This window comes from Globicephala melas, chromosome 10 (genome assembly GCF_963455315.2).
Source record: "Globicephala melas chromosome 10, mGloMel1.2, whole genome shotgun sequence".
NCBI lineage: Eukaryota > Metazoa > Chordata > Mammalia > Artiodactyla > Delphinidae > Globicephala > Globicephala melas.
The window spans coordinates 34,340,265-34,412,353 of record NC_083323.1 but is presented as its reverse complement, the minus strand read 5'-3'; the positions used below and the strand labels follow the sequence as shown (position 1 = coordinate 34,412,353).

Sequence of the window (72,089 nt, the reverse complement as noted above, 5' to 3'; positions counted from 1 at the left end):
AATCCCATTCACCTGTCTTGACATCAAACAAAATGATCAGAGATAGAGGACATGTAGAAGAATCATCCACAAGATCGATAAAATAACCATAGGAAAAAGCAAGACTCCTGGCATTTTCAAGAACTGGTTTTCAGTCTAGGAAAAATAAATATTGTAGGTAACAGGGAATATGAACTTATATTCATTCATCAGCTGAATTAGATAAGAATGTAGTGTTTAGGGACTTACGTGGTGGTCCAGTGGTAAAGAATCTGCCTTACAATGCAGGGGACAGGAGTTTGATCCTTGGTCAGGGAACTAAGATCCCACATGCCGCTGGGCAACTAAGCCTGTGCACCACAACTACTGAGCTTGCACACCTCAACCAGAGCCTGCGTGCTGCAAGCTACAGAGCCCACGCACTCTGGACCCCCACACGCCACAACTACAGAGTCCATGCGCCCTGGAGCTTGTGCACCACACTAGAGAGAGAAAACCCACACGCCATAACTAGAGAGAAGCCCGCGCATGGCAATGAAAGATCGTGCGTGCCTCAGTGAAGATCCCACATGCCACAACTGTGACCCAATGCAGCCAAAAAATACATAAAATAAAATAAATAAATAATAAATAAATCTTTTTAAAAAATGTAGTGTTTACACAATTGGAAATTTCCCAGTTTTACTCTATGGCAATGGTGAAAACCTTGGCACCTCTCTCTGAAGAGTATTCAAACTCATTATAAATTACTTATCAAACAACAGATGTAAATTGCCTGCCAGAGCATCTTAGGCAGTGCCTCCATCTTGGCTTGAATATCTCTAAAGGGAATAGATCTTTCAAATCTATTCCGAACAGCCTAACACTTGAGCTCTTCTTGATGGGAGAAAAGAAACACCTTGTAATAAACAAAATATAGAAAATGGTGCACTCCCAAATCTCTAGGTCAAAAAACATGTTTTATTTCCTCTTTAGTTAATAGGCATACAATTTATATAAAAAATAATCACAGGGCTTCCCTGGTGGCGCAGTGGTTGAGAGTCCACCTGCCGATGCAGGGGACACGGTTTCGTGCCCCGGTCCAGGAAGATCCCGCGTGCCGCGGAGCGGCTGGGCCCATGAGCCATGGCCGCCGAGCCTGCGCGTCCGGAGCCTGTGTTCCGCAATGGGAGAGGCCACAACAGTGAGAGGCCCTCGTACCGCAAAAAAAAATAAAAATAAAAATAATCACAGTGTAAGTATTCAACTGAAGGAACAACCAATGTGCAGTCAGGGAAAAGGCAGAGTTGAAACTTGAGATATAATTTACTGAAATTGTGCTCCATTTGATTTGAGTGTGGAGAGATCAAGTATTGTTCCTAACAGAGAATAATGAACATAACAGAGAAACTATGGAAATTTTAGCGTACAGCTGTAGAAATAGTCATGAAATGAACGGATGTTTTTGTTTCATTTCAACATTGTCTGAATTGGTTATATACTAAACACAGTATTCAGAACCACAACCACAAATAGAATAATTCATGGAAATTATTCATAGAAAAATTGTGGTAGTACAGCTATAAATCAGTAATTAATAACAATTTGCAATTTCTCTAATGCTCTAGAAAATCTACTCTAGGATCCTCACAGTAAAATATCCATCTAGGTAACCATTTCTTTCACCACTGTGCCTAGTATACTCCCTGGAAAATTCAATAAATAATTGTTTAATGAATGCATAAGTGAGTTGTGAAATAGCAGAAGAGAGAGTAATTAGTTCTGCCTGGGAAAGTCTAGAAAGGTTTCAAAGAGAAGTTGACCTTTGATTTGGGTCTTGAAAGATAAATAAAACATTAACAAGCAGTCATAAAGAGCAGAGCATCCAAGCCAGAAGCAACAACAGCAAAATATGTTCAATTTCCTGCTATACTCAGGAATAGTATCTGGTCTGGTTTTTTGAGCTGTAAGTTGTATATGGAAGTTGAGAGGTCCATGGTAGAAGATGATATGAAAATGTAGATTAAAGGCAGATTGTAACATGATCTGAATTCAGGTCAGTTTTTATTTATATAACAGTAAGTTCATACAATTTATTTAAACTTTCTGGGCTTAAATTAATATTAATATTTTAATGTATTCATTCATTTAACATCTGTTGATCAGGTCTCACTATGAGGCAGACACTGGTCTAACCACAGGGGCACAGTCTCAAACAAAACAGATGAAAGCCCATTCTTATGTGGCCAGTATAGCCTAATGTATGTGATAGGTGGTTAGGGAGACAGAAACAAGCAAAGGTACCAAAAGTCTATAATATTTATTTATTTAGCCAATATTTGTTGAGCACCTCTGTGTGCCAATCACCATTTAAATCACACAAAAATCCTTGTACTACAGATTTATATTAGATTTTTTAAAACGTTAAGGAAAATAAAAGCAGGATATGGAGCTAGAGAGTTACTGAAGCCAGTTTTGGAAAGTTGGCTATTTTTAATAGAATCATCAACAAAGAACCCTTAAGAAAAGAGGACATTTGAGCAGAGACTTTAAAAAGGTGAGGAAGAAGAGTCAAAAGAACATGGTAGAAGTAACCCAAAACTGGAGTAACTTTGTTGTGGTCCAGAAGAGTCTGTGGATAATGTGGCTGAAGTAAATCAGATGAGGGAATGAGAGGAGCTAAGGTCACAGAATTATCTGGGGCCATGATAATGAGTTCCTTGTAAGCCAGTGGAGTAAAATGAGGACATATTACTCATATAACCTCATATAAAATAATCTCATATAAAATGAGGGTTTTGAGCACAGAAGTAAGGATCTGATTTATTAATTTACATAATCCAGTTGCTGTGTTGAAAAGGGTTAAAGAGAGCTAAGTATAGAAAGAGAGCAGTGAATTAGATGTAATTGTAATAATGCTGGTAGGAGACACAGTGGATTGGTCACACTGTAGATGATTTTCAAAGGTAGAATCAGCAGGATTTATTGATAAACTGGTTGTGAAGAATGAGAAAAAGGAAATATCAAGGGATGCACTTGATACAGTGCATCAAGGATAATCTGAGCAAATGGAAAAACAAGAGTTGCCATATACTCAGGAATGAGCATTTTTGTGAGGAAAAGAACAGAAGTGAAGTTTTGTAAACATTAATATTGGGGGGGTGTACCAGTATATTCAAATTTTTTAAAAGGTAAATAGGCAGTTGAAATATTTAAATGTGGAATTCAGGAGAGTGCACTTGGCTGAAGGTGTAAATTTGAAGTAATCAGCATTCAGATGGTATTTACATATATACTCTGGATTAGGTCAAAATAGATTAATTGTAGATTATTTTTAATTGTAGATTTATTATGTAGATTTATGTAGATTAATTGTACATAAATCTAGATTTATGTAGATTAATTGTAGATTTATGTAGATTAATTGTAATTATCTAGATTATTATGTAGATTAATTGTAGATTTATTATGTAGATTAATTGTAGTTCTACAGGGACTGAGCCTGTAGAACTGCATTATTTAGAAGTCAGGAAAACAAGGAGAAAACTGCAAAGAAGAAATATGTAGGTAGTAAAGTAAGAGAACTACATGAGATTGATATTCTCTATTCAAACGCTAAAAGCGTTCCAAATAGTGGTGTGGTTAGCAGGTTAAGGGCTGCTGACTGGTTAAATAAGATGTGGAATGAAAATTGACCCTTGAATTCCATAATGTAGAGATCACTGGTCACCTTGACGAGAGTGATGTCAGTGGAATGATAGTGACAAAAAATATATATTGGAGTGGGTAATATGAGAATGGGAGGAGAATACTGAAACTCTCCAGAGAAATTTAGAGAATTGGGGTGTTAGATCAAGGGAGTGTGGGGTTAAGGGAGAAGTATTTTAAGAAAAAAGCTAACATAATATGTTTGTGTTTTGATGGAAGAAAGAGCAGAGAGGGAATATTGATGACACAGAAAAGAAAGTGAAAAAAATCATAAGTGATGTCCTTGAAGAGGTGAGAGGGGATGAGATGAACAAGTGGAAGAAGTGGCCTGAGAGCAAGAATGGTTCATTCTTTGCAATTAAAAGAAGAAGAAATATGTAGGTACTGACTCAGATAGAATGATAGATTTAGTGATAGAATTTTTAGAAATCCTCTTCTAATTGCATCTATCTCAGTAATTGAGAAGCAAAGTTATCAGCTGAGAGTGAGGAAAGGGAAGGGTTGTGAAATAGTCATGTAAAAAGTAGGAGAGTAAACTGATGAGGGAAATGTAGTAAAATTGCCTGGCAGTGCTAAGGGCCCACTTGAGATTCCTGATCATGAATTTAAAGTGAGATCAGCCAGCATGGTTTTCTATTTTTCTGTAGCTATTGTCAACTGCTGTCATGGAGTAGAGTAGGTGGTGAAATGAATTTAAAGATGAATTGCAGTTATTATAACAGTTGCTGAGGTTGCTACAGGATTCAAGTAACCAAACATATGTGAAAGAACTTTGAAAGCTGTAAACTATCATAGAGTTATACTTCATCACTGGGGTCCAATACCGTAAGGTCCCATGTAGTAGCTTTGCTTTATGAATGCAAGTCAGAGTGCCATTATTGGTGCCAATCTTTGAAGTAAATCAAAGATGCCTAGTAGTCTCACGAGTCTTGAAGCCTGTACCTGACAGATCCTAAAGTAAATTAAATTTCACATTACTAGATGAGAAGAATTAAAAGGACCTGGCCAAGAATGTACGTATATGACTGAGACAAAGGCTGTGGCATTTTCATTTTTCAGGATGCTTGCAAGCTCCCTTGAAGCCAGTATTACTGTGGGAATCTAACCGACAAGCTTTGCTTTAGGATTTAAAATGTCCATGCTTTCTCTTATATGTCATGTTAATAAGTTTCCTTCCATGAAAAAAAAAAAGATGCTTTTGCCAGTTATTTCCCTGAAGATTCCTCTGTGAAACAAGTGTTGCACTCCAAGAAATTCTTTTCATGTTGCAAGATTAGATCAATTTCATTCATTACCATCACCCTTGGCAATCCCTGTACAACTTTTTGGAATAATTGAGTAATTCAACAAATTCAGCAATGGCTTCAGCTTTCCCATAACTGAAGAATGGTTCTTTATACTCTTCATTTTTCACTCAGAGCTTTGGGAAGGGAATTGCAATTTTAAAGGAAAGAAAGAATATACATTTGATTGAATGGATTTTCAGTATTTGGTTTGAAAATAAGACCTTTCTGAGCAAGTAACATTTTCTCATTCCTTTTCAATCGCTTTTCTTTTAAACTTCCTACATTGCCTCTTAGTTTCATATATTCCTTTATATTTAAACACATGCTCTTTCTCAGACAATTACATTTACTTATTTTAGGACTACATTAAAATTGGTGTTTAGTTTTTTAAACAATTTTTGAAAACATCTGATTATTAATATTATAAAAATATCAATATGATTTGAAAATTGGTCATGATCAAGCAAATTCTTAAAATTGCTTTAACTAAGATGCACCGTTAGGTACCAGTGTAACTAGTGTAACTCAAATATAAATTCCTAAGATCAATCATCAAGAGAAAAAGAAAAGAAGAAGAAAGAAAGAAAACTAATTACTATGTACTTATGAGCTTTACACTAGGAACAAAAACAATTAGTTATGTATGTTGTGATCCCAAACTTAGCTTTGTAAATTTTAATAAATAGTTGAGGAAATAATTTGATTTAGTCCAAACTTCAGTAATTATAGATGTAATTCTTATTGAGGTTTTATTTCGGTATGTATAACTAGGTTTTTTCTATGAGATTAATGTATTATAGTTCTGTGACCAATCAGGGAAAAATATAAAATTGATTTCAAATGAATAATAAAGTTAAAAAGAAGTAAGAATTTTTCTTCTCAAAATATTGACTCTATTTGAAATTTAAAAATCTTAAATTGCTAAGAAGTAAGAGCATGGCATCATATACTGTATTGGAAATGATGCAAAGAATCACAAACCTGGAAGAAGCTCATACAGTTCCTCCTCTTTTTATGAAAATGAGGATAACGGGTATCCCAGAGAGGGAGGAGAGGAAGAAGGGAGAAGAGGCTTTAATTAAAGAAATAATAGCTGAGAACTTCACAAACCAGGGGAAGGAACTGGATACACAAGTCCATAGAACTAAGAGACCACCTAATTACCTCAACACAAAAAGACCTTCTCCAAGACACATTATATTAAAACTGTCAAAAGTCAATGATCAAGAATTTTAAAGACAATCAGAAAAAAAGGATGGCAAGCAACAAAGGAACCCCCATAAGCTATCAGCAGATTTCTCAGCAGAAACTCTATAGGCCAGGAAATTGGAATGACATACTCAAAATATTAAAAGATAAAAACTGTCAGCCAAGAATACTGACATCTAGCAGTGTTATCATTCAGATATGAGGAAGAAACAAAGGCTTTCCCAGTCAAACAAAACTGAGGGAGTTCATCACCACTAGACCTGCCTTATAAGAAATGTTGAAAGGAGCTCTTCTTCCTGAACCAAAAAGGCAAATGTATACAAAACTTTGAGTAAGTTGATATAAATAGATTGACAGAACCAGAAAATTGCAACTCTATATATCAGAATAAGTTTTAAAAATGTTATAGCATGAAGATTAAAGGGAAAAAATCAGTAAAAATAACTATAGCATTACTTCAGTTTGGTAACAACCTCACAACATAAAAAGGAATAAGTTGAGACAACAAAAACATAAAAGAATGAAAAGGATAGAACTTGTATAGGCAAATGAAGGTAAGATGCTATCAGCAGAAAAAGAACTATTTTATTTATGAGACATTTTATACAAACCTCATGATAACCACAAAACATAAATCTAGAGGAGAGACACAAAACATTAAAAAAATGAGGAAACAGAAACATCGTAGAAAACCACCAAACTAAAATATCAGACAGAAACATAAGGTAAAAGAAATGGGGAGATATAGAGCAACCATAAAACAAAAGATAAAATGGCAGTACTAAGTCCTTATTTACCAATAATCACTGTAAATGTAAATGGATTGAAATCACCAATCAAAAGACACACAGTGACTAGATAGATGAAAAAAAAAACAAGACTCAACTGTGTGCTGCCTCCAGGAGACTCATCTCAACTCTAATGACAAACCTAGGCTTAAAGTGAAGGGATGGAAGATGATACTCCAAGGGAATGGCAACGAAAGTTGCCATTGCAGGTGCAGCCATACTCATTTTAGACAAAATAGATTTTAAGCCAAAAATGGTAACAAAAGAAAAAATGAATAATATATAATGATAAAGGAGACAATTCATCAAAAAGACATAGCAATTACTAATATATATGCACCTAACATAGGAGCACCAAAATATATAAAGCAATTAGTGTCACACCTAAAGAGAGAAATTGTCAGCAACACAGTAATTTCAGGGGACTCTAACAGCCCACTTACATCAATGAGTAGATCATCCAGACAGAAAATCAACAAGGAAACAGCCTCCTTAAATAAAACATTAGGCCAGATGGACTTAATAAATTTATACAGAACGTTCCATCCAAATAAGGCAGAATACATTCTTCTCAAGTGCAAATGGAACATTCTCAAGGCTGAACCATATGCTGGGATGTAAAACAAATCTCAATAAATTTAATAAGATTGCAATCATGTCAAGCATCTTTTCGAACCACAATGGTATGAAACTAGAAACAGCTACAGGAAGAAAGCTGGAAAAAAAAACCCCAAATATGTGGAGACTAAACAACATGCTACTAAACAACAATTGGGTCAATGAAGAAACCAAGGAAGAAATAAAAAAATACCTAAAGACAGATGAAAATGTGACAAAGCAAAATTATGGGATTCAGCAAAAGCAGTACTAAGAGGGACGTTTATAGCAATACAGGCCTACCTCAAGAAATGAAAAATCTCAAACAATCTATACTTACACCTAAAGGAACTAGAGAAAAAGAACAAACAAAGGCCAAACTCAGTAGAAGGAAGAAAATAATAAAGATCACAGCAGAAATAAATGAAATAGAGACTTAAAAGACAGTAGAAAAAAAAATCAATGAAACTAAGAGTTGGTTCTTTGAAAAGATAAACAAAATTGACAAACCTTTAGGTAGACTCACAAAGAAAAAAAGAGATAGGCTCAGATAAGTCAAATCAGAAATTAAAGCGGAGAAATTACAATAGATACCACAGAAATACGAAAGATCATAAGAGAATACTATGAACAGCTATACACCAACAAATTGGACAACCTAAAAGAAATTAATAACCATCATACCATACACAAAAATCAACTCAAAAATATTTGAATGTAAGACCTGAAACCATAAAACTCCTAGAAGAATACATAGGCAATACATTATTTGACATCAATCTTAGTAATATCTTTCTGGATATGTCTCCTCAGGCGAGGGAAACCAGTGCAAAAATATACAAATAGGACTATATCAAACTAAAAAAGCACTTCTGCCTAGCAAAGGAAACCATCAACAAAATGAAAAGACAACCTACTGAATGGGAGAATATATTTGCAAATCAGATATCTGATAAAAGGTTAGTAAGGAGTCTGTCATACAGAGTGAAGTAAGTCAGAGAAAAACAAATGCTAACGCGTATATATCGAATCTAAAAAAAAAATGGTACCGGTGAATCTAGTGGCAGAGCAGGAATAAATACGCAGACATAGAGAATATACTTGAGGACGCGGTGGGAGGGGAGGGGGAAGCTGGAGCGAAGTGAGAAAATCGACATATATATAATACCAAATGTAAAATAGCTAGTGGGAAGCAGCAGCATAGCACAGGAAGATCAGCTCAGTGCTTTGCGATGACCTTAGGGAGGTGAGATAGTGAGGGTGGGAGGGATGCTCGAGAGAGAGGGGATATGGGGGTATATGTATGCATATGGCTGATTCACTTTGTTGTACAACAGAAACTAACAGAGCATTGTGAAGCAATTATACTCCAATAAAGGTGTATAAAAAATATATATATATAAAGAACTCACATAGCTCAACAACAAAAAACAACTTGATTAAAAATGGGCAGAGAGCTGAATAGACATTCCTCCCAAGAAGACATACAGATAGCCAACAGACACATGAAAAGAAGTTCAACATCATTAATTATTAGGGAAATGCAAATCAAAAGCATAGAGAGATATCACCTCAAGCCCTTTAGAATGACTATTATCAAAAAGGCAAGAGATAACAAGTGTTGGAGAGGATATGGAGAAACGGGAACCCTCTACACTAGAGGTGGGCATGTCAATTGATGTAGCCACAATGGAAAACAATAGGGAGATTACAAAAAAAAATTAAGAGGAGAACTACCATATGATACAGCTATTCCACTTTTGGGTACTTATCCAAACAATATGAAAACACTAATTCAAAAAGATATATGCACTCCTATGTTCATCGTAGTATTATTTACAATAACCAAGATAGGGTAACAGCCTAACTGCCCATCATTGGGTTAATGGGTAAAGAAGTTTTGGTATTACATACAATGGAATACTACTCAGCAATAAAAAAAGATGAAATTTTGCCATTTGCAGCAACATGGATGGACCTTAAGGGTATTATGCTAAGTGAAAGAAAGTCAGATGGAGAAGAATAAATACCTCATGATTGCACTCATATGTGGAATATTTAAAAAGTAAACAAACCAAACCAAACAAAAACAAATACGGATACAGAGAGCAGAATGTGGTTACCAGGAAGAAGGGGTTTGGGGGAAGGCAGGATGGGTAAAGGAGATCAACTGTATGATGATGGATGTAAGCTAAACTTCTGGTGGTGAGCACACTGTAGTGTATACAGAATTTGAAATGTTTTACATATAAGACTTATATAATGTTATAAACCAATGTCAGTTACCTCAATAAAATAAAATATCACTACATACCTGTCAGAAAGGCTGAAAAAATAGTGATAACACAGAATGCTGGCAAGATTGTAGGTTATAAAAGGGTAAATGTTTTCCACGCTGGACAAGAGTTCAAATGTTTCTTGTAAAACTAAACATGTAATTACTATAAGATCGAGTAATTGCATTCTTGGGCATTTGCTCCAGGTAACTGAAAACTATGTTCACAAAAAACTTCAGTTTATCTGTAAATGACTCTTCAGAGCAGTTTTCTTTGTTATAGCCCCAAACTGGAAACAACCCAGATGTTCTTCACTGGATGAATATTTAAGCAAACTGTGCATGGGATACTACTCAGCAATCAAAAGGAAGGAAATATTGGTACATGCTACAACTTGAATGACTCTCCAGGGAATTATGCTGACTGAAAAAAGCTGATACCACAAAATTATATACTATACGATTCCACTTACATAACATCATTGAAATGAAAAATTATAGAAATGAAAAACAGACTAGTAGTTGTTAGAGGTTCGAGTTGGAGTTTGGGGGTGGTAAGGATGACAGGCAACAGGGCAAAACAAGGTATCCATGCTATAATGGAATTGTGTTGTATTTTGAATGCGGTGGTGGATGCCCAAATAGATATGCAAAAATTTTTGTAGTCCGAAATAAACATACACACACAAACACACACACACACACACACACACACACACACACACAAATGAGTATATGAAAAACTGGGGAAATCTAAGTAAGACAGTGGACTGTAGCAATGTCGGTTTCTTCGATGGGATATTCTTCTGTAGCTTTGAGAGATGGTATCACTGTATGAAACTAGATCAAGGGCACATAGGATCTGTCTATATTATTGCTGACAACTGCATGTGAATCAGTTCACATGAAATCAGTTCAATTACCTAAAAAATGAAAGGAAAAAGAATAAAATGTGTGTGTATTTGTGTGTATGTGTATATGTATTCTATTTTACTGATTTCAATATTAACTTTTCCATTTTAAGCTATCTGAAATTAAGATATATGTGTACTTTTTTACAAATGACAGTATGTTGTTATTTGGTACTTTTTTCTTTTTTAATTGCACATAAATTAAAGATGTATTTACTATTTATGGCATCTTAATGAAGTACAATAATATTCTTTTAGAATATTGTTTTTAAATCATATATATTCAACATTAAGTAGAAAAGTACCATCAATCACTTCTAAATCACCAGGGAATCCATACACATACTTGTATTTTCAGATTTTCTATTAAAATTTTGAATTCTTAATATACTTTTGAAAGGTAGTCATCAGATCTACTAAATATAAAGCAGACCAGGCAATTAATAATGTGAATTTCTTCAATGTACTTCAATAGGTTCTACATTTTCATATAACCTCAGGGAAGACCAGAGAAGCACTTGATTATTAAAAACCCCCTTCTCCCATGTCAAATGGCCTTTCTAACGCTGAAGCTGACAAGAAATAGTGATTTGAACATAAGAACTCCTGAGGATTTTATCTATGAAGCAAGTGCCTCACTTTTCAAAAAGTCAGGCAAGGACATTGGTGTATTTAGCCTGTATTCCCAATTTCCGTCACAGTGCCTTCTGAAAGAATGAATAAACAAATGTCTCAGTACAATTGGAATATTGAATATACATCTCCAAATTATAGTACTCATTTCAGAACACTCATTCCCAAAGCATCTCTATACATTCAGTCAAGAGATATTCTATAGAAAGGATCAAGTATAGCATAGAGATTTTCTCACTAAGAGATAGTAGATTTTATTTTACCATTAATCTTATCACTGTCTTTGGTAACAGAGTTGTGCAGAAGCAATTACAATTTTTTATAAGTTCCAAAGTGAGAATCCAATCATCTGGTGATCTCTTTTAAAAAAATCTTTTATATTTGTCTGAAAAAATAGTGGACAATATATTTCTACAATGATATTTAGCTATGTGAATTAACGTTTGACTAGGTAAGAGACCAACCTCCAACGTAAGTCAGATTCATGGCAAATGTAATTCTCTCTAAAAATTTAATCGGTAATCCGTCCACTGTTTCCACTGGTTTTGATTTCGGTACCACAAGAGCTTTATCTAGAAAGAAACTCTATTAGTAAGTTTCTGTGTCACTTAATTCAAATTGAGACCATATTTTCTAGCAAATGATCTTTGTATTGAGAAAGCCATGTATTAACAGTTCCTTTTTCTATCGTGGCATATGACACAATTTTATTTTAATGTTTTTGGGGGTTTTTTTTGCGGTACGCGGGCTTCTCACTGTTGTGGCTTCTCCCGTTGTGGAGCACAGGCTCTGGATGCGCAGGCTCAGCGGCCATGGCTCACGGGCCCAGCCGCTCCGTGGCATGTGGGATCCTCCTGGACCGGGGCACGAACCCGTGTCCCCTGCATCGGCAGGCAGACTCTCAACCACTGCGCCACCAGGGAAGACCTAATTTTAATGTTTATCTCTGAAATTATATGTGAATTCAATAAAGTGCTTTTCTTTCCTCTCCCCATTTTTACATATTACAGATGGTATGCGTGCCAAAGCTTTTTTGAGAAAATGTGCAAGAAATAACTTCATTTAGATACATTCTAAATAAAGTAAAATAGGAATATTTAAGACATAGCTCCAAATATTTTTCCTTTCTTCAGGATATAGACTATTTATGTATTTCTGTTTGTGTGTTCCAAAATTTTTGTTCAAACTACCACCATCCATTATTCCAGGTTCTCTCATTCTCTAACTCCAGTAGAGCTGTGTCTTTATCCTCATTTAAATATTTAGTCTCTTAGGTCTCCTATAAAAAAATCTTTTTTTTTTTTTTACTCTAGTAATTTACTATAGGAGCTTTTTTTTTTAGTCTTACCTAATGTGTACGCCACCATCAGTCATGTCAACCATGCCTTTTTAGTGCCCTAGAAGCTTCTATTATAACCACCTTCTAAACTCCTTTTCCCCATCATAGTCTAAATTTTATAGTTGGAAAAGCAGAACTTTTTAAATGATAGGCCTCTACACAAGAAACATAGACTCATTAAGTTTAAGAGAAGTAGAGGAAGTGTTAATGTCATGCCTCCCATTGCCTGGAAACTATTTATTTATAGTTTATTTATTCTATTCTATCTAAACTATTTATTCTCCTTCCCTGTAAGAGGATTAAATATCCTTGCCAATTGCTATGTGTCCAGCAGTAACTGCTTGTGGGAAGAGTATAGTTTCCCATCCCATAGATACTGGGCTTAGCAATCTGACTTTCTTAGTCCATGGCATACAAGATGACTTTTTATGTGCCAAATCCAAGCCTATCATTACAAACATCTCATCTGAGATAAATTCAGACTACCCATTCAAATTAAATTACTTCAGTCTGCTTTTTATTTAAAGTCTTCAAGGGTCAATTTAAGGGACATTCTGGAGAAAGAAATTCTTACTACTATATGGTAGTTTCTTGGGGAAGTTTGAAGTCTCTCTTGCTAATTGATCTAATAGATCATAAAAAACTTACTACCTTTTTAAAAACATTTTTTTCACGTGCTTAATCCTAGACTGCTGATCATATCTGAAAAAAGCAAAATATGCCAATGAGTTGGTATTGTAGTGTTTACCAAAATGCATATTCTAGAATACTATTACCATGTGATATTCCAGAAACAAAAATTCCCATGATCTAATAAAGTAGGGAACTATTACATGATATATCCATCTTTGTGAAAATATACAATGCATAATGACATATTTCAAACACAGAGAAAAGTCCAGAGAATAGAATGATGAACAACCATATACTACTACAAAGCTCTATTGTATCTGAGTGTTTTGCTACACTTCATTTTATTTTTATAGATAAAATAATATGCATATAACCGAAGCCTCTCTGTATAGCCCTCTTGATAGGAGGGAATATTATTATTCCTATTTTACTGATGTTGAAACAAGCCAAGGGATGATCTTACTCAAGATCACTAAGCTAGTAAGGAATTTAAGTGATGCTTAAACTGCTTCTGGCTCATAATCCAGATTTCCTTCCTGAAAATAAATCACCGGTATAATGTAGGTTCATCTAAAAAAAGAAAAAGAATTACATATGATGTATATATGTGTTGTAATATCTCCTGCTAAGACTTTGAAGTTAAACATCTAATCCAAAATTTCTGTAGTTGATAGTCTATAAATATAAAATCATCTGTATATAAAGTTACTCAAACCTATCTCTTAAGATATAACTGTATATTTTAATTCAGTTGTTTGTCTGTTTTTCTCCATTGACTTTATACTCACTTTAATAAAACACTATCCTTTCAACGAAGATCTTGGCACATAGTAGGTATTCATTAAATGTTCAATGAATATAACTAAATTTACAACAAATAAAAGTGTATAAAAAACTGCATACAATTAAAATGTTCTTTTAAGATATATAGAGTTATAATACTCTTCATAATCTTAAAATAGATTATAATGGAACTGAAATTATTTTAAAAAAATACTACAATGAACATTTTATTTTGTAGAAGAGGCAAACAGACAAGACTCAAACTTTGCCAATTCTTTTACTTCTCTCTATTCTCCACTTTTAGTGAGAGTTAAGAAAAGCCACACATCACAAACCTTTTTACAATATAATGATCAAGTCAAATACTATCATAAGGTGACCTTATACAGTTATTTATTCCCAAATACTCACTTACCATATTAATTTTCTGTCAACATCAGTAACTGCATTCTAATTTATCTGTGCTTGACCTAGTGTTTCACACTGACAGCTAGTTTATAAGCATAAAACTATTTTGAAGTAAAACATCTAAACTCTCAATTTTTTAATTGATTAATTTTTTTAAAAAAGCACTGAAATAAACAGCTCCATGCCATAAGGTGATAAAATTATATATGGATAGAAAAGCTTTTTAATTGTTCTCATAAAAATATAGTTTGTTAAAGACTATAGCATTTGAAAGGTTATTTAGAGTAAGAAATATTATGATTTTCTCCCATGCAAATAAAACAATGGAAAAGTTTGCAACTAAACAGCAGTCAGATGTCAGGTTTTCTGTCTCTTGATACTTAAGCCTTTTTAAAATAAACTTACCTGATTTTCTTCTCCATCTTGCATTCTTGCATCATATTGTTTAAAGAACTTTTGTAACTGGATGTTTTTCTAGTTATTCAATTGCTCATGATAATACATTATACCATAAGCACAAAGTCTAAAGTTTTGAGTCCAAAGAGTCCAAAGTGTTGTGACATTTGTGTTGTAGGGAAGGAAAACATTTTTCTCGACCCTGTTAGGGTCCCTGGATGGGTATGAAAATTAAACTGGCAATGATAGGTTAACAGGAGAGGAGCAAACAAATGTATTTAATATGTTTTACATAACATAGTAGCATTCACATGAGAAAAACAGATGAGTTTATTTAATATAAATTTTATGTGATAACAGTAGCCTTCATAAGGAAATGAAGACCTGAAGAAACAGACTCGAGTATTTTTATGCTAAGTTTGCTCAAGGGTGGAGAGTCACGAAGCAATATGATAGGTGAAGAGTATGACATAAGTAATAAACTTTAAACTGGGGGAAACTTAGCAAGACTCCTTTGATTTCTTGTCAGTGTCTCTTTGTCTTCAGAGATAAGGATGTTCATTTCCTCTGGGAATAGGGAGAGCAAATCTCATGTGAGAGTTTTCTGACTCATTTCAGGGGAGAGGCATGGGGAGAAGGTCAGATGGCCTTCCTCTTTCTGCTGTCATCTTAAGTTCCTTCAACTTAAAATATCCAGTATGCCAAAGTGCCATATTTTGAGGTAGCATGGCCTGAACCCCATCACTGTCAAATTATAATGCTGAATATTCAGTCACTATTTTAGATAGGTTAATCCACTCTTAAAATCATGTCCTGGAAGTGGAGAGGGTATAGTGAACACATTACATTAACCAATAGATAAGATCAATATCTTGGGTTAACAGGCTAATAACAAAAATATATGTGGGGATATGTATATCTATATATACTCAGCCATTTATACATAGATACAATTAGTCAGTAGAAAAATCAAGCTGAAGACAACAAAAGAGAATAAATTGAGCTTTATTAGAGACCATTTATAAAACCAAAATTTATAAAATCAAATAGTTATTTTATTAATACCATAGACTAGGATCTCATAGTGTAGTCTGTGAGCTTGGAGGGTTGCTAAAACACTTTCAGGAGGTGATCAAGGTCAAAATTATTTCTATAAGACATTTTTTGCCTTTGCCTTTTTTAAATGTTGACATTACACTAGTGGTGGGTAAAATTACTGGCACTGAGCCTGAAATAAGGCAGTTGCACCAAACTGTAGTAGTCATTCTAATCTTTGCTATGCAACATGCACTCACAGATAAAAAAAAAAAAAGATTCACTTAAGAATGCCCTTAATGAAGCAGTAATAAATATTAATTTGTATTAAATATTAACCCTTGAGTATGCATCTTTTTAATATTCTGCCTAATGCTCTTGATAAAGAAGAAAAATGATTGTACTTGAAACTTCTCTTTTTTTCTTTTAACATTTTTATTGGAGTATAATTGCTTTACAATGGTTTATTAGTTTCTGCTTTATCACTAAAGTGAATCAACTATATGTATACATTTGTCCCTATATCCCCCCTTTCTTGCGTCTCCCTCCCGCCCTATCCAACGCCTCTAGGTGGTCACAAAGCACCGAGCTGATCTCCCTGGGCTGTGCGGCTGCTTCCCACTAGCTATTTTAAATTTGGTAGTGTATATATGTCCATGCCACTCTCTCACTTCGTCCCAGCTTACCCTTCCCCCTCCCTGTGTCCTCAAGTCCATTCTCTATGTCTACGTCGTCTTTATTCCTGTCCTACCCCTAAGTCCTTGAGAACCTTTTTTTTTTTTTTTTTTTTAGATTCCATATATATGTGTTAGCATACAGTATTTGTTTTTCTCTTTTTGACTTACTTCACACTGTATGACAGACTCAGGGTCCATCCACCTCACTACAAATACCTCAATTTCGTTTCTTTTCATGGCTGAGTAATATTCCATTGTATATATGTGCCACATCTTTATCCATTCATCTGTTGATGGACACTTAGGTTTCTTCCTTGTCCTGGCTATTGTAAATAGAGCTACAGTGAACATTGTGGTACATGACTCTTTTTGAATTATGGTTTTCTCAGGGTATATGCCCAGGAGTGGGATTGCTGGGTCATATGGTAATTCTATTTTTAGTTTTTTAAGGAACCTCCATACTGTTATCCATAGTGGCTGTATCAAGTTACATTCCCACCAACAGTGCAAGAGGGTTCCCTTTTCTCCACAGCCTCTCCAGCATTTTTTGTTTGTAGATTTTTTGATGATGGCCATTCTGACTGGTGTGAGGTGATACCTCATTGTAGTTTTGATTTGCATTTCTCTAATGATTAGTGATGTTGAGCATTCTTTCATGTGTTTGTTGATAGTCTGTATATCTTCTTTGGAGAAATGTCTATTTAGGTCTTCTGCCCATTTTTGGATTGGGTTGTTTGTTTTTCTGATATTGAGCTGCATGAGCTGCTTGTAAATTTTGGAGATTAATCCTTGGTCAGTTGCTTCATTTGCAAATATTTTCTCCCATTCTGAGGGTTGTCTTTTTGTCTAGTTTACGGTTTCCTTTGCTGTGCAAAAGCTTTTAAGTTTCATTAGGTCCCATTTGTTTATTTTTGTTTTTATTTCCATTTCTCCAGAAGGTGGGTCTAAAAGGATATTGCTGTGATGTATGTCATAGAGTGTTCTGCCTATGTTTTCCTCTAAGAGTTTGATAGTGTCTGGCCTTACATTTAGGTCTTTAATCCATTTTGAGTTTATTTTTGTGTATGGTGTAAGGGAGTGTTCTAATTTCATTCTTTCACATGTAGCTGTCCAGTTTTCCCAGCACCACCTATTGAAGGGGCTGTTTTTCTCCGTTGTATATTATTGCCTCCTTTATCAAAGGTAAGGTGACCGTATGTGCATGGGTTTATCTCTTGGCTTTCTATCCTGTTCCATTGATCTATCTTTCTCTTTTTGTGCCAGTACCATACTGTCTTGATTACTGTAGCTTTGCAGTATAGTCTGAAGCCTGGGAGCCTGATTTCTCCAGCTCTGTTTTTCTTTCTCAAGGTTGCTTTGGCTATTCGGGGTCTTTTGTGTTTCCATACACATTTTTTGTGAAAAATGCCATTGGTAGTTTGATAGAGATTGCACTGAATCTGCAGATTGCTCTGGATAGTATAGTCATTTTCACAATGTTGATTCTTCCAATCCAAGAACATGGTATATCTCTCCATCTGTATCATCTTTAATTTCTTTCATCAGTGTCTTATAGTTTTCTGCATACAGGTCTTTTGTCTCTTAGGTAGGTTTATTCCTAGGTATTTCATTCTTTTTGTTGCAGTGGTGGTTGGGAGTGTCTCCTTAATTTTTCTTTCAGATTTTTCATCATTCGTGTATAGGTTTGCAAGGGATTTCTGTCCCTTAATTTTGTATCCTACTACTTTACCAATTTCATTGATTAGCTCTAGTAGTTTTCTGGTAGTATCTTTAGGATTCCCTATGTATAGTATCATGTCATCTGCAAACAGTGACAGTTTTACTTCTTTTCTGATTTGGATTCCTTTTATTTCTTTTTCTTCTCTGATTACTGTGGCTAAAACTTCCAGAACTATGTTGAATAATAGTGGTGAGAGGGGGCAACCTTGCCTTTTTCCTGATCTTAGTGGAAATGGTTTCAGTTTTTCACCATTGAGAATGATGTTGGTTGTGGGTTTGTCATCTATGGCTTTTATTATGTTGAGGTAATTTCCCTCTATGTTTTCTGTCTGGAGGGTTTTTATCATAAATGGGTGTTGAATTTTGTCAAAAGTTTTTTCTGCATCTATTGAGATGATCATATGGTTTTTCTCCTTCAGTTTGTTAATATGGTTTATCACATTGATTGATTGGTGTATATTGAAGAATCCTTGCACTCCTGGGATAAACCCCACTTGATCATGGTGTATGACCTTTGTAAAGTGCTGTTGGATTCTTTTTGCTAGTATTTTGTTGAGGATTTTTGCATATATATTCATCAGTGATATTGGCCAGTAGTTTTCTTTCTTTGTGACATCTTTGTCTGGTTTTGGTATCAGGGTGATGGTGGCCTTGTAGAATGAGTTTGGGAGTGTTCCTCCCTCTGCTATATTTTGGAAGAATTTGAGAAGGATAGGTGTTAGCTCTTCTCTCAATGTTGGATAGAATTAACCTGTGAAGCCATGTGGTCCTGGGCTTTTGTTTGTTGGAAGATTTTTAATCACAGTTTCAATTTCAGTGCTTGTGATTGGTCTGTTTATATTTTTTATTTCTTCCTGGTTCAGTCTCAGAAGGTTGTGCTTTTCTAAAAATTTGTCCATTTCTTCCAGGTTGTCCATTTTATTGGCATATAGTTGCTTGTAGTAATCTCTTATGATCCTTTGTATTTCTGCAGTGTCAGTTCTTACTTCTTTTTCATTTCAAATTCTATTGATTTGAATCTTCTCCCTTTTTTTTCATGATGAGTCTGGCTAAAGGTTTATCAATTTTGTTTATCTTCTCAAAGAACCAGCTTTTAGTTTTATTGATCTTTGCTGTCGTTTCCTTCAGTTCTTTTTCATTTATTTCTGATCTGATCTTTATGTTTTCTTTCTTTCTGCTAACTTTGGGGTTTTTTTTTTTGTTTGTTTTTTCTTCTTTCACTAATTGCTTTAGGTTTGAGGTTAGGTTGTTTCCTTGAGATTTTTCTTGTTTCTTGAGATAGGCTTGTATTGCTATAAACTTCTCTCTTAGAACTGCTTTTGGTGTATACCATGGGTTTTTGGGGTGTCATGTTTTCCTTGTCATGTGTTCCTAGGAATTTTTTTATTTCCTCTTTGGTTTCTTCAGTGATCTCTTGGTTATTTAGTAATGTATTGTTTAGCCTCCATGTGTTTGTATTTTTTACAGATTTTTTCCCTGTAATTGATATCCAGTCTTATAGTGTTGTAGTTGGAAAAGATACTTGATATGATTTCAATCTTCTTAAATTTACCAAGGCTTGATCTGTGACCCAAGATGTGATGTATACTGGAGAATGTTCCATGAGCAGTTGAGAAGAAAGTGTATTCTGTTGTTTTTGGATGGAATGTCCTATAAATATCAATTAAGTCCATCTTGTTTCATGTCTCATTTAAACCTCGTGTTTCCTTATTTATTTTCCTTTTGGATGATCTGTCCATGGGTCAAAGTGGGGTGTTAAAGTCCCATACTATGATTGTGTTACTGTTGATTTCCCCTTTTATGGCTGTTATCATTTGCCTTATGTATTGAGGTGCTCCTATGTTGGGTGCATAAATATTTACAATTGTTATATCTTCTTCTTGGATCGATCCCTTGTTCACTATGTAGTGTCCTTTTTTGTCTCTTTTAATAGTCTTTATTTTAAAGTCTATTTTGTCTGATATGAGAACTGCTATGCCAACTTTCTTTGGATTTCCATTTGCATGGAATATCTTTTTCCATCCCCTCACTTTCAGTCTGTACGTATCCCTAGGTCTGAAATGAGTCTCTTGTAGACAGTATATATGCAGGTCTTGTTTTTGTATCTATTCAGCCAGTCTATGTCTTTTGGTTGGAGCATTTAATCCATTTACATTTAAGGCAATTATCGATATTTATGTTCCTATTACCATTTTCTTAATTGTTTTGGGTTTGTTATTGTAGGTCTTTTCCTTCTCTTGTGTGTCCTGCCTAGAAAAGTTCCTTTAGCATTTGTTGTAAAGCTGGTTTGGTGGTGCTGAATTCTCTTAGCTTTTGCTTTCTGTAAATGTTTTAATTTCTCTGTTGAATCTGAATGAGATCCTTGTTGGGTAGAGTAATCTTGGTTATAGGTTTTTCCCTTTCATCACTTTAAATATGTCCTGCCACACCCTTCTGGCTTGCAGGGTTTCTGCTGAAAGATCAGCTGTTAACCTTATGGGGATTCCCTTGTGTGTTATTTTTTGCTTTTCCCTTGTTGCTTTTAATATTTTTTTCTTTGTATTTAATTTTTGATAGTTTGATTAATATGTGTCTTGGTGTGTTTCTCCTTGGATTTATCCTGTATGGGACTCTCTGCACTTCCTGGACTTGATTGACAATTTCCTTTCACATGTTAGGGAAGTTTTCAACATAATCTCTTCAAATATTTTCTCAGTCCCTTTCTTTTTCTCTTCTTCTTCTGGGACCCCTATAATTTGTATGTTGGTGTGTTTAATGTCATCCCAGAGGTCTCTGAGACTGTCCTCATTTCTTTTCATTCTTTTTTCTTTATTCTGCTCTGTGGTATTTATTTCCACTATTTTATCTTCCAGATCACTTATCTGTTCTTCTGCCTCAGTTATTCTGCTATTGATCCCTTCTAGATAATTTTTAATTTCATTTATTGTGTTGTTCATCGTTTGTTTGCTCTTTAGTTCTTCTAGTTCCTTGTTAAACGTTTCTTGTATTGTCTCCATTCTATTCTATCCAGGATTTTGGATCATCTTTACTATCATTACTCTGAATTCTTTTTCAGGTAAACTGCCTATTTCCTCTTCATTTGTTTGGTCTGGTGGGTTTTTACCTTTCTCCTTCATCTGCTGTGTATTTCTGTGTCTTCTCATTTTGCTTAACTTACTGTGTTTGGGGTCTCCTTTTCGCAGGCTGCACGTTCATAGTTCCCGTTGTTTTTGGTGTCTGCCCCCAGTGGGTAAGGTTTGTTCAGTGGGTTGTGTAAGCTTCCTGTTGGAGGGGACTGTCGCCTGTGTTCTGGTGGATGAGGCTGGATCTTGTCTTTCTGGTGCACAGGACCGCATCTGGTGGTGTGTTTTGGGGTATCTTTGAACTTATTATGATTTCTGGAAGCCTCTCTGCTAATGGGTGGGGTTTTTTTCCTGACTTGCCAGTTGTTTGGCATGGGGTGTCCAGCACTGGAGCTTGCTGGTCGTTGAATGGAGCTGGGTCTTAGCATTGAGATGGAGATCTCTGGGAGAGCTCTCACCAACTGATATGACGAGGAGCCAGGAGATTTCTGGTGGACCAATGTCCTGAAGTCTGCTCTCCCACCTCAGAGGCTCAGGCCTGACACCCGGCCGGAGTACCAAGACCCTGTCAGCTCTAGTCCCAAAAAACCCTGAAGGCTCTCACCTAGGACTCAGGTGGCCCTTTCTCACCTGGGCCTTGCAGAAAGAATCTTCTCTTGAATGATTCCAACAGAAGCACTTTTATGATTGTTTGGGTGGTGAGACGAACTAGCAGCTTTTTTGATGGTACAACATTTGTACTTGAAAGAACAGTGGATAAACTGTGATTATTCAGACCTGGGTATTTGGCAGATATTTTGCCACAAATGAACAGTTAGCCTGTCACTTCCAGGAAAAGGAATTACAATATTTGCTGCCAAAGATAAAATTTGAGCTTTCAAACAAAAATTGTAATTTTACAAAAATTACATCCACCACCATGAGCTTGAAATTTTCTCAACACACAGAGACTTATTTGAGGATATTGGTGGTGATGTTAGCAAGTGTGATATTCAATATCGTATACAAAAATGTGTCAAAATTTGCAAGATCTGCATAACTTCGTTCACTAATGTTTTCTAATACATCAATGTAAGGGGTTAAGAAATAATGCATAGGTAAAAGATTTGTTTAAAGTAGGAGAGAGGCTGATGGATTTTAATGCAAAACATCCATTGATATGGTTTCAGATTCCACATTGTCATTAACATTTAAGAAACTACAACTTGTCAAGTTTTGGTTTAGTATTAAAGATAAATGTCCACAATTATCTGAAAAGAATATTAAACTGCTTCTCCCTTTTCTAACTTATATGGGTTAGAGTTTCTTCGATACTTCAGTCAAAGCAACATAGAGCAATAGGTTGAATGCAGAAGCAGATATGTGAATTCGGGTGTCTTCAATTAAGTCAGGCATTAGATTTGCAAAAATGTAAAATAATGCCAATATTCTCATTATTTTTTGCTTGTAAAACATAGTCATGTTATATAAAACATGTTATTTATCTTAACATTAAAAGGTTTATTATTCTTAAATGAATTAATAAGTAGTTTTAAATTTCTCCATCTTAATGTCTAATATTGATAAATTATAAAAAAATAATAATAAACCCCTTTACAATCATACTTTTAAGATTATAAAGGAGTCTTGAGATCAAAATTTAGAGAATCACTGTCATGGACTTTTTAAAATGTATTTATTTACTTTTATTGAAATATAGTTGATTTACAATGTTGTGTTAGTTACAGGTATACAGCAAAGTGAATCAGTTATAATACATATATATCTATTTTTTTCATATTCTCTTCCCTTATAGGTTATTACAAATATTGAGAATAGTTCCCTGTGCTATACAGTATTTATTGTGCTCTCCAGCATTTATTGTTTGTAGATTTTTTGATGATGGCCATTCTGACCAGAGTGAGGTGATATCTCATTGTAGTTTTGATCTGCATTTCTCTAATAATTAGCAATGTGAAGCCTCTTTTCATGTGCCTTTTAGCCATCTGTGTGTCTTCTTTGGAGAAATATCTATTTAGACCTTCTGCTGACTTTTAAACACTTTGCCCTACCTCCTGGAACTGTGATTTTTTTAAATCATTTTTTTAAAAAACTCTTATTGGAGTATATTTGATTTACAATGTTGGGTTAGTTTCAGGTGTACAGTAAAGTGAATCAGTTATACGTATACATATATCCACTCTTTTTTTTTTTTTTTTAGATTCTTTTCCCATATAGGCCATTACAGAGTATTGAGTAGAGCTCCCTATGCCATACAGCAGATTCTTATTAGTTATCTATTTTATATATCATACTGTGTATATGTCTTGCTGTGCATTTGCAATGCCAGTGCCAGATAGTCCTACTAACGACTGATCACATCACTTTTGTAGGTTACGAAAGGTCAATGTTTCTTGGCTCCATCACCTCCTGCCTTGTATTTTTACCGAAGCCAGTCAGGTTCTTGCTCTTGAGATCCTTAGGAAGTTTCATTCTAACACACTTGCAGTATTAAACATTTTAGCATGAGTATAGTTGTTTTTTTCCTGTTATTTTTTGAGCTTCTTAAAAGCAGAGTCGTGCCTTTCCCAGTGCCTTGTACTTTGTAGGTGTTTTTATTCATTCTTTCATTTAGTTACTACCTGCCATATGCTGGAGAATGAATGATTGGTTAGATACAGAACTTTGCATCATGGTTGTTGATATTAGTTGCAGAAAAGATCCGATTAGGTCTTGTTTTATGTAAAGTTCTTTCCATATAACAGCATTAAATCTCCACTCCATCTATAGCTGTTTAGCTAATTAATTCCCAGTGTTTTGTGGGTTACATTTACACAGAATGACTCATTTCATGAATTGAAGGTATATCAGATTTGTTTTTATAAGAATATTTAGAATAATAAATAGAAGTTTATAGAGTAATAAATCAGTTCGGATACAGTCTAAATGCATTTCTGACACAAACCATGAGTGTATCCTTGTGCCACAGCCATAGTTCTAAAGATGTCACTCTGGGCAATTACCCTGAAATGTGATTGTAACTCTGTAAGTTAATATGATCACTATAATTATTCTAAAAGGTTCAGTCCTACTTCCTCTTTTAGAGTACTTTCTGTAGTTACAGTTTTATTTTTGTTGTATGATTATTTGATGGATATTTGATCCTTCTACTGGCCTGCAAAGTCATAAGGGCAAGAATATCACTATTGCTCATTATTGCATCCTCAGAACCTAACACTGTGCCTGGCACACAGCTGATCCCATATATTTGTTAAATAAATAAGTGTAAAGAAATAAATTCTTCAAGATATTAATAACATGTTTTCATTATGATTTTTATAATTCTAACTTTGATGCACTTCAATGTCTGTCAGTGTTCTAACATAATTCAACCTTTGTTTATACAGTTACTAATGGAGAACAAGAAGTACAACATTTAGGATAGTTGTGGCTACAAAAAAAAAAGCCATAGACAATATAGAAAATATTAGATGAAGCCAGAGCTGCTTGTTAAGCACTATAACAAATGATTAATAATTATTATGTATTTGGTAGTAATATTTGTATTCAGAATATGAGGCAATAGTCAAAAAGTTTGTGGGTTGGTCTTTTAGAGAAAGTTAAGTATTTAGGGGAATTCCCTGGCAGGCCAGTGGTCAGGACTTGGTGTCCGGGGGGCACTGGGTTCAATCCCTGGTCGGGAAACTAAGATCCCACAAGCCATGCAGCACAGACAAAAAAAAAAAAAAAGTTAAGCGTTTACTTTGCTTACACTATTATTTCCTTTGCATGACCAAAAAAAAAAAAAAAGTTAAGTATTCACTTTGGTTACACTATTATTCTGTTTGTCAAAGTATCCTTATTCATAGGAATAGAGAAAGGTATTGCAATACCTTTTTTTTTTTTTTTTTGCGGTACGCAGGCCTCTCACTGGTGTGGCCTCTCCCCTTGCGGAGCACAGGCTCCGGACGCGCAGGCTCAGCGGCCATGGCTCACAGGCCTAGCCACTCGGCGGCATGTGGGATCTCTCCGGACCGGGGCACGAACCCGTGTCCCCTGCATCGGCAGGTGGACTCTCAACCACTGCGCCGCCAAGGAAGCCCTGCAATACCTTCTAAGCTGCATGATCAGCCTCTACTTTCTCTCTGTCCTCTCCACTTTTCATACAATACTCATTTGTCCTGCCACCAGAATTTCCTCTTTAAAGCCTAAGTCTCATCGTATAGCTCTATTACACTGCACCCTCTCATGATTATGAGATCCAGTGGTTCTTAACTGGGGAGCAATCTCTCCCTCCTGGGGAACATTTGGCAATGTGTGGAGATATTTTGGGTTGACACAACTGGGGGCGAGTTGAGCATTACTCAGATCTAGTGGGTAGAGGCCAGCGAGTCAGCTAAACATTTTACAATGCACAAGAGAGCCCTCAACGACAAAGAATTATCAGGACCACAAAGTCAATAGTGCTGAGGTTGGGAAACTCTGACCAAGGAATAAAGTCCAGATTGGTATATATCCCAAGTGAAATAATCTTACCACTCTTTCTACATCTTTCACATAGGAAGAAATTTGTAGTTTAAAGGACACATCTGGCAAGCACATGTGTTTCAGTTGATTGTCTGCACCTTTTGGATGCTTCAGATGCTTTCCAGTTTGCCACATCCTCCACCACTTGTTACTGTCTTCAGCCAGCTGTCTTCACTTATTCACGTTTCCCACCTTACCTAAAACATCCAGTCTTGGCAAACCCTACTTCACACCCACACAAGAGCCCTGCAAACCTGCCTTAAGTTCCTCAGTATGCCCTTTCATGTGCCCTTGTTTTTGCATTTGCTCCAAAATCGAACTGGAATTTTATACAACTGTGCCATTTGCCTGATGATTAATCCATGTCCTTCCAAATCCACTTCTTTCATTTGTGTCTCAGCCATATGTTTTATTGTGTCTATTATAACATAGTTTGCACAGAGTAACATTTTGATGCTTATGCCTTTGCCTTCCCTTGAGGTACTTCCATATTAGGGCCATGCTATAATTAGTATGCTTTCTTTGCAGCACCTAAGACAGTGCCACGGCACGCATTTGAGAAATTTTGTTGAACTTCTGTAGTTAAATCAACTTTAGTGCACCGTTTAACTTTATAAACCACAACTGCCGTACATCTAATCATCGTGGAATCCAAGTAAAGAATATTTTACACTATTTTTCTGTCGTCAACATTATAGACAGTAGAATTAACATTGTTTTCTTGTGGAATTGCAGGTATTAAACTATATAAGAAGAGAAAAATATATCTATGGCAAAAGAGTAAAGAATAGTTAATGTATTTAGTAGGGAAGAGTAATTTTCAAAATCAATGAATTTAATATATGATAATTATAGATGTTTCTTTGCATTAGTCTGTATATCCTAAGTTTTCTAGATTAAAATTCAGTTTCTTTATTATAATATCAGAATAGGGAATTGCTGATTGGGCCCCCATTCTTGCTGTAAAGAACAAATAAAGAAACTCGTAGTTAGTGCAGCCATTATAGAGGTTCCTCAAAAAATTAGAAATAGAACTACCTTACGATCCAACAATCCTACTTCTAGGTATATATGCTTCTGGGTTAACGGTCAAAGGAAACGAAATCAGGATCTCAAAGAGATATTTTGCTCTACCATGATTATTTCGGCATTGTTTATAATACCCAATAGGGAAACAAGCTAAATGTCCATGGATGAGTAAATAAGTAAAAAAATGTGATGGATAGTATCTCCACAAAATGAATTATTATTCAGCCTTAAAAAAGAAGTCAATCCTGACATTTCCAACAGCATGGATGAACATGGAGGACATTATGCTAAGTGAAATAAGCCAGACACAGAAAGACAAATACTGTATGATCTCACTTATATTTGAAATCTAAATAGTCAAACTCGTAGAAACAAAAAGAAGAATAGTGATTACCATGGGCTGGTAGAAGAGGGAAACTGGGAGATGTTGCTCAAGGGATACAAAGTTTCGATTATGCAAGACTGGTGTTCTGGAGATATAATGTATAACAATGTGACTGTAGTTAAGAATATTGTATTGTGTACTTTAAATTTGTAAGAGGATAGATCTTAAGTCTTCTCACCATAAACAAAGAAAAAAAAGAAAGAAAAACAAAATGGTAACTATGTGAGATGATGGATATATTAAGCAGTTTGTGGTGAATATTTCATAATGTATACATATATCATATTATCAAGTTGTATACCTCTAATATATATAATTTTTAATTGTTAATTATACCTCCATGAAGCTTGGGGGTGGGATGGGGAAGCTCATAGTTTGACCATAATTATACAAACCAAACACATTTTACATTTCTTCAAGCATTTTGGAAGCAACTTTCAATGTGCATAGTATATGTGAAAACCACAATTCATTTAAATTTGTGCATTAATGTACATGATAGATTTATCATAAGCTAATGTGTTTCTCAAAATTAGTATATGCAGTTTGTTAAGCTTATAATAGAGAGAAATAGGTGATGTAATCTCACACGTCAGGTAGTATGTTAGAATGACAACAAGTCTCCCATTGACTTCTGTTACAAATACACATAAAGGCAGACACACCTCTATTATGTAAGTTTGGAGAACCTCTTGGTCTCTTTTAAGTGTTCAAACGGCATAAGGAAAACACAATAGTCTTGTGGCAGAATTTGGCTAAACATTAGCTAAGAATCTAGTTTGGGTGAGGTGATAATCTGACAAATCATAAATCAGGGCAGAATCCTAAACCAAGGACACCATTCAAAAGAGAATAGTCTATTCAGCTTTCTAGATTCTTACACATACTTTAAACAAAGATAAGTATTCCTCAGCAATCCCAGCACTTGAATACCACTTATTTCATTAAAACTACTTGTAATATTTGTTAGGATTGTAATTAACCATCCTCTGTTGTTTATGAGATATAAAACTAGATAAATCCACATACTTCCATTAGACTTCTGGAGTATGAGCTTCTGAGTAGATCTTTCAAATGAGTACAAATGACCCCTGGTATGTCCATGTACATTTCAAATCAGGGCACTTCAATATTAGACTATTGTCTGTGTAGTATAATAAAGATTAAAACTAACTAGCACACACACACACACCGTTCATACTGAAGTAGATTTAAATAAACTATAAATAATATAAAACCATGGCTAATTTTAAAGTAGGCATATATTAAGTATAATAGAAATGTAGTTAAAACTCTGCTAATGATATAATAGCTAATATTTATTGAGAATGTAGTAGTGTCATTACTAAGTGCCTGGAATATTTCCTGGCTCATTATAGATACTCCATCAACTTTAGCTATTTAGTAATGAATGAGTAAATATGTCAATGAATGGATGAATGAACACCAAGCACTCTTATAAGTACTTTACGAGTAGTATCTTACGAAGTCTTCTCAGTACCTCTATGAAGTGACATTACACAAAGGCATTTTTCTGAGGCTGACACATTAAGGATTAAAATGTGGTGGCACCAGCATTGTAGTTTGGATATTAGACATTTTTATTTGTCTGTTTTCTTCTCTTTCACTAATATGCGTATCATTTATAGCACATGAACTGAATATAGGTGTTGAGTAAACAAAGGCATATGGCCAGGAAGCACACACATACCAGGTCTGATGGAACAACATTTGTTGGAGAAAGCCTAGAGACAAGAGAGAAAGCAAGTGTTCATTAAACACAGGGATCCAGGAGTCAGATTATGGGAGAGGCATCTCAAATTTGGTCTGGGTGACTTCTAATCTAGATGCTGGAAAAGAAACAGCCTTCCTTCTTGTGATGGATGAAAAGGGAGGACTGGCATGGAAGTCCTGTCTGATTGCCTTAAGCACCCAGCTACTGCTGGTTTCCGTGGAGCTTGGAAGGGAGCTCAGCTCTTCTCTGCAAAGCTAGGCTGTAAGGGATTAGCCTTGAACAAATTAACCCTTAATTCATAAAGTTAAATCTTAATAATGATTCCTATCATTTATTAAATGAGCATTTACTTTACCAGAGCTAAGTGCCTGGGACTGTCTGAGCCAGCCTCTGAACTCTGTAATGATTCTAATGCATTCCATATAAAAAAGCAGTCTAGAAACTCTAAAGCAAAAGTCCTTTATTTTTACCAATAAATAAAATCTACAGAATTGAACAAGATTGGCAATAAAGATACAGCTTCTCCTTGATGGCTTCTTTAGTCTGACCCAGTAGAATCAGGTTTCTTGCAAATAGCTATGCAACTAGCACAACTGGGTGTTTGGGAACAGAGAATAAATAACCTTCCATTAAAAAGCTTAACATATTTACATTAGATTCAAATTTAAGTCTAAAAAGCAAAAGGTTTTGCTCCATAACAAAACCTTCATTAAAAATACAAACCCAAAATAGTGATTTAAATGGGATTGGCAAACCTCCAGTTTACACATTTCTCATGAAATTCAATTAAGTCAAACAAATACCAAATCCTGAGGAAATGTTAAGAATTTACTCTATTCTATTTAGATGAATAATATCAAATTTATTAGAGAAAGTGTTCTCAACTTTTTTAAGAAGTCAAGTACTTAATGGAGTTTGTAAAGCTATGTATTTCCTGATGGATGTTTAGCTTAAAATATTTCATAAATCTAAATACTTGCAAAGGAAGTGATTTCTGCATATGGAAAATACTGACTTTTTGAAATAAATTGGTTGCAGTACTTTTAAAAAAATGAATTCAGTGGTTCCTAAATACTAGAGGTATTTAATTCCTATGATCGCACATTTTAAAAATGCATGAAAAAGCCATTTTTAACATTCTTAACTTTTAAATTATTATTTTCTCTTGAACTTATATTTCCAGTTCACTTCTCTGATAGAATATTATCCTAAAACATGTTTTGATGCCTGAAATATTTTATTGATCACCTAAAATACTTCTCTGACACAAAATTATAAATCAGTGTTTGATATTCTCCAATGATTCAATAATGCTCAAGTTTTCTTCTGGATGATGTTATTATTACAGTTGTTTCTTAAGTTATTATTACAGTTCAGTTCTTTACAGTTGTTTCATGTATCCTTTGATGACTATAACTTATTGCTAGATTGAGACTGGGTCAAGCATTGATTCTATTCTTGTTTTCTTTTCTTTTAATAGATGTTAGCACTGATGACCACCTTCTCAGTGGTCCTCTGTTCCCCAGCATTGTTCCTCTGTGTGAAAAGTACTTTAACTCTCAGATACTTGCTTGTATCCATAAATAGCTAATAATATCAGGGGAAAAGCAACTGCTATCATCAGTTTATCTCTTTGTGATTCTCCCCTTTCTGGAATCCTAATGCTAATCCTAATCCCATTTCTACTGCAATTTTCTGATATCTTTAACAGATAATTTTATAAATTAGTTTTCTCTAGTTATTGTACTTAGGAACATTTGTCCACTCAAAGAATTACTCAACTCCATTCAAAAGTAGAGATCTGTCCTAACAGTGCTATTTGTTTGTTTGTTTCTCTGTTTTTCAACCTGCCTGTTAACAAAGTAAAGAAATTTTGGTACATTCATGCAATTGGATACTATGCATGATTAAAAAGAATGAAGCAGATTTATATGTCCTGATATGGAAACATCACCAAGTTATATTGTTATGGAACTAACCTTATTTTATATATACCTTCTTGAGTTAAATTTTTTCCTACATATATACATTAAAAAATACAAAAAAAAAAATTAAAAAGTCCTGACAGTGGAGTTCTTTGAGTGAAGATATAAACTTAAGAATTGAGCCTCTTGTTACAGAATTGAAAATGAAGGAAAAAAATGTTTACCTTCTAAATATATGGAGAGAGCATTAACAGACAAGCTTTAATGGGATTACACCATATGTGAAAAATCTGGATGTTACAAGATTTGTACTCTAGTGTTAATCTTTTAGTTGAGTAATATTGGAAAGTCTCTGACTTCTCAGTGTCTCAAGATCCAATCTGTAGGTTGATAACACTAAATAATATAATTCCTTTCTAGACTTCTGTTACCCATTAATGTGTTATTCCATATCTGAAACCCTGACAGAATAAGTGGATAAGCATCTTATATAATCAATATATGCTCCACTGAGGCATATATAAATACATATATAAATAAATATTATAAAAAATATAAATATGTTATACAATATATATGTTAATAGTGTATAATATGTTATATTATAATTATATATGTTAATATATGTAACATTCAATTTGTTAGCTACTCTGAAATAAAGTTTTAAGGTTGAACTACTACTTTCTCCATTGATACATTAGATCAATGATATAATACATAATGAATATAATAAATAAATATATAATCCATAAGTAATATATAATATATACTGTTATATATATTATTATATTATAAATATAATATATAACATTCAATTTAATAATTTAATTCAGTTCAATTTAACTTAATCTGAAATAAGTTTTATGGTTTAACTAATACTTTTCTTTGATTTATTATATAAATATAATGATATATATGTGATATGATATTTTATATATGTATATACACTTATAGTATATAAGTGTATACTATATATAGTATAGTATATATACTATATATAGTAAATTATATATAGTATAAATAGTATATATAGTAAATATATATATAAAATATATATAAAGTATATATATAAAGTATATATAGTAAATTCAATTTACTAACTAACTTGAAGTAAAGGTTTTTAAACTTTAACTCTTTTAACTTTAATTTAGATTAACTTGTTATTCTGTGTGTGTGTGTGTGTGTGTGTGTGGTGTTCCATTTCGTTAAGTACAAGGTATATTTCTAAGTTATTAAGTTTATTTGATGATTACAAAAGAGCACTCTGGTTCCCAATAGCTTTTACTTTTATGGCTCTATTCCATTCTGAAAGCTTTTCGATTACTCTCTAATAGGCTTAGCTATTAAAGATCTTTTAAATTTTAAATAGCATTTATTAGAATACTTTTTTTTTAAGTTTTAGGAGTTAATTACCCAAATTGATATAAATATTCCCCTCATAAGGTGTCAAATTTAATGAATGCATGAGCCAATTTATTATCAAAAAACATAAAAGCTAAATAATAATATCTAAATCTTATAGCCATTTAATTAGAATAATTTCAAATGCAATACTTTTGTGTTTGACTATGTCTGTGAGAAAACTGGTAGTCTTATTTAGGCTGGTCAGTGTGTATTAAAAATGTACATTCCCTATTATATTTAACACGGTATTAATTTAAGTAACAGCCACAGTGTTTTAGAATGCAGGTATAAAGCCACTGTAGCAGACGCTGTGGGTGCCCTGTCCAGATCTCCTGAATCCCTTTAACTGTTTCCCCAGCTTCTGTCCATTGCTTCTAAGAGTTTATACCTACAGTTCTCTTCAGAGGATTTATCTTGTCTCCTAGGAAGCTTTGTCTGCCCTCAAATGCAAACAACTGAAAATGTTTGGAAGTTTCACCAAGCACTCCTTGCCATCCAATTTTGGTTCCTTTAGCCTATCGACTAGTGTAGAAGTATGAAAATATTAATCCTGTGCTCTGAGACATGACAAACTCTGAGATATCATTTACACTCCAGAGATGCCCCACAGGATCAGGCCCAGGGTGAGTGTCCCCCTAAAATTGCACCATTTCTTGACTTCTTCCCCTTCTCTGTCCTGCTTCTCCCACCCTTTGGCTGAGTTATACTGAAAGTAATCTTTTAAATAAATCACTTGTATACAAAACCTTGTCTATTTCTACTTCTGGGAGAACTGACTTAAGACAGTCAACTTGTCATTGAGCAGCATCTTGCCATAGAGAAAAGACAAGACACTATCACCCTCACCCTGATCCTAACCACCCTTCCAAAGGAAACCACCACTTTGTAAGGGTAGAGGCAACTGAACAATTCTTTTACCCTGTAGCTGTGCTGCTGTAGGTCTACATCGAAGGTAAAATGACTGTCCTTGTGCAGAACATTCAGAAGCTCTGCCCACCCTGCATTCATCCTCCCTCAGCATGAACATGGGACATGCAATTAGCTATGCAGATAACATTAGTCTTATTGGAATTTTTCCAATAAATGAAAAGAGCATTTGACTCTTCACTGCATACCAAATGGATAATAGCTTCTTGTATGCAGTAAGGTTTTTCTAATCAAGTGCTTTAAAAGATATCTGTAGCCACTGTTTAAGTCCTGGAAGCAAAATATTCTTATCTTGATACGTTCGGGATTTTTTTCTCCAGAATTTAAATAACACAGCAGATGGCAGTATATTTGAAGCATTTCCAAATTATTTCACTTAAATGTAATTACATTATAGTCCTATTACAGAGAAAAAGAAAGGGGTGATAGAGGCCATGTTTAAATTAAAGAATCACATTCAGACTAAATTGTTAGGTATAAAAATACAGCTAGAGCAGATGGCAGAGGTGATATCATGCTTTGAAATCAAAATAAATCCTTGTTTTAATATAAATGAATGTTTTTGAAATGTGAAAAATTGTAATAAAAATAACTAATTTTAACCTTATTTGTTATTGTTTTGTAATAAGGGAATTTTTTATTAAAAAAACAAAAACCTTATTTAAATGCAACATACATTAATACTCTTAAAATTCCCTCCCAGATTAATTAATGCTGCAATTTACCTGCTTCTTTTAAAAAAAAAATGCTCAAATTATACGAGGTTGTATTTCCCTATGTGCTGGCATCAGAAATATACCCCAAAGAGCAGTATTATCTTTTTGTTTCACAAAATTACCATTTCTAGCAATAGGATTCTTGATTTTACACTTGTTTTTATCTTCTGGCCCTGATACATACGGTCCTTCAGGGGACAAAAAGTGTCCAGTGCTCTGCATTAATGCTTCTCAACTTTCAATTATGCATAAGAATTACATGGAAAAGTTGTTAAATCACAGGTTCCTGGTTTCCACTCCAGAGATTCCGTTGCAGTAGATCTGGGTTGGGACCAGAGAATCTGTTCTTTTTTATACAGTATAACAGTGCTAATGCTGCCTGTACCAGGAATCACATTTTCAGCAACACCCTCTAAGTAAAGGTATTCTTTTTTTTCCAAATAAAAGATTAACTTGGTAGTGGTTATCTGGTCCCATAAATTCTTTTCACCTCTCTTTCTATATATGATAGAGAATGCAAGATATTTTGTTTTTTATTTGCTTTGAGTTTTGAAATTGCAGTTTTAGGTTATTTTGCAGTATAAATTTTGGGATTCATCAAAAGCCAAAAGATTAGGTTTCTCAGAGCACATATTTTGAAGAAAATATCTAGCTGTTGACATGCTCATCAGAGCATCATGTCTGGAAAACTAGATAAATCTCCCCAAAAGTATTGACTTTTGAGGAGTAGTGTCAACTCATTTCATCCTTACAACTATCACTTCAGCTCTAACTTGCCCTCACCTGTCTTTCATTGGATGTTTGGCCTGTCCTTGATTGCTTGATAGCTTCCCATTATTTTTTGCCACATTGGGAAAAAGAAGTAAAAAGTGAGAAACCCCATACTGATTCCATCCTCGAAAGAAAAGTTACTCCATGTGGCTTGGAATTAACTAAACCTGGGACTGAATCCTGGTGCAGTTCTGGGACTCAGTCACATGGTATCTTCAACTTCCAGGCAGCTTGGGTCTATAATGACCTCCAAATCTCAGAGGACCCTTATAAGGTATTTTATCAAACAGTTATCTGTCTCAAATTTGAATATTTTATTGCAAAAATCTTAGAAGTTTTAGCCAGACTTTTGTTGTAGTTGTTAAATATTTTAGAGAAAATTTCATAGTTTTTCGTTATTGGATTGAAATCCTGGACACTCCATCTGTAATTATCTGTTTTATGAGATCTTGTACAAGATACTTTTCTCGGCTTCACTTTTCTCTCATCTGAAATATGAAATGGACAAGATATCTACATTCACAGCTCAGAAGTCATGCTATTCCAAAAACAGTTCCTTGTACCACATTTCTCAAGTAATTTTCTTTTGGAGATGGTAAATATACAACATACTCTTTTTCCATGAGAAAGAAGGAAGATGAAGACAAATTAGGTTTGCATATATTTTCCAGAAGAAAACCATAATAAAATTATTTATGGGATTTAAACTACTTACCCAGGTCAATTTCCTAATCTCAGATGTAATGTTTAGGTTCTCTATAAACTTGCATTGCTTCATTATTTATACCCTTTGAGAAATCATACTACTACTCACTGCAATTAATTGACATTAGAGAGTAATGTTATTTAATAGATTTGAAATATTATCAAACTCTAGATTTGTTTAATAGACATAGCTTTCTGAATTCCTAAAATGGATTTTTAGAGAGGCATCATAAACATATAACGAAAATTAAATACTTTTAAGCAGCATATTTATATAAGAAGATACAGTTTGAAACAAGATCTAAAAGTACTAGTCTCAACTTATACCATTCCTAATTTTAATAACAGTTTGACAAAAACTTGGCTTTTATTATGCTTCCGTAGAAATTCTTTAACTTTCAAAGGAGCCGGACCCTTGCCATACAGGGCCCCGGGCCAACCATTTTTACAACTTTGGCGCCTGTTGTTCTGCATCCAAGTTTGTCACTTCATCAGAGCTAAAGCATCTCTGTTAAATCTGGAGAACAGCTTTCTGGGCAGAGCAGGAACAAATCTCTTTGGCCTCCTCCTCATGAATTCCCTCCACATCGTCAAAAGAGTACCTCAACATGGTGGACATTCACGTTGGATAAATTGCATAGATAGTAAGATGGAGATGCAGTAGTTTAAGTGAAAAAGATAGAGATTCTTATTTAGCCACAAGTATAATACAAGCTAACAGTGTAATGATACTGTATATAGATTAACACCTTGTATTCTGCTAACTTCAGAAAGTTTGTCTAATTTCAAACCTTGTATCTGAAGAAAGTATTTTGAAAAGGTACCCAGAGTAATTTTTTTAAACCTTAATATAACATAATAAGAATGACTGAAGGAACTAATGCTAACAAAACCATCTGACCAGTTGTAGGTTAGAGATGGAGATAAATTATTGTTGGATAAGGAGTGGGAATATACTATTGTTTGTAAAAATTTACAGTTAGATTATTCTGTGCTATTCCTGAAGATGAAATTAGGATGGAGAAGGAAAATATAACTGAAACTTATTTTGGCTCAGATAAAAATCAGCTTCCAAGAAATCATCGGTGGATAGCAGAGAAATAAACTTCCTCACCAAAATGATTAGAAACCTAATCACTAAAGGAGGTGTTAGCAGATATCATGTAACTAATTCTTAAAAAGACTCCTACCCTAGAATTAAATTAGAAAATAGAACTTCTGTTCTTCTGCCCAATTTAAAAAAAGAAAAAATCCATGATTCCTCAGTTTGAATGTGAGTTTCTTGAGGACAGGTCTTGCGTTCTTTCATACTCCTCAAGTTGGAAGCCTCTCTTAGAAATGGCTTCATGAATCACAGTGTCTCTTTTATCCTTAGTACAAGTGCATAATTTACCTAATGAGAGCAAATGAGCATCATAACAAAGGAAGAGAGTGATATAACCCAGTACTGAACACAGAGGAGATAGATGTTTTTAAATGAATGGATAGTTTTCAGTTTATCTCAAACCTTATTTTATAGAGCTTCATTTTAACCATTATTGCTCATGATTTCTTTAGCAAATGATAACCAGAATCATTGTTACTTTTTATTGCCGTCTGAGAAGTGATATAAAAAAATTCTTCTGTCTATATAGCTTTAACCTTTGTTTTCCCCAGCAGTCTAGATTTCCAGTGGCAGAATGTTTCCTTGCAAATTTATAGATGATGGAATATAGGTAACAGAGTATAACTAAGATTCCTTCAAGTGTGTACAGTGGAAGGTTTTTTGTTTCACTTATTTATAGGGCATTTTAAAAGTGAAAAAATTCAGGGGGAAAACTAGCAAAAGTTTGAAAATGTTATTGCTTAAAAGTAAGCATCAGATTACATTTTAAAATAAGTTTCAAATGCTATGCTTTTGCTAGATTTTCATCTCGAAACAATTTCTATTTGGTTGATCTTTATGTGGTGTTTCATATTTCCTGCCCCTAAGAAAATGTTTTTGGGTGTATTGGTACATTACCTTTGTGCAACACCGTTACAAGTGTGTTTAAAGAAAAAAAGAAGAAAACAATCTAGCAGGTTAACATATTAACATTTCGGTGTTAGAAATAGAGGCTCAAATTTCAAACTGCTGAATGGGTTTGGTGCTAGGAGATCATTCATCCACTTCACAAAGATAGTACAAAATTGACAGCTTCGTATTAGGTGAACAAAATCATAGAATGAAAAGGAGACATACATAGTCTTCAGAATAAATCCTTTCTGTGGGTCCTTTCAAATGGTGCTGCACTATCATTTATATAAGGATGAATTTTCTTACATTTTTCAGTTCACAAAGATACATTCTCAAGTTTTCCTGAAGATGCCCCCATGTATTTCAAAGCTATTTTTAAATTTACATAATTAAAATGAAATAGGGTCTTCCCTGGTGGCGCAGTGGTTGAGAGTCCGCCTGCCGATGCAGGGGACACGGGTTCGTGCCCCGGTCCAAGAGGATCCCACATGCCGCAGAGCGGCTGGGCCCGTGAGCCATGGCTGCTGAGCCTGCGCGTCCAGAGCCTGTGCTCCGCAACGGAAGAGGCCACAACAGTGAGAGGCCCGCGTACCGCAAAATGAATGAATGAATGAATGAATGAATGAATGAATGAATTTCCCCTCCATGTTTCTAATAGTTATGTTAAAACCTAAGGTATTTTAGTCTTTTCAAAAAATATTGCAGCCTTAATGCAAGTTAATTTGTCTCCTCAGAGGGCTTTTGATACTTTTTAAAATTAATTATAACACTCTGATATATTCTGATTATTTCAGGTTGAATATTTTGCTACAATTTCTATTAACATCAAATAGTGAAGTATAAGATGGTGCAAAAAGGTGCTACGGAAGATATTCTACAGAGAGGAATAAATTAAAGTAAATGTTAGATTTTCTAAATGTTAACTTTTAGCTAAAATAATGGTCAGAAGTTTTTATGCTAACCATACAATTTTTTCTTTTGTGAATCTTAAATTCAAAAAGCAAATTGTAAGTGCTAAACAAACTGCATGACAGAAAATAATCTTCTAGAGTTGAGTGTGCCTGCGATTATATCTGTAAGAGTCCAAAGACGAGATTGACATCAATGAAAAGAACCTATAGTCAAGTTTCAAAGCATAATGCCTCTCTTTTTAGTTGAAAAAGTGAGACACAAGAGGAGATGGAGGGTATTTTCCCCACTATAATGAGAAATATGATGGAGAAAAACAATAAAGGGTTGATTATGTGTCATAAGTGACAAAGGTCACTATCAAAGGATGCAAGGACCCCAGAAACGTGGATACGAAAATATTTGGTGATCCTCCCAATTGGAGGATTAGACATGTTTAACAAAACCTGTTAAACTCAAGCATGATCATATAACTTGCTTTGGCCAGGAAATGTGAGAGTGACATGTTCCATACTAGTCTGAAGGTTGAAATGTGGCTTACTACATTTTCTTGTCACTGACAGCAATTCTGGAAGCATGCATCACAATAGAGTTTTCATCAGCCCACACCCTAGATAACTGTGATGAGCGTAACCTCCTTGCTTGCCCACAATAGAGATGAAACATGTGTAAGAAATAAACTTTGCTGTTTTAAGTAAGTGAAAATTTCAGTTTGTCTTCACTGTACCATAGTTTATGCTATTCTGACTGATACATTAAGCCATGTGGCCTATGAGGTCATCATTGGAAGTTATAGAAGAGAAAGATGCTCCCTGGCGGCTTGAAGGATTCTGAAGGATAGTGGCACATTTAAGATACTTCATTAATTTCATCAGAAAAAAAAGTATATCGGGACTGGATTTCTGTAATTCCATTGTGGATATCTGTCATGCAAGAAGTTCACAGACACATATCACTAGCACCACACAGTGCAAATATAACATAGATTTTATGGGGGAAAAACTTACAAGCAGAGAAGTAGTAGAAAACATGCAGGCCTATGGTCCGTACAGGTACATATAAAATGCTAGGGTCTTGAGGGAGCCCAACAGTTCATACCCTGCTTCTCCACCTACGTTCTCATAGTACTGATAAAAAGAAACATCAGTGTTAGAAAATGTAGGGATACCCTCATTATAACTATGATGTTATGAGTATTGGAACAGTCCAAATGGTATCACCACTTTCCTAATCACCAGTTTTAGCCTTAGAACAACTCTCCGAAGGATTTGAGCCTACATAAGAGAAATTCCCAGTGATAGACCTGCTGATCTGAGTGGAGGAGTTTGAGAGAGCAAATTCCCCTCACGTAGGAACTTCTAAAAGATTATCTACACTCAATCAAGAAATTTCAATCATGATGTCAGCTCACTCATTTTTCTTCTGTGAGTACGAGTAAGAAGTAAGACAAGAGGGCAAGAGTATTTAGAGAAAAATCTCTTTTTATAGAAACTAATTGTAAGGGGAAAACCCTTTCTCCTTAAGAACATTTTACTGTCTTAACCATTTGAGTTTAACCATGAGGTCAATGGTGATCCAGAAGTACGGCTGGATGCGTTAGAAGACATCATTGATCTCTCAGAACAATCCTGATCCAGCCTTCTGGAGGCAACTCTCCAATGTCAGCCATGTTGATGGCATAGATTAAGGCCCTAAAAGATTCTGAAATGAATATAAAAATAGTGCACTGAGTAAAATCATCCCAAGGCCACTTTATACTCAGAACTAAAAATAAATTCTCTATTCCCTTTCCCTTCTAAGTTATGGCTGGTTATTTTGTGCAATATAGCCTATGAGACCATGAAATCAAAGTGGCGTTACAATAACCTCATGAAGACCTACCATTGATAACGTGCTGATACTGTCCCTTATCAAATTCCCAAGGACAAATTAAATATCAGAAATAACATTGTTTTTACTATAAAGGGAATTAAGGCCAAATATTAAATTATTTTACTTGGTGAATTCAGAGAAATTTGAAAGCTAAAATCTACCCACCCCACCCCCTCTACTTTGTATTGTGCTTAGTCTCAGCTGGAATGTTCCTCAAAACCAAGTGGAGGGGCTTCCCTGCTGGTGCAGTGGTCGAGAGTCCACCTGCCAACGCAGGGGACATGGGTTCAAGCCCTGGTGCGGAAGGTTTGAAGATCACACATGTCGTGGAGCGACTAAGCCCTTGTGCCACAACTCCTGAGCCTGCTCTCTAGAGCCCGCGAGCCACAACTACTGAATCTGCCTGCCACAACTACTGAAACCTGCATGCCTAGAGCCCATGCTCCACAGCAAGAGAAGCCACTGCAATGAGAAGCCCGCGCAACACAACGAAGAGTAGCCCCCACTCGCTGCAACTAGAGAAAGCCCACGTGCAGCAACGAAGACCCAACGCAGCCAAAAATAAATAAATAAATTTCAAAAAACAAGTGGAGTTGTGGCTTTTCTCAGCAGCTGCAGCCTGTGCTGTCTCTCCCTCCAATTGCTTGTGGTCCCGTGACATGAATTTAATGCCAAGTATTTCATAGGCTGAACATTTAAAGTTTCTAAAGAATTAATCATCCTCACAAGATTATCACTGCACTGCGCAACATCCACTAAATTCAGAAAGCAAGCCAGTCTGCATTTCCTACCCCAGGCAGTCCAGACAACAAAGTGTTTTTCCCAGAATACAATTAGGGTTGCCACAGACTCACTGCTATGCCGGTGATAGAGGGTAGGCAGACAAAGCCTTTGGCTTTAGCCTCAGCAATATCTCAGTTAATCTATAACCATCGAATGGGATTTACAACTTTGAAGTTATCCATTGAGAGTAATATCCCAAGAGCAGTTCATTTCCATACTCTGCCTATATCATACTTTTGAAGAGGACCAAATCCTGTCATCTTCCCTCAGAAAGTGGCATTTAAGTCCCTACTGCCTTCTCAATTAGTCGATACCTTCGTAGGCATGGAGACACTGGTTCGCAGTTCTAATCTGTGGTGCCTTTCCCCCTCTTTATTGAGATCTTAATTTCTGTTTCCCTCTTTAACTCTGTTTTTGGCATTTCAGTGCTGAATAGAATGCAAATTCTTTGTGTGTGCATGTGTTCATTAAATAATTCAGAACTAAGAGAATTGCTGCTAGAAAAGTGGCCATCGCATCTTCAGTTTGTTTCTGGGGAATCACCTGCAGCAGATTCTGAACTGAAGCTGCTGTAGAAACTTATGAATCTGTTTCACTAGAGAGGTGGTGAAAACCAATATCTCGACCATTCAGTCCTCATGATGTCTTTTCCTCAGTGTTCTAATGTTCTAGCCCTTGAGTGGGTTTTCACTGTTTTCTCCACACACTAGATGGAGAGAATTCCAGTGGATTATTTCCTGATACTGTTCGTCTACTGGCTTCAGGAAGGCTCAGCTAGTGTGTACAGTTAAACCTATTTAATTTTGACTCTTTCCTTACTATCCATGGTGAGCACTCTTTGCTGAGTCAGGTAGCCTTTTTTAGGTTTTTGGTCCAGTTATAGTTTTATTAGCATTTTCTAGTCGAGTCCATCTTGTTGTGTCCCCACAGTGAGAGATTTGAAACCATGAATTTGGTGACTGCCAAAGGCATCAACTCTTCCAACCTCGTGACCAGTTTCAGATTCTTGATTGGATAATCCTTCCCAGGAGATATTCTCCCATGTACATTATATTTAGCCAAATCTCAGACTTAAGCTAACATTGTCTCCCCTGTTTTTCTTTGTGTCATCATTCCCATGTCTTTCCTTGGAGTCCGATTTCCACACATTTTTATGGTATGTTTTCTTGAGACCCAAATATTACCTGGGTACTTTGCTATACTACACCACTTGGAATCTCAAAAAAATATTTATCTGATTATATTTAACTGACATTCAAGGTCTTCTTTTCTCAAATATGTTCAGATTTGTTTTCATATAGCTAGTACTCTAATTTTCAAAGGTGCATTCCCAATTTCTCTGATTATGGATATTATTAATACTGTTAAGAAGTCAACTCTAAATGTTTCTCTGGTTTTCCTTTTCTGTTTTGTTGTTTTGATGATCAAGTGCCTAGAACAATGAATGCCTGGCACAGGGCTGTTCCTCAATTAGTATTGACTGAATGAATGACTGATTATTTTTCATCCTTTATTCAAGATTAGTCTCTCCATGGGTTTAGTCTAGATGGAGTCAAATTAAAGGCAACCAACATACTGTCACTCTTCTAGGTCCACAGTTAAAATTTTCCACAGATACCAAGGGGAAAAGGGATGGGGTGGGAGGAATTGGGAGATTGGGACTGACACATATACACTACAATGTATAAAAAAACTAATGATAACCTACTGTATAGCACAGTGAACTCTACTTAATGCACTGTGGTGTCCTAAATGGGAGGGAAATCCAAAAGGAAGGGGATATATGTATATGTATGGCTGATTCATTTTGCTGTGCAGTAGAAGCTAACACAACATCATAAAGCAACTATACTCCAATAAAAATTAATTAAAAAAAGAAAAGAGTGGAGAGACAATAAAACATAGTGGTTAAGAGTAAAAAAAATTTTTTTCCATAGAATCACTGAAATACAAGATACGATACAGCAAATAAGTGCTTTGCCTTCCTTATAGCTGTAAGGGAGTGAATACAAAAAATTCTCTTTTCGCTAGATTCTTCACTCCAGCCATGCTTGTATTCTTGGTGCTTGTTAAATCTTCATGCCTTGCTTAAGGCCAAGGGATCTTCTATAGATATGGACACTCACCTCCATAAAAAAGGACACATACCTCAATATGGGCAAAGCCACCCACAAAGTCTTCATTCAGAAAGTGGCACTTGAGGTTGTTTTTCTATTAATTTAGGCTCTGGGAAACACCAATTGCCAGCTCTAATTTAAGGTGTCTTTTTCCCCTCTATATACAAATCTTAATTTTTGTTTCTTTTTTGAGCTCCTTGTTTTGGCTATCCAGGGCCAGGATAGTTGGAACCTACTAAAGTACCAACAACATTTAGAGCCACTCTCAGCAAGCCAGAATCCTTGAACTCTCTATGTCCATTTGTCTATAAAATTGTCCCCTGCCTTGTTTATTCCCAATGATTGTTCCCTTTGCAACCAGGTAACACACTTATTCATTATATATTTTCCGTACCAAACTGAAATTAAGCATTGTTTTACTATTCTGGGAAGAGGAAGAAAGAGTATAAGATAGGAGCCTGGGAATGCTTAGGGAAAATCCATAATGGAAACCAGGCTTAGGCAAGTGAATCCTATAGGATAATCCCCTTAGTTATGTCAGTATCTTGTTTTATCACCAAAATCCATCAAGTTTGCTTTATTTTCTCCATTTTTTAAAGATAAGGAATATGAGCTTTAAAACAGTAAGATAGTTTTGCAAAATTACACAGCCTATCATCGACCATAGTTTCTAAGTCTCTTATTCTCTCACTACTGAAATACTATCTGGATATGTAATTATATATAAGACCTCAATATCCCAAATACAATTCCAAAAAGCTTTTGAAATTCTGTTTATATCATCTCATCATTCTAGAGTTTTTCATGTAGGTGCTTTACCTTTAGATTATACAAACAAAGGCAAGGCTAGTATCACTGGAAACTGGAAAGAGAACTTGCCACCCTCCCCCTACACCCTCTGCTTCCAGTGCTATTTTCAAATGAACTTGGGTTATTTTAAAGTTATGGTTTTCACTTTGTACTATGATATTAAACTATGGACTTCTCTGAATTATATTAAATGAAGGAGAGAAAAAGAAGAAAAACCAAAAATATCTAGAATTGAAAAAAATAGGTACTAAAATATGAGGAAACTAAACATTGAAACAAAAATAATAGATTCTAGGTTGCGAGAGGATCCCTGAGATACCATGATTTGCTCCCTTTATACTCACTCTCTCCCCATTTTAACTTTCTCCTCTTTTTCTAGTTTTTTCTCTCTTTACCCTGCCATATCAAGCTCCATGATACACAAAATAACTATAGGAAACACATGGAAATTCTAGAAGGATTTTGATGAAATGTAGATAGCAAGATGAATATAGATACAAAAATTAGGTATGGTTTGGGATGTGCTTCTTTGTGAATCTCGGTGCAATTTGTTTTCAGGTAATTGGGCTCTCATATGCTTTATTAGAAGAAAACCCAACATCTCCCTTGAATTTCCCTCCTCTAACTATCAAAGGGCTAGTAATCTAGAAAGGATTTAGTTCCGACTTCTAGACCCCAGCGGGAGACTACTAGTTTGGAATGATTCTCCTTTGATCTGGCCCCTCCACACTGAATTGAAGCTAGCATTCCATACTATTCTATTGCTGAGATGAGACCTAGTTGACCCAGATCCCTATACAGGCCACAAGGCTCTTTGACAGAGAGCAACGTTATTCCTCAGTCCCAACTTGACCAAAGATACTAGATGCTTGTGCTCCTATGATTTCAGTCCTTATTACTGACTTCTTCAAGTTCATACACCTTAAAAATTCTGAACCACCATACTCTCACCTCCTGAGGAGCTACAATAGGGGATATAACAAGAAATGAATAAAATTTAAATAAATTATTACCCAAGCCTGTGCAATATGTGAATATGTCTCTTCTTTGTAGCCTATTAAAATTTTAATGGAAGTGGAAGTAAAATGAATACACCCACTTCAATGAGGAATATGTCTGAGGAAAGTAGAATGATGGAGTGGCAAATGTAAAGGTCAAAAATTAGGAAAGGATTTCAGCAACCTGGGCATCAGCTATACAAGAAACTTCAACAAAAACTCAACAGTAGAAGCCTAAGAACCATACAACCGTTATTGGAAATGGTAGAAGAAAAGAATGCTGCTAATGACAAGGATTCCCTCGCAGGCCTTTCTAAGGGAGCTAACTTCAAGAATTCTAAGATAATATATGCTTCTAAGGGAAATCTGTATGTTTTCCGCCTTGCAGAAAAAAATTGTCTGTTTTCAGTGATTTCAAACTGAATTTTGAGGGTTTTTTTTTTTTTGCATTTTTGTAGGTAAAAAAGAAACTAGAAATTTATTCTTTGATGAGGCTTTTTGTTACATTTGAAATTAGTTTTAATTTTTGGTAATAACCTAAACTCATTAAGAACTGAGTGTATTAAATGGGAGGGATATTTAAGCTGTATAATACTGGTTTGGGTGAAAAATGATCTATTTCCCAAATGATCTATTTGGGAAATGGGTGATGGTGATAGCTGTACAACAATATGAATGTACTTAATTTCACTGAACTGTACAATTAAAAATGGTTAAGATAGTAAGTTTTATGTTATGTGTATTTTACCACAATAAAATGAAATGATTTATAACTATAAATTAAGGACCAAGTAACTGAAAAACTGGTTCTGACAGTATTTTATGTCTATAGTCCTGGTATGTTTGCTTTTATAAAGATTTTTGACTTCATAGTCACTCCTCGTAAAGACAGATAATTTTACCAAAAAAAAAAAAAAAAAACCCAAACATAATGGGTTAACACTTGGGGTGCTTAACACCCCAAGATCTAGAAAAAATTCATTCAATGGTTTAACTTTGGAAAAAAAATTAAACTAATAAATAAAAAGATGTGAAAATATACTTTTTGAAAAATTAAAGTGTGACTTTCATACAAGTCTAACATGAAAATCTGTCAAAGATTATACTCAGTTTTATTATTCAAGAGGTAGCCAGTAGGACAAGACTAATTAAAAGAAGAATTTGAGAACCACGGGTTTATATAGTCAGTCAACAGAATGTTGAAATGAATTGTCTAATAGATACAAAACTGGCTTATGTCCTATAAGGCCACAAAACTGTAACATTTGTGTTTATATATTTCTACCAAACAAAAATCTAAAAGTTCACATGTAACAGTTAACCGTTTTCAGGACTCAAATAAAATATTGTCAAGCACAGTGTTTACTCTTATAAAATTAAATAAGTTTTGGGTGAGCCTGTTTTCTAGACCTTAAAATATATGCAAGATTTGTAAGGAGGAAAGTCCATTCACCTGTTACATTTCAAATTTGGATAATTTTTCTTAACAAAAGCAAAGCAAAGCACAAAGAGAAGTTATGTAGAGAAGAATTAACATTAGGTTAACAGTTTAATTTGAGATTTTTTTTTCTCTTTATAATTGAACTGAGATACTAAGAAAGAACAAGGATGTTTATTATAAGTAGCAACACATCGTTTTTGCCAAATGCAAGCACAGATTTTAAGACATTAACTCAAATAGAAATAGCATTCAATTCAGAATAGCACATATTCAATTCAAGCACTGGAAGTAAAAGGAGGCTAAAATTAGAAGGATATGGATAACTTTACTTTTTTAAAGTGGCTGTCACTCATAAAGCCTTTTTTGTTTAATTGTCGAAGTTTCCCTTTGAGGTTTGCCCCATACGGAAAATCATTCAATATCAATACGGCTCATCGGGATATAAGATTCAGCATACAGGGAGCAGACAACCATGTCCTTAATTTGGTAGTTCCATGTCAGGAAATAGTTTTTTTCCCTTTTATATTCTTGTTTTCATTCCACTGAAGACTCATTTTAAATAATTACAATACCAGCCTCAGCACACAAGTAGGACCAGCTAGCCAGTCATGAACATATGTGGGCATGACTTATATGTGTTTTATAACTTACCATCACTTATTTAACAGAGTAACAGAGTACTGTGTTTTTCTCAGTGGGTTTTATGAAATATTTTCAGTACTTTATCCCTAGGACAAAGTATGTCTTTATCCACAGGATCCAAATATTTGTCCACAGAAAAGTGAGCACAATTTGAAAGCAAAATGAAATTTGAGAATGTAAGCATCAAACAATCATCATTGAAAAGTAATTCTTTAATAAAAGAAAAAGTCCTAGAGTAATTAGCAACATACATATATATATATAACGACAACTCATTGCCATAAACTTACATAAAATAATTTTAAAGTATCAGCATATTTAATAAAGATATATCAGCAGCATTTGATTTGTAATAGACATTTAGCTATGGATATAGAAAATTCATTAGTACAAATTACTGCTCACATATCATCAGTTACATGAAGGGTCATATAAAATATTTGAGCTAGAACTTTTAAGCATATACTTAATAGTTCGCTCCCATTGCCCCCTAAGCCAACTATTCATATAACTAAATAACAAATACAAAATATATACTATCATTATTATAGCCTGCATCCTCCACTTACTAACTGTATTGTGTCACCTTAAGCAAATTATTTATCCCTCTCATGCTTCATTTGCCCATCTGTGTAGTGAGATGATGTTAATAGTACGTACCTAATAACATTGGTGTGAAGTTAAAATGATTTAACAATACATATAAAGCGCTTAGTAAAGAGTCCAGTATGCTGTAATCACACAAAAATATTAGGTGATTGTATTATAATTGTAATTATTATTAATAGTAATAGAAGTAACATGTTCTTCTTTAAAGTCTCCTATTCACATTGATCAAACTGGAACATTGAACTTGTTTTCTTAGTCCAGTTCTTTTGATAGGATTACAGAAATTCAAAGCCATTGGTGGTACAGGGTAGAAAAGTGATTTTGGTTGATTTATTTTCTGGAAGAGGGATGTGTGTGTGTGTGTGTGTGTGTGTGTGTGTAAACCAAAGCACGTATGTATTGTAAATTTAGATCACTGGTACCATCTTAGCTTTACTTTTTTGTCTTTCCTCTGTTAGCTAAAAAGAAACTTCTTTAAATGCAGTTCTCAACTGTGTACTCTGCAGTGTACATCCTACACTACCAAGTTAAGTGCTCTGGAAATCCTATGAGGCCTATATCTAACCTAGACCATTTTTTATTTATCAAAAAAGGAAGAACAAATGCACATTAAGGTATGCATTTCCTAACTTAAATCGCTGGCATATTTAACACATCTTGTTAGAAAGAAATATTTTGTTACAGAATATGTTTCTATTAAACCACCTAACTGATATATCTGTTTTGTTTTACTTTTAAAAATAAATATTAGTATTATATTTTAATAAGAATAATTACTACAGTTGATTAAGTGCCTACTCTGTGAAAACTCCTAAGTCTTATGCATTTTGTAATATCGTACCAATTTTACAAATGAGAAAATTGTGATTTAGAGAGGCATAGAACTTGACAAAATCCACCTGAAAGTAAAAAGTAGAGCAAGGAATTTACATCATATCAGAATGTATCCAAAGCCTAAGAACTGTCTGCACTATATTAAGAATGAACTAATTTGGGAAGGGGGGAGATATATGTTCTATGAAAGAAAAAAAATGGCCAAGAATGGTTAAATCTACTCTATAGTGATAAGTGCTCTATTTAATTTTTGTTCTTTAGATACAAAATGTTCCTGTATGGGAATAGGATATTTAAAATATTTTATTGCAAATTTACTTTTAGTTCTACTCAATGTAAGAAAAAATTAGTATAATACGAAGTTATAACAGTCTGTGTGATTTTTTTAATATTGACAGATCAGAGAGTCTCAGAGACTACAGATACTATTTTTAATCATTTGTAACATTAAAACTACTCAGCATCTGGAAAAAAACTTGGTTATAAAATAATGTATATAGCTGCATGGTTAGTACATCTGCCACTGAGTTGTCCTGTGGGGTTTTTTTAATCACAGCTGGAAAAAAATATATAAAATATTGCCATTAATATTAAAATTCCTACTTTAAACATTTGGGATATATCAGTCTACACACTAAAAATAGATTGTTAAAATGAAAAAAATCAAGGAAAAGACATGATAATAAGTACTCAGATATCTCTGTGTCAAGTCTAAGGATTACTTTTATGTCTTAGTTATCCGATGAGATTCCCATACATTGCCTTTGGTTCTGCAATAGAAAATAAATAATTATGAATGAACTTAATAAATTTCTAGAATTTCAGTTAGCTACATCTAAACTTTGAATCTATCCAATATATAAACAAATGTTTCTGGAAAGAATCGCAAAGAAGAATCTAATATGAAGTTGAAAGGTTGAAAAAATGCAGTCTCCCAATGTTGTATCTACATCATGTTTCTCCCTAGTGTTCTATTGCTGCTGTAGCAAATTGTCATGTACTTGGTGATTTCAAAATTACAAACACGTATTTTCTTACGGTTCTGTAGGTCGGAAGTCCAACACAGTTCTCACTGGGCTAAGATGAAGGTGTCGACATGATTGCATTCCATTCTATAGTCTCTAGGGGAGAATCTATTTCCTTGCATTTTCCAGCTTCTAGAGGCTGACCACAGTCCTTGGCTAGAGTCCCCTCCCTCCATCTTCAAAGCCTGCAACCTTGCATCTCTAGCAACATTCTTCCTAGATACGTCACTATCTGATTCTCCTCTGCTGCCTCCCTCTTCCACTGATAACGACTGTTGTGATTATAGGGGGTCCACCAGGATAGTCTGTTTTAAGGTCAGCAGGTTAGCAATCTGAAATCCATCTGCAATCTTTATTCTTCTTTGTCATGTAAACTAGCATATTTATAAGTTCCACAGTAATCTCTGGAGGCAGCTATTCCTCTGCTTACCAAACTCCCCCACTGTTTTTACTGTATTCTAAAGTTATCAGCTACATTATTTTAGCAATATATTTACATCCTCAAGAAACTCTTGTGAAGAAGATACTATTCACTGGCTTAGCAAACAAAAATCCCAAAACCCAGGCTTCCCTGGTGGCGCAGTGGTTGAGAGTCCGCCTGCCGATGCAGGGGACACGGGTTCGTGCCCCAGTCCGGGAAGATCCCACATGCCGCGGAGCGGCTGGGCCCGTGAGCCATGGCCTCTGAGCCTGCGCGTCCGGAGCCTGTGCTCCGCAATGGGAGAGGCCACAACAGTGAGAGGCCCGCGTACCGCAAAAAAAAAAAAAAACAAACCCAAAACCCCATTCTCCTTGAAGCCTCCACTGTGGAGAATGACATAGTTTGAACCTGCTTCCCCAGGCAGAATCCTGGCTAAGAGTGGCTATGTGACAGAGTTATGGCTAATAAGCCTGCCGAGAGCTTCTAGTTTCCCTTTGCTTTTAAAAGGGTCAGACCTAGCTGCTCTCATATATTATTTCTTCTCTCCACCTTGGTTGCAGATATGATTCCTGAAGATAGAAGAACCATGTGGTCTGCAGGAGGAAAAGGCCAAGAGAATCACAGGTATGGCAGCCTTTAAATGGATGATCCATCAAACTAATGCCTGAAGCTGCTTATCTCAAGAGTTTCTGTCATGTGAGAAAAATCAGTACTTATTTGTTTATGTGACTATTAGTAGTTTACCCTGTTGCTTGCAGCTAAGTTGAGTATTCTGCAATTAGTAACCCAAAGTACTCATATCGAATTTACCTTGAAACTAGAAGCAGCATTTTGAGACTTTTTCTGAAAAAAAATCTTCTTAATCACTTTGACTGTTCCTATTATTTAAAAGAAAACCACAATTTTGGAGGAAGTCCTAATGTCTGTACAATGTCATCAAAGTAAACAAAGAATACAGAACACAAGGATTTATTTTCTTCTAAATTTCATAATTTTAAATGCCAGTTATCAACTTAATGTCTCTCACCTCAGAATTTACCCTTCCTTACATGCTTTGCAAAAACAAATCTGGCACTTTAAATATATTTTTCCCTTGCCAGTTGGCAGTAAGCTTTGTCAATAGCTTTGCAGGAGAGAGGGCTTTTCCTCCTGGTTATAGCACTCACTTGGAAGCCTCATGCATTGCACTTGAATACTTGGCCTCTCCAGCACTGCATTAACTGTGGTGTGGGTAGCTTCTCGGCTGCTCCAGTGTCCGGCTCTTAGAGCACACACTGCTTCTCCAGCATCAGGCTCCTACAGCTCTTGCAAACTTGTCTATCGCCCAATTTTTGCCATGTATAGCATCCAGCAGTACTCAGCAGTGAGCAGCTTCCCCCAGAATCCCCTCAGGAAGTTCCACGGCAGAATGTTTCCATGAGACATCTTTCTGTGAATGGCTTTCTTCTATACCCCAGAGAATTGATTTCCAGCAAGTTCTAGAGGGAAGAGTTCCAGCAAGTTCCACCAGCACCTCATCACAATGATGTCTCTGCCTTTCAGTGAGAAATGGCCATGCCTTCTCCAAAAAGGTGTAGCTTTCAGCCCTGTCAGGATGGAGGGTAGGCTCTTCCATCAGTGTTCTGGTAGTGGCCAACACATATCTGCTATTCCCATATTCTTAACTCTTAACATTTTACCAGCTTATCTATCATTAATCTAATCCCCACTACGCTTAAAAACTCTTTATATTAAATGTTCCCTGTTCAAATTACTGCATAGTTCTATCTCCTGAGCAGACCGATTGACATTCTTTGAAGTACTGTTATATTCAGTTACAGTGACATTTAAGAAGTAATTGTAGAATTTACCTTAATGCAGCTTCTCTCAAAAATGTTTCTCAGAACCTGCCACATGATGTGCTCCAGGAAAAATGGGTTCCAAAGTCCAACAGCTTAAATAATTCTAATTTCAATTAGAGATTCATAGCACCTATATTAATTCTCCCAGAGATTTTGCAGCAAATATAATCTAATTTTAACTAGCATTTCCTGAACCTAAAGGACTTTGAAGCAGTTTATTAAAGAAAAACAACTGTAGCAATTTGTGAAACATCGGAGTGGGAAACAGTCTTGGAAAATATTTTCCTATAAATATCAGTGTAATACACTAGCCTGTCAACAACAAAAAGCTTTTGAAGTGTATGGAAAATGCACCCTCCTGGCATTGTGTGCCATTTTTCGACTCTTCTTCTGCAAATGTTAGGAAAATTTTGACTGTAAGATGTGTTTCCCATTTTTCCATAAATGCATTCCTATTCAGAGTGGGTATAATCTGGCATAATTTTAAATAGATCTTTAAATTGTGAATAACTGGGGAAAAAAGAGAGCTTTCAGTTCATGTTATCTCATACCAATCTTCTCCATGTGTGATATTGGTCACTTTATTTGTTATGAGCCTTGCTCTTAATCAAAAATAAATTCCTAACTGAAGTCTGGCTAGCCTCTCTCTCATCCAAAGAAGATTTAAATAGAAGAGTAGCTCTCTAACACTCAGTATCTGTGGCAGGCCACTGCTGAGTGAGCTTAGCTGAAAAAAACTCAACACTAACTGCTGTAACAGGGAAAGTGACACTGTGTAATGGTGATGTGATCGTTATTTATTTAGACTAAAACTGCAAAAATTGCCATTCTTTTCCAAAGTCCTAACCTGATTATAACAAAATATCCAGTCTCACTGCTCTCTTTATATAGCTCTGTGACGCCAGATTACATTAAAGAACTCAAATTGATTCTTCAGAAAGAAGAAATATTTTTTTACAATTTTACTGGTTAAAAAGACACAGCAAAAATATTTCAAGTTTTCCCTCCTGAGTGCTTGAGATGTTTTTAGCAAAAATTTTGATATCACATTGATGTCTCTGTCCCTTGGCAGCCAATAGTAATTGTTATGAGACTACTATTGGAATTTTTTCATGGTTTCTTGACATGCTGGCAACTTATAAAGTTCATGAGAGCAACATTATGCCTTATCTTTCTTTTGTTGCCCTGTGTACATAAGTAAATTAATAACCTATAGTGAATCTCCAATAAATGATGAAGTCAGAAATCATCATGATAAGTAATAAAGAGCCTAAGGTCTACAATTAAATGTTCAAAATGGTGTTAATAAACTTCTTTTTATGAAAGTTCTGTCTGAACTTTTCCAGTCTCATAATTTTACTGACACTGGTGCTTCTCAACTATACTGCAGGAATGCGATAAAAGCTATTGGTGCCTCACCCTGTCCTCTTTACTAGTTTATTATCCGCTGTCTGCTGTGAGTACTGAAATGAATGGTTTATAATTGTGGCCTTCTCAGAAGAACTGCCCTTGGCTGGAGGAAACCAACCTGCCTGGAAACACGTGGGCAGTTTCCCCACCCCCTTCCCATTTACTGACTAATAAAATTATACAAAATTCTGTCCCTTAGTCTCAAGGTGTACAACTCTATGGGGTAATTCATTCTTTAGGAATATCCGCTACTCCCTGTCTGTACCACAGCAAAACTAGTTTGCATCCTTGCTCAGATTTTCCCCTCACCTACTTGACTTCCTTCATTCTCTTACAGGATTTTCCTGCAGAGCACTCACTCAGTACATCGTGCACGCCTGAATCTTTGTCTCAACCTCTACTTCTAGGATGTAAGAAGTGATCCCTAGGAAGCTGACTCTAGAATGGGATTGTGGAGTTGAAAATTTGGTGGCCAGCTGAAGTGAAGACCCCATCTCAGATGGTAGGTAGAAAATTGACAGTCACTGGTCTACTGTGAAACTGCAATTCTTAAAACTTTCACCTCTAGTGAATTTGACTTATCTGCGGTTGGAAAGGGGTGCACTGACATTTGATATCTGATCAATAAAATATCTCTGGTCTTTGAGAAATATGGCTATTATAGTAATGATAATAGTTGAGAAATCAGATAGCTGCTGGTAAGCAACACTGGTACTTTGAAAAGAAAAAGTGGCAGACTTGGGGTGATCAAACATCAATTCCAATAATTTAAATAAAAATGTGAGAGTCAGTGCTTGCTTCAGCAGTACATACAATAAAATTGGAAAGATACAGAGAAGAATAGCATGGCCCCTGTGCAAGGATGACATGCAAATTCATGAAGCACTCCATATTAAAATAAAAATGTGAGTCAGAGGCTTCCTTAGTAACATCTGATAAAACAATCATTTCCTATAATGGGAGGGCTGATCATGTTAAGAGACTGGCATAGAAGTTTATTTAAAGAACAGAAAAATATAGAAGAAGGTTGAGTACTCATCTTGGCAAATCTCTTTCATGAAATTTGGATTACAGTTATGAAGGATCCTGAGACTTGGGATGGGAACATTAGGTAGATGAACTAGAATATCTTGAGGGCCCAAGTCCCTCTGAAATTTCTAGACCTAGAAAAGTAGCACTGTATTTTATCCTCTTGCTAAAGGATAAAATATAGCCCCTTGCTTTAGGACTATATGGAACCCTCAGATGTGCTTTCCCAGGCAGTTTTCCCCCCCACCGGAGGAAAAATACACAAGTTTTATTCATATGCGTGTGGGAGCATTCAGATGAAGAGGCTCACCGAACATCTCGAAATAGAAGTTTATATACCAACTTAACAGGGAAAGGGAAGGGGGAGAGAGGGCTTCTAGGGGAAGAACAAATGGACCTTTTTTAGGGAAGAAAAATGGATGGTATGAAAGTTTGTGATAATGTTCGTTTATGCAATTTCTCATCCAGTGAGAATGATTGGTCTTCTCCTGCTAGCGAAGCTTCCTGAAAGAGGGGATTTATGGCAGCTTCACTTCCAAAGTTTCTGCCTTTTAGTCAGATAAGGGAAGCTCTAAGCTTTCTATATCTGCTGTATCTCAAAAGTAAATAAAATAATGTTCATACTAACTCTGGGGGCTGAGTGGGTCCCTACAAAGGGAAATGGACTCTAAGTGAGGATCAAAACAATGTATGAGCTTTAGTGACATCTATGGTGACACTTCAGAGTCATTTAAAAAAATGTTCTGTTTCTTAGCTGTGCTCTGGGCAGGTGAGTCCCAGGCAATTTTTGTCTTCTTCAACATAGGCTCCCATAACCCCCCCCCGCTTAACAGATCAAATCATAAGATAACCAACTGGAGAAGTGCTAGGCCTGCTAAGAGAGGAAAGGCTACATGACAAAGAGCTGCCATAAGTCACGTAGCAACAGGAAGTGGGAGGATATGACTGGGAGCAGATCCTGAGGGAGCTGAATCAAGGGGCACAGAATATAAAGGTGAAAAACAAAGAGTTTGCCAATATGGAAACTCTTTCATGACACAAAATTTAAACCTTGACTTCGGTCCTAGTAACCAATTCGAAAATGTTTCTGAGATGTCCCTTGGACACTTTGAAATAGATTGACCACACACAGTAAAGAAGATGCTAGAACTGCCATGGCAGATTGTGGAGAAAAATGGTCGTGCCTGAAGTGGGTATTGTAGAATGGATCTGTTATGAAAGATGATAAACTACGCCAGCTGTCTTTCCTCAGGAGGCCTGTGACTTGTCATTTAAAGATAAAAAGGAATGCACTGTGAGTGGGCAGCAGCACTGATAAAATGTTCAGCCATGTCTCTTCATTTTTAGACTAGGATTCTTGTTACAAGATGCTGTTATAGGACTGAAATCCCTAGTAACAATGAGGATGATTAATCTCTGAATAGCAGAAGACAAGTGCAAGCAAGGTGAGCATAGTTGCCATTAATAGGAGAGCAAGGTTGAAATGGTAGTCTGTGGAGCATGACCATGCATGGCTATATACAAAGATGTATGTGGAGATGACTAAGCAAATATGGTGGTTTAGGGGTAAGATATATATATATATTCCAAGGAGAGTCAAAACAGTTATATTAGGTTTCAAAAGAACAACATAACAATAGTATAATTAAGTCTAGACTCTTCACTGGTAACAACCTAGCAACAACTTAAAACAAAATAAGATAGTTTGAAACCAAGGAATAATAGACAAATCAATAATAAGCAAGTGCAAACAAAAAGAAATACTGTTAGCTAAGATTGAATTTAAGTGTAATAATAATAAAGAGGATACATAAAATATGATGCAAGTGTCTAATAAAATATACAATATACCTTTATTTTTATGTACCATATAACATAGAAACTAATAAATTATGCAAAAATTATCCAAAAGAAAAAAGACCGTTATAACAATATAATTGTACTAAGAGACAAATTTTTCCAAATTGGAAAAATATAATAGACAGAAAAGTAAAATAAGTAAAATCATAGCAGAATTGGGAAATATGATAAAAATTATTGACTCTATCTAGTACTCGTTAATAAGTAAATAAAGAATATGCATTATTTTTGGTATGAACATGAAATATTTATCACCAAATATTTATCACCAAAATTATACATATTTAAAACAAGTGTCGTGCTGTTATCAGGTAACTATATTAACAGTTATCTGATAATGATCCGATAAAATTGAAAATAAATCATAAAAAGAGCTTAACCATTTAGAAATGATGAAATTTATACCTATATAATCCTTGTATCCAAAAGCTGTATTTTAAAACTTTTAAGATTCAGAAAAACTGAATTCAAAAGTAAATGTATAGCCTTAATGAATTTGATAATAAATAATTAAATGAAGAAAAGGAGGAAGGAAGGAAGGAACTTCTTACTCAGCCTACAGAACATTTGAGAAAGAAATATAAAATAAACCAAAAAAATCAGAGGAAGAAATTAATATAGATTAATATAGTTAAAATGTAAAATTAATAAGTAGAAAATATAAGAAATAATTTTTTTAAATATCTACAGGATTTCTTTATTAAAAACAATTAGATTATTACTGTCCAGTAGAACTATTGATGATAGAAATTTCTATATCTCTACTGTCTAAAAAGTAGCTACATGGGACACTTGAAATGTGGTCAGTGAAACTGAGGAACTAAATTTTCAATTTTATTTAATTTTAATTAATATAAATTTAAATCTAAAGGACAGGTGACTAGTTGTTATAATGTTCAACAGCACAAATTTAGTTGAATAATTTTTCACAAGGATAATTCAAGGAAAAAGATAAAACTTTAAAATATTTTTTATGGATTAAAAAATCTATAAATAAAGTCAATGTACAAATAATAGATTTGATTTGGAAAAAAATATATTTGATGAAAAATAAAGACAAAGGATAATATCTATAGTATATAAGGAGCTTTTACAAATTGGCCAGAAAGGAATAAACAACCATACAGGAAAAAAATAGATATGAAGAAACAATTTACAAAGAATAAATAAATAAGGCCAACTGTGACACTCAAAATTCTAAGGTGGCCTCCATAATTCCCCAGCATCCATTCCCTTGAGTATAGGTGGAAGTGTGACTTTTTTCTAGCAAATAGAATATGGCAAATGTAAAGGGATTTCTTTCACTTGAGTTAAGGTTCTTAAATGGTTAACTTTGAGTTAATGATGTAAAAGATTGTCCTGCCTGGATCTGACCTAACTTTGAAGCAGTAGAGACTAACTCTCTTCACTGCTGGTCTTGAAGAAAAAAGCTGCCATGAGGAAGTGAATTCTACCAACACCTAGAGGCTGCTTGAAAACAGACCCTTCCTTAGTCAAGCCTCCAGATGAGATTGCAGCCTTGCCAACACCTAGATTTCAGCCTTATAAGATTCTAAGCAGAGAATCCTTCTGAGCCATGCCTGAACTTCTGAATCCTTTTGAGCCATGCCTGAACTTCTGAGTGAGATGGGTATTGTTTTCAGCTGCAAAGCTCCTGGTACTCTGTTATTCTGCAATAGAAAACTGATACATGAACAAACAGAAAGATGCTGAAAATAAGTAGTGAGAAAAATGAAAACTAGAGAAACAATGAATTATTTCTATTGTGATGGTTTCAAGACTGAAAATTCTTTGAAATTCTTCCCAAAGGTGGAGTCCAATTCTCCATGATATAAGCTAGCCTTAGTGACTGACTTCTAATGAATATAATGAGGTAGAAGTGATATTAATGACTCTCCTGTGCTGAGAGTTCTCCCCTGGAATGCTTGCCCTGGAGCTGAGCCACCATACTATGAAGAAGCCAAAGAGCTCTTGGAAAAGCCACATGTACGTATTCTGGCTACTAACCCCAGCTGAAATCTTAGCCAACAACTATCGTCAACTTTGCCAGATCGTGAGTGAGCAAGGTTTTGGATGATTCCCTGCACAGCCTTTAAGCAAGCCCAACTGAAGCTGAATGAGGCAGAGAAGAACAAATTCTATCAAATCAACCCACACTGCATATTCCGCAGAAGACGTTGTCAACATTTTAAGCCACTAATTTGGGGTGGTTTGTTACAAAACAATAACAGAACATCTTTGTACTCATCTGACAGGTGAAAGTTTAAAAGAACAATAATACCTATGGCCGGTAGGGATGTTGGGAAAAAGCTAACTGTGGGGCAACAGGCAGAATTGTTCGAAAATGATTCTGAGTGCTCACTCTAATGAATGGTGAGGCAATGCCTGCACCCAAACCCTGCTTCCTACGGGCTTAAAGATTTCCAGGTGCTGGGCAGCTGGTTTTCCCAAACAAGCATAAACATCTGAAAAGGAAAATTGACCTTGCCCGGCAAAAACTAGAAAATATATTCCTCCATTTACAAGGTTGCAACAGTGAATTGTATCCCTCTCTTGGAACATTTATAGACTGTGTGTGTATTCAGCAAGCTGCTGTGGTCCTGGCAGGAGTCTGTATAGGAAATAATGAGGATGGAGGATCCGTGCCTTCTTCTCCTATTGGACTCTGGTTTAGAAGTTTTCTGAAGTGTTCCTATGTGATATTGTAGAAAATGTCCTGAAGTCTAGAGCAGGGCTAGTAGCAAACATAAAGGGGCCCACCTGTATGATACGGAGTGACAATAAAAGGTTTTCACCTTGCACAATATTTACTCAAATGTTGCTGGTGATTGTTTAAAGCAGAGGTTCAACATTTAATAGAAAACAAACAAATGTAAATAGAAAACAAATATAAATACAATGAAAAACAAAAAAAGAATTAATATAATTTTAATATCTATTGATAAAAGAATAGTTGAATACATTATTGTATATCAAGAACATGGAAAATAAGAACTCCCATATATAAACATATGCATATAAATTGATTATATATCATATATATGCTTTTGGTGAAAATGAGAAATATGAAGAACTCTCTACTAGGTTGTTCATATGAAGAGGGTAGGTTCAGAGAAAAGGAAAATAAAAGTTGATTATTTTTAAAAAAATAAAAAGACATCAGAGTCACTGTGTGTCAAACTAAATAGGCATCAGTAATTTTAGCAGGCCAGAGTTTATTACCTGGAGGATATGTCACATCATGGGATTTTCAGCCTTTCCTTAGGTACTTCACAATTCCATAGCTCAAGATGGAAATAGTCACATTTTACTCATTCTATCTTTTTTATTTCGGACAAAAACTTTCGATTTTTGATGTTCAAACCAATCAGTAGAATAAAAGGCTGAATAATAGCATATTTTCTTCTAAGTCCAGGAGTCTGCATTATTCTATAACAGACGCTATTTCAGAAAAGCAATGTCCTGATCAAACAATTGCTTGGTACTACAGTTTCAAGCCCCCTGGGAAGCTGCTGGAAAGAGAGAGGAATATATTTTATCACAATTTTTGCATCTTCCTTGCATCCCAAGTGCAAGTAGAGTAAGTAAATCCCGTGAATGGTATGAAAGGAGAGAACAAATGGGGGGAGAGCTGGATGGTTGAGAGCAAGGCTTTGAAACCCTGCTACTGGATTCCCAACTCTGCTCCACCATTTATTAGCTCTGTAAATTTAGGCCATTCTTTGTAAAATAGAGGTAATAATAGTACCTATTTCATAGTATTTCATAGTATTGTAATGAGGTTTAAATGTGTTAATGCCTTTAGTGTTCTTAGAAGTGAACTTGGCATGCTGTAAGAGCTCAACGGATGTCAGCTGATATTATTATAATTATCATTCTTGACAACTGAGCAGTCTAGTTCCAAAAGCAGCAAATAACTAATTCCTGTTATTTCTAAATGGCTAAGGTGTTTTATTCCACCAATAATGACATTGTAGCAAATGCTGTAGATGCCCCGTCCATATCCCCTGGACCTCACCACTTGTATGCACTCCAGCACCCTCCTGTTACTTGACGTCAAGCAGACTTGAAGAACTAGAGAACTAAACTCCCACCCCAAGAACAGCTCTCAACCAATGACCTGACAGGAGTTGGTGTCTAAATACTCTAGCGCCCTTTCCCCTCAGAGAAGTAATTTTGAGACATATATTTTACCCCTTCACTAGAGCTCTTATGCTTTGATTAAGGTGCATCACATAGGTTTATTGGCTGTCATCCTTTCACTATCTCATGGTCCCCCGCCCTACCAGGAATGCAGTGGAATCCTTGTTTCAGGGTTGGCTCCTGGAGGAACTGAAACTGAAACAGACTTCTAGTTCAGAAACACAGTAACATATACTGGACTTTTGAAATATAGAAAATATATTCAGAAATCCCTCAACTGATAAATAGCATTACTTTTGCCTTATGAAGTGCTATAAAATATAACTGAAAAAATAATTAAATGAATAATGGTTAAGAGCACAGATTCCAGTGTCATTCTGCTCCAACTCTCACTCCACCTTGGCAATGTCACTTAATCTCTCTGTAACTAAATGTCTTCATCTATAAAATGAATATTACAATATTACCAACCATATAGGGTTGTTATGAAGAACTTATATGCAAAGCACTTAGAATGTGATCACTGTTATTATTAATAAAACTGAGTTGGGCTTCCCTGGTGGCGCAGTGGTTGGGAGTCCGCCTGCCGATGCAGGGGACGCGGGTTCGTGCCCCAGTCCAGGAAGATCCCACGTGCTGTGGGGCGGCTGGGCCCGTGAGCCATGGCTGCTGAGACTGCACGTCCGGAGCCTGTGCTCCGCAACGGGAGAGGCCACAGCAGTGACAGGCCCGCGTACCGTAAAAAAAAAAAAAAAAACTGAGTTGATATGCAGAAGCTAGATTGCCATAGTACAAAGTAAAATATTGATCTAAGTCTCTCTCTCTCTCTCTGTCTCTCTGTCTCTCTCTCTCTCTCTCCCTCTCTCCCCACTCCCCTCTCAGTCTAATGCCTTCAATGCCATCCTACTCTCTGGAATACAGCTGACCTCTCTGCTGATCCCCAGCCCACTCCTGGCACTGTGGCCTGCCCCAGCCACTGACAACCAAGAGCAATTTTGGCACAAATGTTGTCCTGCAATCTCCTTCATAATCATCGCTCTTGTTTCCAAACCCAACCCTAAAATGTGATTGAAAATTGGGCTTGGACATTCTGACAGGTGTGAAATGATATCTCACCGTGTTTTTGATTTGCATTTCCCTGATGACTAGTGATGTTGAGCACCTTTTCACATGCCTGTTGGCTATCTGTATGCTTTCTTTGGAAAAATGCCTGTTCAGGTCCTCTGCCCAGTTTTAATCTCTTTTTTTATACTGAGTCGTATAAGTTCTCTATATATTTTGGATATTAACCCCTTATCAGACATATCATTTGCAAATATCTTCTCCCATTCAGTTGATGGACTTTTTGTCTTGTTGATGGCTTCCTTTGCTATGCAAAAGCATGAAACCGTAAAACTCCTAGAAGAGAAAAAGAGAACATAGGCGTAACACTCTTTGACATAAATCATAGCAATATTTTCTTGGATCAGTCTCCCAGGCAAAAGAAATAAAGAAATAAAAGCAAAAATAAACATACGGGACCAAATTAAAAGTTTTTGCTTTTATACATATATGTATATATATATATAATGGAGTATTATTATTATATTTACTATATATAATATATATATATGTGCTGGAATATTAGTCATAAAAAAGAATGAAATATTGCCATTTACAGCAACATGGATGAACCTAGAGAATATTATGCTTAGTGAAATAAGTCAGAGTAAGACAGATACTATATGATATCACTTATATGTGGAATTTTAAAAATAATATAAAGGAATGCATATACAAAACAGAAACAGACTCACAGACATAGGAAACAAACCTGTGGTTGCCAAAGGGGAGAGGGTGTGGGGAGGGACAAATTCTGGGTATGGGATTAGCAGATATAAACTACTATAGATAAACAACAAGGATTTACTGTATAGCACAGGGAATTATACCCAATACCTTGTAATAACCTATAATGCAGCAGAATGTGCAAAAAATACTGAATCACTATGCAGTACACCTGAAACTAACACAATATTGTAAATCAACTATTCTTCAGTTTAAAAAAGCTTTTAAGTTTGAAAAGGTCCCTTTTGTTTATTTTTGCCCTTGTTTCCCTTGCCTGAGGAGACAGATCCAAAAAAATATTGCTAAGACCTAAACTACTAGGTTTAAAACAACAAAGATACAAAGATATAATGTTCAGCACAGGAAATATAGCCAGTGTTTCATGATTACTTTATATGCAACATAATCCATAAAATATCAAATTGTTGTACAACTGAAACTAATATAATACTGTACGTCAACTATACTTCAATTTTTAAAAATTGGGCTTGAAAAAATTTCCAAATTGGTACCCATCATAAATTCTATGTATAAAACTATGAACACAAATTCCAAGTATTGAAGACCTAGTGTATATCTTCATAGTCATTAAGTAAGTTTCTAACCAAATTATTTTACCCTAAATTAAATATTCTTCTCATTTGAACTTGAGAAAGCATCCAATGTCAGTAATGACAAGTTATATTAACTAAAATTGAGGCTGAGTGATAGGTCTCTATGCCCTGTCCAACTGGTGCTGTCTCCTGCAGATGCTCCTATGGAGGCTGGGTAACCTCTGGAAGCTGACTTTTTCTGCTACTGTCTTTGCAGTTCTTTTATTTGCATCCAGATCTTAACCCAGCTCTCCTCAGTGTCAGAGCCATCCATTTTCACTTACCTTCCCTCTGGCCTAGCTGAGAAATGGTCTTTCTTCATCATGCATTCTTCCAAATTTCTGTCTTCTGCCCTGAGTTCTTGCCTTCCTCTCCTGAAGTCCAGACTTTTACAATTTAATTACCTGTTCCTACTTTTCTGCAATAATGACCTTCATCTCAGGAAATGGATACCAAATGCCTAGTTGTTTCCCGATTTGGGGGTCACAGGAGACAGAGCAGTGTGGCTTATGTACATTTGTAATTGAAAAGTTATATTCCATCAAAGTTAGTTAAGGATTGTGTACACAGTCATCATTTGTTAATCTGTTTTGTTAACTATGATAAACTGCTTAAGGTCAGAAGCTGTCTCAAACACCTTTGGATACTTAAGCCTTAGCATGTTGCCTGATATATTAGAAGACCTCGGTGTATGTTGGCTCCTTGTTGGTGGCTGAATAAATTTATGAGATGCCAAAATGGGAAGACACAGAGAGATGCATGTTAGGTGGGTGGTATGTGAAATTTGATCACAGACCTAGGGTGGACCACATACCTTTATACTCAGAGGAAATTCCATTTTAGCTGGTTAGCATCAATACAGAACAAAAGGCAGCTCGCTTAGACCATAGCAAACTAGAGCTGTTTTACCCAAAAAGGAAAGATAATGACCATTCCTATGCCAATACACACACACCTAGAAAGAAAATCCCACTGAGAATAAAGTTTGATTTAAAAGGAGGGAAAAATAAGGCATTAGTTGAAATAGGTTATAATAAGGCAGTTTATTAAGGGCTTAATTATCCGCACCCCCAGAGGAGGGTATGATATTATGGTGGAGGAAGAAATCATAAAACTTAGCATCAGGGATTCATCTTCTTAGATATTAAATAGGTAATTAATCTTAACTGCAAGAGGCAATTAAGCCTCACTCAGTAAGGTGAGGATTTTTAGGCTCACAGTCAAAGCAAATCTTCAAGCCAAAGCAGAAATAGAAAAGGCAGGAGAGCAAAATAAATGACACCTGTGAGTACTTTTCTTTTGCAAAGTACATTAATCTTTACATTGTTTCTGTATTAATCTGTATCGTTTTGAAGAAATTTAAGTTGTACTTGAGATAAAATTTTATTTTCTTTTATTTAGAAAAGTACTCTGAATTTTCTCTTATTTTGGTGATTTTTGTTTTTCTGCGGTTGCTATAGGCATAATACCGTAGATGCCAAGGGTGCACCTTTGAACATTCTACATGTAATAGAAATGTAATTTGACAATAAATCTGTAGAAGTACAGGCTGGGGGAAGCATGATTAGTAGGATCCTTTATACATACCTTAAAATGTACGTAAATTCTAAGAGAAAGTTTTTATTAAAATAAAAAGAAGCATTAATTTTTGCCCTACATAAAATATTAAGTAAATAAATTTGAAAACATTTTAACTAATATTGTAACTTGAGGAGTAAGGAGGATAGCATGAATTTGCTAGAGTAGCCATTACAAAATGCAGCACTATTTAAATCTATTTAAACCATAGACTGGTCGGTTTAAACAACAAAAATGTATTTTCTCATGGGTCTGGAGGCTGGAAGTCCAAGATCAAAGTGTCAGCAGGTTTGATTTCTCCTGAAGCCTGTCTGCTTGGCTTACAGATCTCCATTTTCTTGCTGGGTCCTCAGGGACTTCTCTCTGTACACACAGGCCCCTGGTGCCTCTCTGTAAATCCTAATCTCCCCTTCTTAGAAGGATACCAGTTAGGTTGGATTAAGACCCAGCCTAACAGCCTCATTTTAAAATAATTACCTTTTTAAAGTCCTATCTCTAAATACAGTCACATTCTGAGGTACTGGGGGTTAGAGCTTTAATAAATAAATTTTTGCAGAACACAGTTCCATTCATAATATATACATATAGCCCCCCCAAAAAGCATAAACCTTTGAGATAAAGAGAACTGAGTCAAAATTCCAGTTCTACTCTTGCTTCATGATTTGAAGCAAACTATTTAAATCCACTGAGGCTTGGATTCTTAAGCATATGTACTTGGATAAAAGTATTAACGTGGATGTTCTCCCTGACTTCTGCCAGCCCCACAGTAGGATCCTGTACTTGGATTTCAGCTCTCTTCTCACTAGGACACACCTACATACTCCTATCGCCCCAGGTGAGTCAGTCTTTGCGAGACCAATTTCTGGATTTCTTGTCTGTAAAATGGGAACTATAGAGTACTTCAGAGGTTGTGAAGATTAAACAATTGAATGCAAGAAAACTTCATACAAAAATGCCTAGCCAAGGGAAAGCACTACATATAAAAGATAGGAATTACTATTATGGCTATTAAATACCAGAGATAATATATACAAAGTACATGTGCCAGAGCTTGGTGCACAGTAAGGTTACATTACAAAATAGTTACTTGTATTATTACTAGTGTTTACTACAAGGGTCTGTTTATAACTACTGCTACTATTATAGTCATTATTTTAATTACTGCTATTACTATTATCATCCACTGCTGTTAATATTTTTACTGAAATGACTGATCTTTCTAAAATTCTAAAATTCAAGTTGGAAAAATGTTACTCCCCTGATTTAAACGTTTTAGTGACTGCCAATTGCTTTTAGGACAAAGCACAGAGTCTTATATGGCTCATAATCTTCTGAAGACTCTAACCCCTCTGAGCCTCATCCCTAGCCATTTCCTACCTGCCACAATGTAGCCGCACAAATAATATTTCAGTTCCTTCCACAGCAACAAAAGCACTTACCATGGACCTGCCTACTGTGATAGAAGCACAGGGACTAGAGCTGTGGGGGAAACAAGATCCCTGTACTCAGGAAGCATGTATTCAGGAAGGAGGGGATTGTGGAGTCAAATAATAAGCAAGTAAACATATTAGCCAGTGAAACATGCTTTGAAGGAAGTCAAATACAAATACAAGAAAGAGACTGAATGGTGGACAGCTTGGGATGGATTGCATAGGAAAGATTTCGCTGAGGAAATGATATTTAAGGTGAGATATGAATGAGAAAAAGAAGTAAGGTGAACATTCCAGGCAGAGGGAAGACCACATGTAAAAGCTCTAAGATGAGAATGCACTTTGTGAATTCATTAAACTGACAAAAACATGGAGTGACTAGGGCCCACTGTGCACAGTTGAGAGAATCAAAAGATGAGATCTAGAGGTTGGGAGCAGCCAGATCCTTCAGGAGCTAACCTGTGTGAGGAGATTGGCTTCTTTATTTTTTTTCTTTTCTTTTTTTTAGTATGTATTTATTTATTTGACTGCGCCGGGTCTTAGTTGCCGCGTGCAGGATACTCATTGTCGTGTGCAGGATCTTTAGTTGCAGCATGCTGTGTCTTTAGGTGGCCCAGTGGCTAAGACTCTGCGCTCCCAATGCAGGGGGCCCAGGGTTCGATCCCTCATCAGGTAACTAGATCCCACATGCTGCAACTAAGAGTTTGAGTGCCACAACTAAGGAGATTGGTTTTTATTATAAGGGCAGTGAAAGCCATTAGAAGAACTTGGGCCTAATAAAACATGATCTGATTTCCATTTTCATAAGACAACTTCAACTTCTTTATTTAGAACTGATTGGGAAAATACAATCATGGAGACCAATTAGAGGGCAATAATGATAGTCCAGGTGAGGAGTGATGGTTCTTGGCTTTGAGCAACTAGGCAGATGATGCAAAAGGCTGGATGAGAAAGTTTTAGAGGGTAACGCTGAGACCTATTTCACATATTATGGCAGATACTGTTATTCTCTCGTATCTGTTCTTTCCTCCCTCCTTACTTGCAGAGCTAGTTGATTTTTAGCTGGACATGTGTCTGCCTAGAATAAAGACCGTATTTCCTTACTGAAAGGAACACAGACTAAGTTCTGAACAGTGGAACATAGAAGGGGTGTGTGTAACATCACAAAGCATGCTTAAAGGCAAATTTCTCTTTCACAGTTCTTGTTCCTTCTGGTACAAAGTAGACCAGGAGTGACCATCTTAGCGTATTTACTGAGCATGGTGGAGCACAGGGTACCAAGGAACATGGGTTACTGAGAATTAATCTTCAATATGGGTGAGAGAAAAATTAATCCTTATCTTTTTAAAACCACTGGTATATAGTTAGATATACAAGTCTGGAACTTAGAGAAGTTGTCAGGGAAAGATACATGAATTTAGAAATCATTTGCTTAAAGATGTTATTTATCTAAAGCTTAAAACTGACTAGAATCACTGAGGAAGAAAATTTAGCCAGAGAAGTCCACAAACTGAGCCCTGGGGCACTAGAATTAGGGAAGAGGAGGAAGCTTCATTAAAATAGGATAAAAAGGAGCAACCAGTGAGACTGTGCTATCTTAGAAACCCAGAGGACAAGACTTCAAAGAAGGCATGAGTGGTTAAATAATAGGTCAATCAATGAGGACATAGAAAAAAACAGTGAATTTGCAGCAGCATGGTTGGTGACCTTGACAAGAACAATTTCAATTGTGTTGTGTGGACAGAAGCCCAAATTTAGTGGGTTGAGGAGAGAGCAAGAGGGAAAAACATAAAAACAATGAACACCATAGGCCACACATCTGAGTTTTTGAGTTTGTTTTGTTTTTGTTTGTTTGTTTTACCCTAACAGAGCAGTAAAAAGATGCAAAAGAGGAGAATGAAGGTGAGTCAAGGAAGAGGAGTTTTCCTTTTTTTTGTTTTGTTTCATGGCAAATAATAGATCTATTTATTCTTTAAAACATCCCCAGGCATAGTCTTTCTCATGGGCTTTTTCACATGTGTTCTCTGCCTAGAATAAACAATTTTCATTCACAATTTTCTCCTGGCTTTTCCACCCAGCGAAAATTAAATATATCCCTTTTTTTGTGCTGACAGTGAAATTCAGGCTAGAGAGAAAGAAGTCTCCTCTTTCAGAAATTTTTACAGTAGAAAAAGCAGGACCTGTGAGTCAAATGGACCTTCTAAATATAAGTTGTCTAATATTGAAGTAGTTGCTTAACGATTCTGTCTTAATTTTCTTATTTCTTAAAATTCTTCCACTTGGAAATTCTGTACGTTGTCCATTGGGAATGGAATAGCCCAATCCATGTGGTCCCATCCTCTCTGGTTGCAGTTTTTTAAGTCCATGTATTCCTGCAAGGAGGAAGCACTGTCACATTACAAATGACCCAAGGTCTTGGGTACCCAAGTGAGAATGTCTGGGGTCCTCCTTCTTGTGCCTTTGTACATGCTACTGTCTTTTCCTAGAATGGCTTTCCACTTCCTGCCCCTTTCTTCATCTGGTTACCTCTTCACCATGGATAACTGCTCTTCTTATATATTTATTTTTATTTTTTTACATCTGTACACCTAACTTTCCTGATATTTAGCACAATGGATTGCACTTGTGTAAACTCCTTGAGGAAAGAAACAATCTTAGTATGGACTTGTCACATAGTAGATACTTAAATATTTGACAGAGTGAATAAATTGATGGTTTACAAATTGATTTTACTTTACTGTTTGGCAGACACATTGCAAGGTATAATGTGATCAAAGGTGGGAAGAAGGGATTGAACTAATAATAGCGTGGTGTGGAAAATGGTATCTAGTGACAGAATTTGGGATAAGAAATTCACTACTTACATGAAAACAGGTTTGTGTGTGTGTGTGTGTGTGTGTGTGTATGAAGCAGTCTCTTCTAAAATGAAATCATAAAAAATAAGATTAAAATAAATGTACTCAAATAAAATCCCACTTCTCAGAATCTTTTAGTATGGCCTTTCAATTGAACCAACTAAATTGGGGAAAAAACCTTAATCTATCTTCATTTTCTGCTTTGGTATCATAGCTGAAAATATCAATGGTCAAGGTAGGATTGAATTTCTCAAAAGACAAAAAATAGCTTTTAAAAATAAGCACTTGTAAAAATTTTAAAGTTGATACATTTTAAAACATAGTAGAGATAAAGCTATACCTGTTTTTTATGTTAAGTACTTAGCATATTTGTTGCATGAATTAATTACCTGATTGATACAGCTTCATATTTCTTTAGTATGTGCCTTGAGGATTTTAACTGTAAATACAAAAGTCTAAAACTATAAAAGTTCATATCAAGAGTTAAGAGTTAGCATCCCACACTGGCAAAGACATTAAAATGTCAGACCTATAATCCCTTCAGACAAACAGGTTCTACGAGAAGAATAGAGCAGTAAAAGTATTTTTGTTTCCTCCACTGACCTGAATTATGCAACCACTACCTCTTTCATCTCTTTAAAAGGCAGAAATTACTAAGATGTTCAGTTTTACATTACTTTTTTTATGTCCCATGACTAACTTTTACTTTTTATAAAGATATGTGCATTGCTTGAAGTAATTAACATTTTAGAATAAAATTGGAGACGAAAATTCTCTCAGAATTTAGATTGAAATCAATTACTACAATATGTAAAGTGAATGCTTTGAATATTTCAGCAGCTTTTCTAGTGAGGCAATTTTGCATTTTAATTACATATTTTTATCTTAATTTGGAGGAAGAAGTAGGTGTATCATACATAAAAAATGTCGCTTTAAGTCATTAATGAAAATTTTCTCTATATTAGAATTGCATATTTTAACTCCACTCCTGACTAAAGTTCATATATCATCCACTTACACAGCTTTGATAGAACATCATTCTCCAATCTTTTCATTCCATGACAGATCATTCCAATTTTATGTGTGTAGAATTCAGGAAAGAAAGTGAAGATTAGTGAATTTCAATGGACTAATGAGTTTCTTTGATTAAATTTTTCTTAAAATAAAATCGACATTGTACATCAACTGTACTTCAATATAAACAAACGAATAAATAAATAAATAAAATTAAGACAATTTCATGTATGGGACAGTCTTCAAGAAAACCAGGTAATGCTGTCATACTCCAATGTAGTTAGTTGCGCTAAAATATGTTTTTGCTTTCAATCATCCCAAAGCTCTATCCCACAGTTACATCAGCTCTCTCACATTTATTGATGACCTGGAAAGCAGGTCTGTTCCAAAGGGTTACTGGAAATATTAGACGTAGATGCCAAGTCCCCATGTGGAATAGCCCTAGCCTTATGCCATGCATCTTTTTGTTTTAAAATGAATAAACTATGTTCAGTAGGAATCTGAGATCAGATTGTTCCATACTGCTGAAACATGTTCTTATTTTATACTGAATCTCCATATTCTACTCTATCTTTTTTTTTTTTTTTTTTTTTTTTTTTTGAGGTAAGCGAGCCTCTCACTGTTGTGGCCTCTCCTGTTGCGGAGCACAGGCTCCGGACGCGCAGGCTCAGCGGCCATGGCTCACAGGCCTAGCCGCTCCACGGCATGTGGGATCTTCCCGGACCGGGGCACAAACCCGTGTCCCTTGCATCGGCAGGCAGACTCTCAACCACTGCGTCACCAGGGAAGCCCCTCTCCTCTCTCTTTTATACAGCATCATTTGGGAGGGAAAAATCAATGATGTAGTAGATGCTTTCTGAAATTATGTGTCTTAGACACGTGGATTGCTTGGGTCATTGCTTTTCTTCACTAGTGGAAAATATAATGAAAACTGCATAATGAAAAGAACAATCCCAATGAGAGCAGGTTAAACTGGTGCAGAATTTTAAACTTGAAATGTGAGCTATGGAATAAGTAATAAGTTGTCATCTTTGCAAAATAATAATTTCTTCATATGGAATACCACCAGATTAAAAATGATTTTTAAAAACTTTCTGAGATTAGGATCTTCTCTCTATATATCAAAAGATTTATTTTCATCTTTTTTTTAATAGAGCTTTATTGAAGTATAATTGCTTCACAATACTGTGTTAGTTTCTGTTGTCCACCAAAGTGAATCAGCCATTGGCATACATATATCCCTGTATCCCCTCCCTTTTGAACCTCCCTCCCATCCTCCCTATCCCATCCCTCTAAGTCATCACAAAGCACCGAGCTAATCTCCCCGTGCTGTGCGGCTGCTTCCCACTAGCTATTTTACATTCGGTAGTGTATATATGTCGATGCTACTCTCACTTCACCCCAGCTTCCCCCTCCCAGTCCTGTCCTCAAGTCCATTCTCTATGTCTACACCTTTATTCCTGCCCTGCAACTAGGTTCATCCGTACCCTTTTTAAAATTTTTTTATTCCATATATATGTATTAGCATATGGTATTTGTTTTTCTCTTTCTGACTTCACTCTGTATGACAGACTCTAGGTCCATCCATCCACCTCACTACAAATAACTCAATTTCATTTCCTTTTATGGCTGAGTAATATTCCATTGCATATATGTGCCACATTTTCTTTATCCATTCATCTGTCGATGGACATTTAGGTTGGTTCCATGTCCTGGCTATTGTAAATAGTGCTGCAGTGAACATCGTGGTACATGACTCTTTTTGAATTATGGTTTTCTCAGAGTATATGCCCATTAGTGGGATTGCTGGGTCATATGGTAGTTCTAATTTTAGTTTTTTAAGGAACCTCCATACTGTTTTCCATAGTGGCTGTATCAATTTACATTTCCACCAAAAGTGCAGGAGGGTTCCCTTTTCACCACACCCTTTCCAGAATTTATTGTTTCTAGATTTTTTGATAATGGCCACTCTGACTGGCGGGATGTGATACCTCATTGTAGTTTTGATTTGCATTTCTCTAATAATTAGTGATGTTGAGCATCTTTTCATGTACCTCTTGGCCATCTTTTGCACAGCAAAAGAAACCATAAACAAGATAAAAAGACAACCCTCAGAATGGGAGACAATATTTGCAAATGAAACAACAGACAAAGTATTAATCTCCAAAGTATACAAACAGCTCATGGAGCTCAATATCAAAAAAACAAACAATCCAATTTAAAAATGGGCAGAAGACCTAAATAGGCATTTCACCAAGGAGGATATTTTAATCTTTAGTGAAGTTAACATCCCTAATGAATCTAGAGCTAGGACACAAATTAAAAGGACCTGGTATGTTGAACAGGCAAGCGATCCTGGAAAGTGCACCCTTGAGGAAGTATCATTTAGGTATTATTTACATGAACAAATCCCTGAAGGGAGATGAGAAAGGAGTGAGTGTATTTGTCAGTTTTAGTTAGACTATATATACATGGAAATGACAAGAATATTGACTATAAACTTGTTAAAAAACACTATCTCAGAACAACTGT

The 72,089-nt window shown here is 35.4% G+C and overlaps 1 non-coding gene across 1 annotated transcript; it reads left to right on the top strand.

Moving 5' to 3' along the window:
* The first annotated feature begins 54,018 nt into the window (after window positions 1-54,018).
* LOC115853097 (U6 spliceosomal RNA) lies at window positions 54,019-54,125 on the top strand. The gene has a single exon (XR_004039416.1). It is a non-coding gene; the product is annotated as a U6 spliceosomal RNA (small nuclear RNA).
* Window positions 54,126-72,089: the final 17,964 nt, after the last annotated feature.